We start from the raw sequence: 72,089 nt of genomic DNA, 5'->3' as shown, positions 1-72,089 counted from the left end.
CTGGAAGAGAAGTGCCAATTCCTCCATGCAGATCCTGAGGCCATGTGGAAAGGTTCATCTTCCTTCTGCTGTCCTGGCACAAGAGAAAATTCCCTCCCACCCCACCAGTCAGGCCTACTGCTGCTGATGCACACATCTGAGAAACCAGATAAATATAAGCATCATCTAAACCAACAGTCCCTTTTTCTTTTGCAGGAAGCAGTCTCTTGAAAGCATTTTAATTAGTCCATGTAGGATAAGGGCAGGAGTCCTCTCTGCAGTGTCCCTGTGAGGTACCCTGGCCACGAGCTGGCAGCATATTTCTGGTCAAAGGTAGCCTTGTTGCTTTGCTGTATTTTGCAGAGCATTTTTTCTTCTCTGCTTTTAATGCAAGTTCTCAGCTGTTCATATTCTGATCACACAGGAGGAGCTATTTTCTGCAGCAACAACCTTCTGTGCTCAGGCAACTCTGGCCTGGTATTTGATTATCACCAAAAAAAAAAGGTGGAGTAAGATGGTTCTCTAGGTTGTATATGAATGCATTTGAAGTATGGTGGGGCTTTTTGATTGGAGATTTTTTTGCAATTCCTCTTGGGGAGCTGCCTTGGGCAGAGGAGCCATGGCTGCCTTCAGAGCTGGTTCCTGGGACAGAGATGGAAATCACACTGGGCTTCATGTTAGCTAGTGTTCTGTGTCTGCTTTGAGCACTTCTAGTCAGTTCAATATCCAATATCTCCTATAAGAAGCACCTAGAGGGTCATAAATACTGTAGGATACTAAGCACTTTCTACCCCCATTAAACATGGATACGAAAATGGGTGTTTGTTTTGTAGAGAAAGCTTAAGGGATGTGTAAAATGCCATTGCAGAAAACAGTTATGTCGTTATTTATTTCTGCCTGAGATAAAGGCATGGAAGATGTGAGACCTAAAAGCAATGAAAGGAAATAACATAATGCAATATCCTATTGATCTGTGGGATTTTCTACTGCTTAAGATGATGGCGCCACAAGTAATGTTTGTAGTTGTACTAACTAGAATTAAAATAATTATAGGATGGAAACAAACAATGACAAAATCTCAGGGCTTAAAGCTTTCTGCTTTTCACTTGTTGGCTGATGGGGTCCAGGCGTATCTGCCATTCCTGTATATTACTGCAATGCCCAGTTTTATGTGCTGTGAGTGTCTTCTGTCTCACTGTGGAGCAACTGGTAACATTTCCTTGGACAGGCTGAGTGCCAGGTCCCTGGCTGACAGAAATCGATGTAGTGCTGCTGACTCTGGAAAACATCTGCCCCTGCCACGGGCTCAGCCAGCTCCCTCCCACCCCAGTGCCAGTAGAGAGCTCACACATGAAATAAAATCAGAACATGTCTAGCTACGAGGGAAAGAAATGAAGGAAAACCCTGCTTCTGCTAGGGAGATAAACAGCCTGGCATCCCAAAGCAAGCCAGGGACCAAGGTGACGAGACTTGGATAGCACAAGGGAAGGTGTGGTGGGATCAGTAGCACCATGACAATAAGTAAATGATTAATTTTAATTATGGTGTGTTACAGAGCTGTAGTGGAAAGCATTTTTTATAATTCCAAGCCCTAGTTAATGCATGGCTATAATCAGTAGCCCAGCAAACCCAGGTGACACAGAATCTCTGTGAGAGCTGAGTGGTACGACACAGTTCAACCTTTCCCTAAGCAGCATTGCTGTGTGCACTAGAACAACCTACTTTGAAGATTCTGCTAAAATAGCTTTTATTTCTTCCTTTTTCAGGGTGAAGAGAGGGTCAGGTTCTTCAAAAGTTGGAGGATGGGCTCCTGGCCTCATCACCCTCACAGAGCTGCCAAGGTACCCACATCCAGGCTGAGCACTGAGATGCCTTGCTACTGGTTTGAAGTAACATGTAACAATTTAGATTATTTCTTTTCAGGATGCAGCAAAGTGTCCATTACACTTCAGGCCAAATATATATTCTGCTATTAGAAAGAAAAAAAATTAAAATTAAAAATAAAATACAGTGACTGGAAGAACCAGGGAATTTTTTCATGGGAAGGTTTGACTACTTTAACTTGCATTAAAGCTGATTGATGAGGACTCAGGTTGCATCATCCTTCATAAGAGAAACCTGGCTCACAGGAATACCTTCTTCTCCAGTGATATGCTGCTTCAACAGGCAGGTCTTGGAGGCCACACAGGGATTTAAAAACAAGCCCCCAAAGTTACTCCATCAGCCCTCTCTGAAGTGACACATAACAGTTACTAATGAGAACAAGGCAGACCACAAAAGACTGATGCCTTTCTTCCTGCATCCCCATTTTCTCCCCCCAACCCCAGTATCCATCTGTGCCCTTGGATCTTACCAAACAGTCATTAATCATTTCTGTGGGTCTTCTCTTCACAGTAACAAATGGTCATAAGGCCAGGTGGGAGCTGAGACTTGTGCTACAGATTTTCACACAGGCAGGGAAACAGGCTTCAGTTAAATACTCATAGGACTGTCTGTGGAAAAAAAGCCTTAAAATGTGTCTTCTGGGTTTTCAGCAGCCCATCTAGGAGCAGGCACTCATATCCACCAGCCAAAAAATGTGTTGGAAAAATTCCTGTCAGAGCCAGGTAAGACAATTTCCCTTTCAGTTCCTAATATCCCCTTATGTTGCCCTAATATCTTGTTTTCCATGTTTACTTGCTTTTCTAAAGAAAGCCCAAAGGTAGGTGAACAAAATCCTTTGCCTATTTGAGTCCCTTTCCCTCTCAAGTGATGCTTCAGCACAGCTTTGAATGAGGCTCTGGTATCAGCCCACAGGGATTTCTGCCGGCTCCGTAGCGCAGCATCTGAGTCATACTCTAAAAATAGCCAGGAAAATGTCAGCCCAGCCTAAGTCATTGGCTGATTAATGAGGAAGTTTTACAATTCTAGGTATGTCCAGATATGCTCCTGATCTTAACTATGGAGCTGGGCTTTTTAAAAATAAATAAATATATAATAAATTTTATGGGTAGTGAGTTTAAAAAAACCCCCCAAACTGTTAGAGGTAATGCAGAAACAGATTTTCTGGACAGAAATTAAAAGTGGACAGTTGTACCTGGAAAAATCTTTTGTCCTTGAGGGTAATGTGGTATTGTGACCCTGGGCTGTGTGGAAGTAGGCATGGTCTGGGGACAACCATGAGCCAGGGACATAGTGGAGGATCAGCCACAGTGCCTGTGCCCAGCTGTGGGAGCTTGTCAGGCAGAGGAGTGTGGAAAGCCCCTTGCCAGGAGGAGCTTCACTTGCCCAAAGGGACAGATCTGCTTTACCACTACTGATGCAGTTAAAATCTCCCTCTAGCACCAGTTGCGCAGTGTATTCCAATGCATTGGACAAGCAGCTGATCTCTGAGCTGTGATTAGCTGGGGAACTGGGACAGAGGTGCTGATGAAGGCAGGGAAGAACATCCCAGTGCCAGAAACATCTGTCTGCTGAAGGTGCTGAGGCTGTACCTGAAAGAGCATCTGGTAACAGCACCATCAAGGACCTTGGAAAATAAATAAAATGAATCTTATATCTCTGAAAGCTGATGTGGTGCCAGAGCAGGTTGAACCACTGTAGCAGCAGCTTGTGGTGGCCACATGTCCCTTGGGCCAGGCACGCCAAATGGTTTGTGGTCCAAGGGCAGTAGAGGCAGATCTGAAATGCCTCATCTGGAGAAACAAGGGAATGAATTGACAGTGAGCAGATTGGGCACTGGTGATCTGGCACAGCTACTGCCAGATAATGCTTTGCTGGCAGAGTTACCTGTTCCCATTAATTAATTCTGGAAAAGTCTTTGTTCCTTGATTCTGATTTCTTAGATGGGACTCAGCCAAAGGCTGCTACCCATATGGGCAAGAGGAGAAGAAAAGGCATACTCAGATGTGTCCAAGCTGTTAGAAACATCAAGGACAAGGGTAGGCATGCCAACACCCTGTCCAGTAAATTGGTCTGCTTTGTGTGCCAGGCAGGGAGCATTGCTTTGCTGCAGCTTTGGCAGTCCCTTCACATCCCCTTGTGAGCTCCTCACCAGTGCCCAGAATACTGGGAGTCAGGACCAAAACAACAGAATTAGGGATGAGCACACTGTCCCTGCACATAGTCCTTGAGTCATCCATTCAAGTAAATAAGATTTTCTATACATGTTGTCAGGTAGTGTGTATGTTAAGTTACATGAAAAGATGTCTTGCTAGGGCTAGTAGCTAATCAAAGTTGCTATTAATGACAAGGAAGAGAGGGGAAAGCTTTTAGCCTGATATTTCTGAAGTGCTCTCCTTTAAAAGAGGAAGGAAATGTGACTCTTTGACAGACCTCATCATGCTTGATGTAGCACAGCAGAATGCTCTCTGCAGGTACATCCTCCAAATAGCTTTTCCACCTCAAAAGTAATCACTTTCTCCCTGCACATCACAGCTCTGGTGGGCACAAGAAAGTGAAATCACATAAAAAAACAGCGCTGGGGTCCCCCTGTCGGAGGTCCTGATGCCTCTATGGCATGGATGTGCCTCTGCATCCAGCTGAGCAGATGGTCATGGGGATGACATCCCTGGCATCATTCCCTGTGATCATCCTTTAAAGACTGACCCATGGTATTGCCTGAGTCAATGGGTGGGAGGGCTGGGGAACACCCATCAGAAAAGGGGTCACATTAACACACAGTAGTTCTGCAGGAGTGTCCTGACTGATGGCTGATGTCTCTGTAGGAACAGGTTCTCTGCCCCCACAGAGGTTCTTCTTTTCCTCCTGAGCTCACTGCCTCACTTGTTTGAAATTTAAGGTCACTGACACATGGAGGAGCTACCTTCTTTTCAGCTTGCTGAGTCTCACAGATGAGTGAGCACTGCCTCCAAGCCTGATACTCAGCTGCTGGGCATGTGTCTTGGTTTGAAAAGACAGGTGTCAGCTAAGGAAGGCAGGAGCCTCTTTTGAAATGGAAAATGTAAACACTCTCCCTCCAAATTGTTATAATTTTGAAATTAAAGGGCTCTCAGGCAGAGATGTGGGAGTAGGAATAACAGTTCTTGATTAGGAAAAATAAAAAATAAAAATGCAGTAATACAAAACAACACTGACAGAGTCAGAATACGACCTGACACCCTGTGGGTCAGGGTGTTGGTAGCAATCCAATTGAATGGTGGCTGCAGTCCTCCTGCAGTGGCAGATGTGGTTCTGTTGAAACAAATGATCCTGTAGAAAGGGTGTAGTTTTCCTCTGAAGGTGCAGTGGTGGTGTAGATGGGCCTGGTGTTCCTCTGGGAATCCAGAAGAAAAGGCTGCCTGTGGTGTTCCAAGTCTCAGATTATCTCCAGGTAGGAATACTTGGCTCCTCCCCTTGGGTGGGGCATCTCATAATGAGATTATGTAATTTTATCAGTCATGCAGTGAGACTCAATGTCCCATTAACAGAAGATATCTCCCTGGAGGGAGGATGGGTTGTGGAAGAGATAAAACTGCCTCACCTGATTTTAACAGTTGGTCATAGAATACACACACCCCCAGTCATATCTTGCATTTGCATCCTAAGACAGCATGCAGAACAGTCAGGATGTGCAACATGCTCTCCTGGATCCCTCTTTTGCCAGGCAAAGGTTTCCATTTCTTGCAGAGGAAGGATAACTCCTCTCCAAATGCACCTCCCTCACTTTGCAGTGAAAAAAGCTTTATGTGCCTCAGTGAGAGAAGACGGCGCAGCTTGATTTGCCCTGTCTTTGGGTATCCCTGGTTCACAGTGACATAGAAAGCTGTATTTTCATGCTAAGTGGAGTGGCCTCCCTTTTCCAGCTTTTACCCAGGCCTAGGTGCTACTGGAGATTGAAGAGAGGTGAGAGAACAGAGATATGCTTCACAAAGAGGATGCACAGGTGGGGGTGGGTAGATTGCTTAATGCACTCTGAAATCCAGATTCAAAGGAGCAAGGGCAAGGCTGTGGATCAAGCAGCACAGCAAAGCCCATGGAAGTGACCTGGCTGCTGTCTGAACTAATGTGATTGTTAAAAAGAGGTTTAAACATTCAAAGGGATGAAGTGTTTCAATTTTTCTCTGATGCTGCTTACCACTCAAATATATGTTATGAGAAAGAAAATATTTCTGCCAAGTGATTTGTAAATAAGTATTTTTTCACAACCTCTGAGCTTTGGTACATGAATTTTTATAAGCTGGTTAAATGCAAATTAGCAATAATGTTTCCCTGATTTGCCAGTCCTTCCTCTTGCAATGAGGACAATGAAAGTGCAGCAGATAATGGGGAGTGGAGCAGTTTATCTGTGCTAGGAGAGGCCTCTTCCTTCTCAATAATCAAAAACTAATTTTTCATGCCATGTTGGTGTCGTAATGTGCTCCCACCATCCATCAGTGCACAGTAGCCCCATCTGTCATCCCTCATAAATAAGTTAGAAAGATGTAATTTGTTAAGCAGGCAGTGCAGCTTTATTGAATTAATATTTCAGGGCCACAGACAATAGAGCAAAGCGAGGCATTAATGAAAATTTCCCCCAAGAAAATATCCTACAGATATTTTATACAATTCTGGCCATTACCAGACCACTAACTTCCAAGTGAACATGTGGGTAAACACCTGGAAACAAAAATGTGGGCATCCCTGGTTATAAAGGCCATTAGTAGAAAGGGAGACTGTCCATATTGGCACATGTGGACACAAAATACAACATTTCAAATATAGATCATGGTAGTCCAGAGACACATCTGAAATACCTCAGCATAAATTTGATTTGCACCAGGTAGAAGCCAGTGGCTTTTTCCCCGTCACTGTTTTCACTCTGGTCTGAGGTCTACTGATTGGTAATCAAAGGTAAATCCCCAAACCTTGTAATTATTTCTGCTCCCATGTTCATGAACTAAGATGCAGCTGCTGAAGTATCATTTGAAAGTAGTTTTAATTGCAATAATTTTTAATTTTGTCCTTCTTCAAAACACAGGTCTACACATGAAAATAAATTTAGGTAATGGGAGGCATGGGTTTATACTACTATATTTGTAACTAAAGGATTCCTTGGAGCATAATCTTATTCTGAGAGGAAAAAAGTAGTCACTTAATCCAGATCAATATAATTCACTTTCAGACCTAAGCTTGAAGAAGTTGAATTTGTTCTTAATGTGTCTGAGGAGTTATTTTGGGATGATTACACAGGTTATCCATTACACTGGAGTTTCATTCTTTGAACAGATTACTAGATTCCACTGATTTATTTTTCCTGCCCATCTTTTTTCTCCTCCTTCTCTAATTACTTTGATACTCTGCTGCTAAAAAGCAGGCAGGAAGTGCTGAGAGATTGACCTAGAGCTGGCAGCCAGCCTACAAAAACCTCACCACCTCAGAACAATGCTTCCTTAGCACTGCTTTTTTTCTGCTTTCTGGAGCTAGTACTGGCACTTTATTATCGAGATGATCAGAAGGTAAATGCCTCTCTACAAATTGTCTAGGCTGGGGTTTTATTTGGTTGGTTTTTAACAGGAAATGTGGTGGAAGCAAGTGTGTAACTCTTTTGCACATTATCCACCTGTAACTGGGCCTCCTATTTTTTGTATATGTTAAATGTCATGGACTGACTACACCACTGTCTCAATATCCTGATGATAGTCTGCAGAGAAATGCTCTCTAGAGGTCCTTCTGCATTAGAAAGGCATTATTTCTTAATTTCAATCCCAGAAAGACACAACTCTTAATCTTAAATGGAATTTACTTTGTTGATGGTCCTCTATTACAGATGATTACCGAGGGTGGCTCTGATTCAGAGATCCTTTCAGTGTTGTTCTCAGCCCAGATTGTGTTTGATGTCTGAAGGTGTCAGAAGTTTCCTTTATATTTCTGGGGACACTGAGGACTCTCACAGATTTGAACAGAGGGTGTTAGATACTTTTGCAGGCATAATCAGAGTTGGGGTCTAAAGCTTAGAGCCAACTGTTGAATCTTGAAGATTTGACTCCAAGAGGCATTTTCAATTACACGATCTTTTTTTACAGAAACAATCAAAGAATAACAGAATTTTTAGGTGTACTCGTTTCAAAGCAGATCAGTGGGAGATTGCAAGTCAGAACTACAATTTAATAGAAAAATTAAAATAAATGCAATAGTACATAAACACTGGCCTTAACTGACACTGTCAGAATACGACCTGACACCCTGTTCATCAGGGTGGTGGTAGCAATCCGATTAAATGGAGGCTACAGTCCTGTTTGGAGTGATGGATGTCTTTCTGTTAAAGCAGTGATCCTGTAGAAAAATCTGGTCTTTTTCTGGAGGTCCAGTGGTGGGTAATGAGCTCTTGTCCTCTGGGAATCCAGTGGGTAGTGCTGCCTGTGATGTTCCACGCCTCAGATTATATCCAGGAAGGAATGTTTCGTTCCTCCCCTTGGGTGAAGCATTTCACACTGGGATTATGTAATTCTGAGTCATGCTAGGAGACCTTGATGGTCCCATAGCTAAGATAGCAACCAGAGGGAGTTATCACAGCTGACACATGGAGAAGATAAAGAACACTGTCCCTCTATCTCAACAGTTTATGTAGATGGTGATAGAACACATACTTTTGGTTACATCTTACATTGTAACCTAAGACTTCAGGGTTGGTAGGGACCTCTGGACGTCATGTAGTCCAGCCCCTCTGCCAAGGCAGGGTCACCCACAGCAAGTTACACAGGAATGTGTCTAGGTGGGCTTGGAAGGTCTCCAGAGAGGGAGATTCCACAACCTCCCTGGGCAGCCTGTTTCAGTGTTCTGCCATGCTCACGCTGAGTTGGAACTTGATGTGGTTTTGGTTTTGGCCATTGCTTCTGGTCCTCTCACTGGGCACCACTGAAGAGTCTGGCACCATACACTTGGCACCTGTCTTTGAGATATTTATATACACCAGAATCAATTAGTAAGAGAAGAAAACACTATAAAAATGTAGATAGGCATGAAGGCCTGTGACTGCTTTGTTGAAACATGCAAGCAACAGCTGGGCCTTCTCTTACCCAAAATAATAGAATTGTGGAATGGTTTGTGTTGAAACAGACCTTCAGAATCACCTAGTTCTAATACCTGGGTTTGTTTTAGTGTGAGATTGCCTTCATCTCTACAGAAATTTCTTTCTGTATCAAGAACTTGCTTCCTTCCCCCTCCTTGTTTTTTTTAGGAAAGAAAAAAAAAATCAGTCTGATCCAGACACACATGACTTTCCAATATCTGAAAAGCTCTGTGTCTCTTTTTGCCTTGAGAGTAATTCATCTTTTCAGAGCAAGCCACAAATGAAATAAGTCAGGAAGCTATGCAGAGAAAGAAAAGTATTTCTGGCTGCTTTTCTCTCAGATGTCAACAAATTGATTTCTGAGACTTTTCCATTGTGTGTATATATATATATATATACATATACATATTTGTTTTGAAATATATTAGGGTTAGTGATTATTTTATGTAAAATTGAACCAATCTTTTCTAAAGTTGTTGTGCCAGATTGCCTTCAAAACTTTTCCACCTAAACTTTCTTGATTAATGTTTTGCATTTCCATGACGTTTTTTCATGGCTACAGAAATATAACTTCCATGCATAGATAGGCTGCCAGAAAAGCTGAATTCTGAGATATAAAATAGCTATTTCTCCTACATTACTTGTAAAATTTTAGAGATTGAATGCTTAAGCCTCCATCCCACATCACAAAATATGCAATGACAGAGACTTTGGTCTTTATGTGAAAGCCATCTGTGCTTCTACAGGAAAAAAACCCCAAAGTACAATATCTTGTGGTCATTATTTTCAATCTTAATTTTGTCTGCAGTTGCTGAGTTGTAAAGAGCTATGAGCTGTGGACTTTTGAGACAGTTGCTGCCCATGAATGCTTCTGAATGGGGAAGAAAAAAACCCACAGGTCATCAGGTTTTTCTTTGGCATTTGACAGCTTCTAGAAGGGGACAAACCAATGTCATTAGTATGGGTTTACAAAATATTGGGGAAGATGAAACAGAAGAGTCTTATGATTGCCTGTGAAGATTTATTGTATTGTAACGGGAACCATTCATTCATTCTCTGTTTACCACGCTCTTGCATTCATTCCCTTTACTCTTCCTTGCTCTCTCATTCTCTCTCTCTACCACTCTCTTTACCTCTCTCTTTTCAGGCCTGCTCTGAGCTGCGGCTGGCACCCACGCCCTCTGCAATAAACCGCAAGTCCCAAGACCTGGCTTCAGAGATCTCATGTCTCCATCTGTCCCAACTGTCCTACCCCCTGCCGCTCCTACAACAAAACTGTTGATAATGCATGTACATACAATATAATAATGCATCATAAATTGATTCTACAGAGAAACTAATTAAGTTTATCCCTGCAGAACTTCTAGAACAGTACTGAGAATCATTTCATAGCTTCCAACTGGTAAAAATATTCACTTGTTAAAAGATTGGCTGTTGTTTTGTACCTAAACTTATTTCAACCCTAGAATCAGTTTAAGATACCCTACGAGTTACTTAGAAAGGAGTTTGGGGTTTTTTTGTATGTTACTATGTTTACGGATTGCTCTGCATAATTTGTAGCTGATATTTTATGGAATAGTACTGTATTTTCAAAAGCATGCTTAACTACCCAGCACTGCGAAAGACTAAATAATGCCTCTGGTGCCCTACCTGTTGTGAAACAATTTCATAGTTAGTCATACCTAGAAAAACTAATGAAAGTGCTGAAAGTTGTTTCCTGTTGTGGTTATATGCCGCTAACAACTCTGCTTCTGGATACTGCACAGAAAAAAATCCCCACAAAGCAGCTTTTTTTGTATTTTAGTGTAGCATATAATAGTACTTGAAATGTGTATTTGCTGACAAATTATTTGGAAAGATTCACTCAATACATCCTACTCTTTTCTTTTTAGGACAAAATAGAGATTTCAAGAATAATTAATTTCAGTAAGGCCATCATGGTATGCAACACTGATATACTTACTAGCTGTGAGATAATGAGTTTTCTCCATGAATCTATTAAGTAAATTCTTCCTCTTTCAGTCATAGGTACAGGAATATTTTATTCCTTTTCTGATTTATCACTGTTGTCATCTTTCTTTCATTCTGTCATCTTTGGTTTGTTAACTGTTTCTTCTTTCCAAAGGTAGTTTTGACCCTTCTGATATGAAACTCTTTCTGGAACAGTTCCTTTAATTCTTTGTTGTTTTAGTGTCTCATCACCATGTTCAGTTATACTTAAACCCTCAGTCAAGCTATTTCCTTTCTGTCTTGGGGTGATTTTAGGATGATTAGTTTATTCCCTGATCATCTGCCTTATGCCCAAAAATGGTTGTTGTAGCTTTTAGGTGTATCGGGGGTGAGGGGGGAGCTTTGGGGTTCTTCAGTGGGCTTTTCCAAAGCGTCACTTGCCCAGGCATCCAGCATGGTGTACAGTCTGATTTTTTTTTTTAATTTTTTTTTTTTTTTCTTGGCTAGCTTGGTTTTTTGTTAGCTTATGCAAGACGTTTGGGGTTTTTTTCCCTTCCCTGGCCTTTGAGTGGCAGCAGTAGAAATCCTTTGGTGGATTTTCAAAGTGAACTGGACAGTATGGTTTTGGTCCAAGATCAGAGACCAGCAGGAAAGGCGAGGGGCTGCTCCATTTCAGCATGTCTCAGTCTCAGAAAATGCTGACCTGGCAAGAGAAAGCCCACCTGCTTCTGCTGTGAAGAGGGGACTGATGCCAGAGATTCACCGGGTTCACATCTGTTTGCCCAAACGGCTGCTGGAATCTGCTGAAGGGTTTTATTGTTCATTTTTTTCCCCTGAAAAGCTACTATAAATGGGTAATGTGATGAGTGATTTCACAATTAAGAGATTAATATTTTGTGTATGTTAAGAGCAGTTTTGTTGATGTCTGGTTATATTGTTGTAATTTGTTGTTTGGACATCCTCTGTTCTCCCCATAATCCCCGTTCCCCTCTCTGCATTGTTGCCACCAGGCAGCCTGGGTTGTCTGGAACATGTAGAGAGAAGGCGTGTACCTGTGCCCCTTACAAAGTTTGTTTCTGGGGAGGCGTGGCATGACAACACCTGGCCTCCAGTGTGACAAACATAATTTGTCCAATTATCCCATCATAAAAAAAATAAATGAAATTAAATGTAGCCGCAATTTTAATGAAGTAGCTTAACAGTACATAAAATTGAATACACTCAAAATATTGACAATATAATTTGGTTATGATAAGGCATAATTTGGTTCTTATGGTAGCACATAAGCAAAAATAACGTGCGGGGTAGCACGGGGTACGGAGTGCAGGGCTTGACCCCTGTCCCCTCACGTACAAATTGCCAAGCCCAAAATTCCCCTTTTTATACTGTACGTCATCACCATCTCCTCCCATTTTCGTTCGTCACACTTGTATCTCCACCCTCATCATCACCTTCATCACGCATGCTCCACCATTTTTAGGTGGTCGCACTATTCTTTGGGGTCGTGTCTGATGAAGGCCTCTCCTCTTCCTCGGTGTCCTTTGATTCATCTTTTGGATTACACATGCACCCCAGGCTGGTATAATGTAAGCAAAAGCTAATATCATACAAGCCAATATTATGTTCTAGCATCAAGGCAAAAAATCTCATATAATTAACATTTTCCTGGATGTCCAACCAAATTTTCCTCTTCTTCCAACTAAATTTAGTAATAGTTATCTCTTGCTTCTTCCTGTTCTGAACATATGCAGGAGAAGGGGGGAGAGCCCCTCCTCTCCCTTTCTTTCTTGGCATTACACCTTTAATTATTTTATTATTTCCAAATATTAATTACTGTATCAATATTGATTACTGTTTCAATTTTATCAGCACAAATCACACCTATTTATTATACTGGGGAACCTCTCCAGGCCATGTTTGGGAGTGAGGGTGCCGCTGCCCAGCTCTCACCATTTCTTTGCCACAGCTCCAGGTTTTTGCTACACTGTAACTCACACGCCCTGCACTGCCGGGACGCCCCCTGGTTCCAGCTACAGCTGTGGACTTTCTGATACATCTCAACTACCACTCTGCGTTTCTTCTTTCCCCAGCTGTTCCAGCTTGCTGCTTCCAAGGTTCCTGTCACATCTCCCTTTACTATCGGGAGGGGGCACCAGGATCGGCCGTGCCTGTGAGTTTGTAAAGGAAGTCCCTTATCCACCCCTTGCTGCCGCCTGAGCCGCCATGGCCGTGTGGAGAGACGGCCGAGCTCGCGCCACAGCGCCCCCTGCAGGCGCGGGGGAATCATCGCACCCGCCCTGCCTGGCCGGGAGCCACCAGCGCCCCTGCTGGCCGTGACCGGAACTGCATGGAAGGGGAAAGTGCCCGACGGCCGAGAGAAGGCTGCGGGTGGGTTTGTGCTCCGCTCTGCTCGCTGTGCTGCTGCTCTGGCTGTTGGTTTGCCTTGTTGTATATACTGGTAAAGAACTGTTACTCCTTTCCCAGCATCTTTGCCTGAAAGCCACTTAATTTAAAAGTTATAATAATTTGGTGGGAAGGGGGTCATATTTTCTATTCCAAGGGAGGCTCCTGCCTTCCTTAGCAGACGCCTGTCTTTAGAATCAAGACACAGATATTAATGTTTTCACTGAATTTTACCTTAAAATAAGAGATTTAATTTACTTTAGATGTACCTCACTTACAACAGTAGCATATATGGTTCAGAAATCTCTCAACTCTTTCTTTTTTTCTTACATCTGAACCTTGACTTTCCTGTTTGTCTCAGTTTTCACAGACCTCTAAAACTACAAATTGCTCCCAGGTATTGCAATTCAGGACTATTGGAAATTCTGCCATGGTAGTGTGACCACAGTATGTATACTGATATTTTTGTTTGAAAATAAAATTGGCAAATGATTCACTGCAAACTGACTGTCACACTTTAGTATTGGCAAATGCTTCTTACACATTGTTTATAAGTGTTTAAATGCATCTGGATAAATAAAATGTACATCTGTAATTTACAAAAGTTCATGTTATGCATGTTATAAGGTAACACTGAAGTAATTTATTAAAATTTTCATAAGCTCAAAATCCTTACCACAAAGGTTGTTTGTGGGTGTCTACACCCCTTCAAGTGTAATGTCTAAAACTATAGTTTAAATCAATACATAAGGTTCTACTGATAGCTTCATGTGCACTGGCAAACAGGATGGGAGTTCAGCTGGGAGTATATCTATAAAGTATACTAGGTTTCTGGAAGATTTAGGAACAGATTTGAGAACATGCAGTATAAAAAACAGGTATGATCCTCTCTGATGCAGCAGATTTCTTTCGTATGGTGTTCTAAAGGCCTTCTCTAACACAAATTTCTACGTCTAAAATTAGAAGTAAAGCTTTTCATGCAGACATACTTCTTCCTGACTATTAATTTCTAGCATGTCTCTGATACATTGATCTCTAAACTAAGAAAAAATGTAGCAGGTTTTAGAACAAAAACTATTTTCAAATGTCTGACGTGTTGACCAAAACACAGCCCCATACTATCTGGTATGAAGAAAATTAACTTTGTGCCAGCTGAAAACAGCACACGTTTAACAGAAGTTTCTGTTGTGGAACAGATCCACTTTCACATATCTCTTCTGCTACATCAAGGCAAGTGAGCATGGAAGTGTGAAAAGATGTCAGAATTCCTATAAGACATTTAACAAAATGACACAAATCCCTAGAAATGCTGTTATCAAGACCATCTCGGATGTAACAGTCCATTTGAATTGCAAATCAAATGAAGAGCAAAGTAAAATACTAATTGTATTGGAAACTCTTGGGGTAGCCCATGTTGTAGTTCAATTGCTACTGAAGTTGTAATCCCATTGCCATAGCTCTGCATGCACATGACTTGTTGTCTGTGTGACTTTCTCAATAGATTTCTGGTATTTTCCATGACTGCTCTCAGTGGCTGTTTTTAAGCAAAAAAAACAGAAAGAGGAAAATTTCACAAAGTTCCACTTGGTTTTTGAGCTCTACACTGCTTGGAATATCCACCTGAAAAGATCCAAAATATAATTTTCTGTAGAAAACTACTGCCTATACATGTAGTCAGCTGCAAAATCTGATTTATTGTAGATAGATTTTCCTAGGTAATGGTATGGAAGGGAAATGGTTACAAAATTACTGATGAATCATTTGTAAATATTCCTTAGGGAAATATTCCTTATTCTTACCAGTACCTACTGGTCCCTTATTCCCTCTCCAAATTCTTCCCATACAGTTACTTTGGGACAGGTAGCACAGAGCAACTCCTTCTGTAGGAGCCACAACACAATCACAAGCAAATATTAAGTAATTGCCCAGAGCCCACAGAAGAAATTTCCTCCGAGGGGAGAGGAAGCTGTTGTACTCTGAAGTTTATCTCTAATTTTGCATTTTTATGTTCAAACAGCCAACTTCTGTATTTTTCTGAAATCTGCACAATGATATATGTGCTGGTACTCAGCCAGGAACTGTGCAGAAATTGCATCCATGGTATTGGTTTCTACATTCTTTTGGGTAGACGTTGTAATAACAAAATAAACTACCACTCTTCTGCTTACAGGGAGAACAGGGGGTTGTAAGAAAGTAAAGAGGATTCTAATGAAGACATACCAAATTTTGTGTCTTGGACTCCAGAGGTGAGAATTATCAGATTTAACAAAAAGGCTGAGGGGTGAGTTGTGATTAATATCACTCTCCTTAATATTTACCAGGTCATGGCAATGTCCCCCTATTGTGACCTCTGCAACTCCACGTAGCTCAGGAGCCAGCCAGCACTCACTTGAAGCAATATACCTGTGACCAGGCATTTTCTGACTAATTTTCCCTCAGCTACTTTATTGGAAGGAGGAAGGTTAATCCCAGACATTGAATGGAGATGGGATAGGCCTGAACTTCAAGGCAGTGGGGGGAGGGGGCAGTTGAGGTTTTTCATTTGTTTTGAGCATAAGCAGAATAGGCCTTCCATACTGCTTCACAAAATTGATTCATACCTTTTCCTTTCCTCTGATAATCAAAGATTTTTTTTGGTGAATGCTGAAGTATAGAAGGGTTTTTCGTATCTACAAAGCCAATAATAATAACAATAAAAACTTGCATTCTTTCTTCTTTTAGAGAAAAAGGTTTCAAGAGAGCTCATGTATTAGGTTTATATAGCAGAGTGGTTTCAGTGAAAAGCTGCCAGAAGCTTTCCCTGTGTCTGATGGAAGCAATGCTAGCCAGCTCTAACATGGATCTGCTGCTGGCCAAAGTAAAGCCCATCAGCAATGGTGGCAGCACCTCTGGATTAAGAGGTTTAAGATGGGGAAAAATCTTCAACTGCACAATTGCAGCTAGAGAGAAGAGTGAGTGAAACAACACTCTGAGCAGCGAGGTTAGTGAAGAAGGAGGGGGAGGAGGAGGAACCAGGTCAGTGTTCTTTTACATGGCTTGTTCAGAAAACTAGCAGAAACCAATTCATCCACCTGGGTTTTTGCAAGGCTGTGTGGAACTCTTGCAATGGCAATCCTCTTCTAGATTAGACTGAGTACAATGACATTGTTTATGGGGGCTTTTATATGTATTCCACTGCAAATGAGGCAGCACTTTCAAAAGAATTCAGCTCTTCATATTTCAGTATTTTAACTATTCTTGGTGCTGTCATATTATTTTCAATAAGCAGGCAAGTAAGTGGTAAACAGTTTATTACCCATCATTTACATATCAAACCAAGCATATTTTATTTTATCAGCATTTCAGCAACCATCTAGTTCCTTCATGGACATGTAACAGAAGTTTTTAAGTGTCAATTCAGATGCCAGCTGCCGCATAATAATTTTTAAAGTATTTAGTCACACAAAGAAACATCGAATAAGAATCTAGCTTCACTGATTGCACTGGAGTTGCATTATGTGTTTCTTATATTTTGTAAGCAAGTAGAGAACATATCAGACACTTAAAATAAACTGGGTAAAATGAAAAAAAATTCCCAAACAGCAGAATAACTTGTGAAATACGTAAGGGAATGATTATTCAACTATACCCCATTTGTCCCAATTAATAACTGCAAATTGACTTAACTCTGTAAATCTTTTAACACAGAAATGTTTAAATGGATAGACCTGTGTTTTGGCTTTTACTTATTTTAGCAGGTAGGTTTATTACTCATTTTTCATGGAGTGTTGCTTCTCTAAATTATTTCACATTCAGATGTGCACTCTATTTTAGGATAACACAGATAACAAAACCAGTGTATAGAAAAGCAAGGAACATCATCAGAGGGGAAACAACATTTATTCTGAATTTAAGGATAAACAAACCAAACCACTTTATGAATGGGCAATGTTAATTAAGTCTTATGACACATATCAAAGTATTTAAATTCAGGTACTTAGCATAAGTAATTAATGAAGGGATTCTGAGGTAAGTAATTGCTGAGTATTAATACTATTAAAGCCAAATTAATTCCAGGATTTCTCTGTTGTCCAACATAACATACATTGTACCTCAAGAAATTTGTCATCTTCAACTGGCTAAAACAGTTAATTACATGAGCATGTAATGAAACCATCAAAATCTTTGAAAGCAACTTCATTCCTTGCCAGTATTTGTTTTCAAACATTCTCACTCATGTCATGCTAAAGAAACAGAGCCAAGGAAGTTGTTGGCTGAACTGGTTTGGTGACTTCTCATGTGCCTGGTCGCTGGTGGCTCCAGAAGGTGCCAAAAGGAAGGTGCAAGAAGGATTTGGATTACTGAATTTCTGAAAAAGGGCCAATTCTGGAGTTACCAAGATGTATACCTCCTTTTTTTTTTCCCCTAGCATCACACTGAAACATGGTAGTTGTGCCTTTTTTAGGGCACTGCTATATTAAAATACAGCTGCAATCAAATGTTTGTTGGCTTTCCATTTACATTAGTAACATTGGCTCGGCTGCGTGTAGTCTCCTAAGGCACATTCAAAGAGCTGTTTTTCTTCTCAGCTTTATCATTGTCAGCTCTGTTATCATGGGAAATTTATTAACTTCTTTGGAGTTTTCATTCTATTTTCATTCTACTGGAATATAGCAGATGTTGGAGTTCATACATTTATCTGTATAGTGATGCAGTTTTCACATTTAAAAATGAGCAGCTCTATTAATTAGCTAGTTAGACTTAACTAACTATGGACTGGTTAGTCTATCACTGAACTTGTTATAATAACAGAATAATTAATCTGTCACAGTGATAACAAATACTTTCAGGGTGAGAATATAATTGTTCTTGCACAGTCTTGTGGAAGTAGGTCCTGTCAAAAAAAGCTTGCTTCTATTTTGGCAGGGTGAAAGCTTTGGTCAATAGAAATAGTAGGGTTGGTATCATATGTCTGAATTTTGCCAAAGAAATTTTATTTGTAACAACAGATTGTATATAAAATTAACTTCGTCGTAACATCTGTGTGTAAAACCAACCCACAGAGATATTGCAGAATAAGGGGATAATAGTGCATGAGGAAGCTGGTAGGAGTCCCTGTATAATTTTAATATTCTACATGATCAATTATGTGCTAAAGAAACTTTATGACAATATTTCTGAATGGCATAGGGATTGACAAGATAAATAGTGATGTAAGATCACTGCTATATCAGGACTTGGGTCACTCTACTATAGCCTAGTGCTTATGTCCACAAACCAGACATAAGGCAAAGGGTGTCAGTTATAACCAAGATAGGGACCACTGCTTTGGAAAGCTTTTCTGAATGAGGATTTTGGATAAAATGCTTAATGTGTTCCCAGTGCAGCACTGGGTCAAAAAAAAAAAAAAAAAAAAAGGATTCTGACATAATGTCTCCAAATTAGCAAAGTCTTTGCCTCTGTCAAAATAAAATCAAAACTGGTAAAGCTCTGTTAACATACAAAGTCCACCTCCGACACCTACACTCCAGTAATTATCAGAGTTCACAGGATGGTAAAAACACGAAAGAGAGCTGGAAACTGTGTCTTATCCAACACACCTCAGGAAGCAGGGTAGCCTATAAAAAGATCTGTGGGCTGTGGACAGGGACCTGCCTTATCCATGGAGAACCTGGAACACCAATGGACTTTATAAAGAGTAAAGAGATCAATATGACACTCAAGGGGAGTTAAATATAGGGAAACACTTTTTACCAACCGGTAACAAGTTGTCCATTTCTCATGAAAGAACAGCAGAACTTCACCCCAAAAAAAGCCTAAGAAAGCTGCCATTCACAATAAGAATTTTTCACAAGAGAAAAAGTGGTAAGTGGCATACTGAAGAACAGCCATCATAATTATAGAGAATTTTTTAAAAAGTGCATCTCAGAAGATGAAACTGTTTTATTTAACATTGCTTAGAAAGGTAAGATTCCTCATCCAGACTGAAAGCTTGCAGACGGTCTGTTTCTCCTGAATATATACACCTGTTTTTCCAACCTAAGTAAGGCGTGCATTTCTCAAAGATAATCTTCCAAAATTTTGGTATGTTAACTTTGCTCCTAGTCAGCTGAATGACTGTCTTGAACCACTAGCAAATGCTAGTTGGCTGCGTCTAATGAAGAGATCCATTGTAAAAAGGTCTTCGGGGAATAAATTATAAAATGTCTGCCTTATTTAATCTTTTTCCCACTTAAGTAATGTTAATATCCATTAGTATGATGATATTAGACAGAATGGTTGTCCTTCTAGAAGCATGTTTATTTTCCTCCCTAGGAGGTTTATAATATGAAATAACTCCTCAGTTTGTATTGAGAACTGCTCCTGATTTCTTTATTTTTCAAAAATGAATGACATACATTATAGTTTTATATGTAGTGGCACAGAGAACTTTAAACAGCCCCATTCAGTGTTAAAACCACATTGAGATTCCAATTCTGTACTTTTTTTTTCAACAAAATATTACAAAACATGCAGGGGCAAATATTCTTTTATTTCCATTTCAGATTTTTCTATATCCCGATTATAATGCAAGGGACTGTCCAGAAGTTCATTATTTTGCTCCTGTCATGGTTTGACACTGGCCAAATGCCAGGCACCCACGAAAGCCATTCATTCACCCTCCCCTGCCACAACTGGACAGAGGAGAGAAAAAAAATTTAACAATGGGGTCATGAGCTGAGATAAGGGAGAAAACAGGGTCAAACCATAACACACTCCAAGGGCAAAACAGGCTCAACTTGGAGGTACAAAGTGTATTTATTACTAACAGAGTCAGAGGAGGATAATGAGAAGTAAAATAAGCCCTTAAAAAACCACCTTTTTTTCCCCAACCCCTCCCTCCTTCCCCCCAACAGCACAGGGGACAGGGAGGTGGAGGTTTTGGTCAGTTTGTCACTGGAGCTGTTCTTCCACTGCTCTGGGAAAGAGTGAAGAGGCTTTTCTGCATTTTCAGTCAAGGTGTAGCTGCCCTCTTCGATGATGAATATTCTCCATGGTGCAGTGGAACTGACAGCAGAACTGGCCATTTTTAAGTGTACATCAGGGACAGTCACCTCCTCTTCCTGAACTCAGCAACAACCACATGACTGCTACCTCAGACAAAGAGTCATTTCTCCCAGGATCATGTTTCTGTGTTCACATGATGGACACTGGGTACCAGCTCTATGCCAACACCAGTTGATGAAAGACTGGAGTCTTCTATAAAGTACAGCCAGCATGAGCAGTTTGTGCCCAGAACGTGGCTTTATGTTGTCTTTGGGGCTTAATTGAGCCTTATGAACATCTTTAATAAAATGAAGATACATATCTTGATTTGAAAGTAACAATTTTATACTTAAAGGGAGGTCAGTATGTACAGTCCTTTCCTGACAACCTGGAAACCAAATAACATTCAGAGCTACAAGGGTAGAAAATGTGTTATCTACACACAGAGGTCTTCCCTTTGAGTATGCTTTATTCTAGGGCTCTTCAGTTCCTCAGAAATTACCTCCAACTTTAGCAGTAGGCACAAGGTGGTCTTCAGCAGCAGAGGTGAACTTCAAAGATAGTGTGGGGCATGGCAGAGAACAGGTACAGAGAAGGGGCTGTGGCAAGAGGGCAGTGTCATCTCCTCTGGTGGATGGCTTCCTTCTGGTTGAGACCAGAGCCTGCTCTTCCTTTTGACAACCAATTTCACAAAATTCTCTGTGCCGCATGATGAGAAGGCCAAATCTTTCAAGGTGGGCAGTAAAAAGGGGAACCTTAAAATGGTTAGGGTTGGACAAAACCTTAAAGATCATCTCATTTCCACCCCCTGCCATGGGCAGGAACACCTCCCACTAGACCAGCACCATTCCAACATGGGCCTTGAATGCTTTAAGGGATGAGGTATCCACAGCTTCTCTGGGCAACCTGTGCCCACTGTCCATTGCCTCTACACCCTCCTACGGAAGAATTTTGTCCTAGTATCTAATCTACACATACCCTCTTGCAGTTTGAAGCCATCACTTCATGTCCTATCAAAAAGTCCCTCTCCAGCTCTCTTGTACCCTGTTCAGTCACTGAAAGGTGCTATAAGGTCTCCACGAGCCTTCTCTTCTCCAGGATGAGCAAGCAGAACTCTCTCAGACTGTCTGCAGAGGAGGCTGGGGACCCCAGAGCTGAATGCAGCACTTCAGGCGGGGTCTCGTCAGAGCAGAGGCGAGACCCCTTCCTCATCTGCGGCCCACGGTGCTTTGGATGCACCCAGGACACGTTTGGCTTTCTGGGGGGCGAGCGCGCCTTGCCGGCTCGGGTTCACCTTGTGGTCTCCTGGCACCCCGAGTCCTACCGGGCAGGGCGGCTCTCGGTCCGCGGCACTTGCCCGCAGCGTCCCTGCGGAGCGATGCCGAGCGCGGACCCGCCGTGGGCGTGCCCTTGCCCAGGAGCGGGGACGCGAAGCGCGCTCCCCACGGGGCGGGAGGAGCGATCGGCGGCGCGCACGGGGCGGGTGCGTGCCGATCCCGCGGGTTTGTGCGTGAGGTAGCTGCGTGAGGCAGCGCAGCGGGGCCGGGCCGGCGTTGATGTCACCGCTGCGGCGGGAGCTGCCGCCGCCCCGGGCCGCAGCAGCCGCCGCCCCTCTGCGCCCGATGGAGCGCGGGTAGGCGGCGAGGGCCATGCGGCTGCTGCCTCCGCCCGGTGCCCACTGGTGCCCGTGGGGCTGCGCCGTCCGCCGCGGCGGCCGGGCATGGTAGCGCCTGATGCGGGCGGTGCGTGCGTGAGCCAGCCCTCAGCCCGCCGGGCCTGCTTTTGTCCGCGCCGGGAGCATGTGGGTGAACCCCGAGGAGGTGCTGCTGGCGAACGCACTGTGGGTGACGGAGCGGGCCAACCCCTACTTCATCCTGCAGAGGAGGAAGGGGCACGGCGGCGATGGCGGCGGCGGGGGACTGGCGGGTAAGGGCGGCGGCGAGGCCGGGGCGGAGCCCTCGGCCGTTCCGGGGCGCGGGGTCCCTCGGACGCCGGGGCGCGGCTGCAGAGGCGCTCCCCGCTGCCCGCCCCAGCTCGGGCGCGCGGAGTGCGCCAAGATTCCCACGCAGATTTACGCGCTGGAGCCTGGTGTGGGAGCCTGCCGGTGACCGATGGCTCCTTACATCAGGGTGTGACTTGCCCCATGTTGTGGGAGAATTTTCTTGCCGAACCTTTAGCACGCGTTCCCTAAAATAAGACAATATTGTAATTCAGAAATTTACGAAGAGAACAGATTTACTTCGGCTTGTCCGTATTTTCCAGATGTCCTTGTGAAGTATGTTGCCCGAATGCTTTGTTTCCGACTGTTGGCACCTGGAGACGCTTTTGTAGAGGTTTGGGTCATACTCATCTAGGTCTTAATAATACTGTGCATATACGTTCATCGAGGTCTTCCACCCTTTCTTAGGCAATGAATATGTATTTATATGAGATTGGAGATACGGAACCCAATGGTGTTTCCACTGGTACTTCTTGAATTGGTACAAGCTACTTCTGAAACCTGTGCTTTCTTCTTTACGTGCTTCTATGACAATTAGTACTTCAGGCTAAGCAAAATAAACATACCGATTGCATCTGTGTTTGGTTCAAGGTCCTATACATGTTTACTGTGAGATTTAGTGTTTCTTCAGACCTTCAATGCTCTATGGACTTGTAAACAGTTCATAATCTGAACTAAGGCACTGCTGTGAAGTGTGTTTTCATTTAGACTGCTGAGGTCTTTAGTCAGTGTTGTGTGTTGATATACTACCTCATTCCAGTGTGGGAAATGACCAGCAGCCACTCCACATTGTTCAAAAATTTTAGAAATCTACAGTCAGTCTTTTGAAGTGTGGACAGGATTGCCAAACCCATTAAAAAACGTGTTTTGCCTCAGAAGTTCACTGCTGCTCTGCTTACTGAAAAAATTTTCTCAGGCTCTCCTTTCATGGATTACCCCCTGGGCTCTCAAGGTCTGAAAATACATTCTTCTGCTTTCTGACTTTGTTATCTTTGAATTAAAAATTGTTTTAGATAGCCATCAATTTTACAGTCATTTCTCAGTTATTGGGGAAACAGGTTGAGAGTTTGGGGTTCTGTTCTTCAATCTGTTTGTACAGTGCATGCATACCTAAGTCTTCTTGTGGGTGTATGTGTAATAGTCTGATGGAAGTAGGATTCATTTTTTTTTTTCCTGGAGGCCAGAATAAGCCTGCAGCATTTGGTAGAAGTTCAGAATAGAGAAATAGTTATTTGTTTCTGTGTTACCCACCTGCCTTTTGGAATTTAAATATTTGTGCACCGTATCCATTATTTTAGTATGTCAAAGAAGTCTGTATAGTCTATATATCAATATTATTTAGAAGGTGGAATTCTTCATGTATTTTGAAATCTGCTGTCAATGTAGTTCCTGTGCTTTGCCTGGAATTGCATCTGCTGTGGCATTGAAGTAGTAGCAACAAGTTGGTTTCCAGGGGTTTTATTTGTTTATACAGAAAAGGGCTGGTAAAAAGTTGCAGCTTTTTTCAGTATGTTGCCAAAACCATAACTAATCAAACCCTGTTTAACCCCCTGATAACTAATTTATTAGAGTCGGCAGTATTTAAAGAACGTATGGGAACTTACCAGACCTTGTGCTAAAATGGCAAGGGTTTGTGACACAGTGGTCAACAAAAGGTGGGAGAGGAAGGGAGGGAGGGATGGATGTAGTCTCCAAGCCACTCCCAACATGACAGGCACAGTAATAACTGGAATTTAAGTTTATTTCTTTTTTTCAGGGAAATGCTGGAATTTTCTGCTGGTTCTTTTAACAGCTGTGGTCTGCCAGTTGAGGGACAAGGAAGGTGGATAAAGCCAGTGGATTGTTCTTGGTAGGAAAGACTAGTTAAAAGCAAGGTATTGAGGGATGTAGCTGATCCTGAGTTAAAGAATAAATCTGCTGACATGGTAAACAGTATACATAATTTGTAGTAATTATAGCATTTAGGATGACTCTTTGGAAGCTCCCTAGATTTTACTGATCTTGTGACAAAGATGGAGTTTACCTGGTCAAAAGTAAACAGGGAAAAAAAGAACTTTTGGTGTGGTGGGTTGGGGTTTTTTTCCTCCTTAATTACCCTTTCTGTAGTGACATAATACTGAAATTTGCTCAGATATAATCTAGGAAGTTAGCCACCCATTCATATGGTATCAAATTTGTCCTAGTTGCACTGTGGGAAACTAACTTATGTGTCCTTGAATTTGACTAGAAATATTGTATACAAGATTTTTAACTGTGCTAGGGATGATCTCAATTCATATATGCAAGAGAGGATGTAAATACAGCTGTCCTTTTTTTTTTGTGATCTAACTTTTGCTGACTTATACTCCCTCATTATTGACTCTTGAAGTCATTTGTCTTGAATTGTAGAATGAGAATTGACTTTCAAATTGATGAGACTGTGGGTAAGATGACATTAGATGGCTTCACCATGTAACTTAAGCAGTGGCTAGACAATAGGAAGCGTTGATTCTCTGGCATTGCCCTCAAATCTAGCTTTGCTATGAAACTGTCATTGCCAAACTGATCAGGGTTAAGTGTAATGCCCTTCTCTCTATCTGTGAACATGGCAAACTTCTTTTGGCATGTCTCAATCTAAAGCCAAGTATTTTATGTAGCCTTGGGGGTGGGTGCAAGTGCTTCTTGTTGGCTTTATGTTGGAGCAGAAGAACAGTACTCAGGTTATCTATTCTAGATGCACTGAGTGTGTCAATGCTTTCAGGAAAAGGAGTATCAATCACTTTGGGGGAAAGGGTGGAAAAATCTGGTTTTCTCCTCTTGGCTTTGGTTTATGTAGCAGTTGAGCAGAGAAACTCTTATTTAAATACTTGTTTGGACATTGGAGACATTTTCTCCCCTATATCATGTTTTAACAAGTTAGGAGAATGATGATGATCTTTTAATGCATTAAGGCAGTGCTGATTAGCAAGTCCATAGAAGTAATCTCTGCTAACAAGGTGTGTTACATCAATGGTTTACTTCAGAGATAGAGCTTTTCTAATAAGCAGTGTGGATCCATTTTTATACTGAATTAGGGTCTGGACTCATTTAAGTTATTGTGTGATTGTCATTACTAGTCACATCAGTGGGGCTTTTCTTTGTAAGCATGCCTTAATTGAAGGGTTGTTTGGTTTTCATTTTCCTTTTTAACAAGAAGAAAATAGAAAAGATTTTAAATTGGATTTTAAATTGGATTTTCATAGCTGTTCTGCAAACTCACATTATCTTGCATGACTGCATTAATCTTCCAGGACAAGACCAAAAAATGTACTTTTCTGCTTTAAATGTATTTGATGGTTGATGAGCTTTCTCTGTGATTGAATTGTTTCATGCCTTGCACATAATGCCATGACCATATTTTGCTTCTGTGTGACCCTTGGTCAGGAGTTTCATTTTCCTTTTGTTCATCAACAGGGAAAAAAGTATTTTATTTCCTCATATTCTTCTTGCTTCTCTGGGCAGCCTGGTCGTTTGGCCTGTATGAAATAATTCCTTCTCCAGAGGAATGTGGTGTATTTATTTCCACAGCAGCCTGCATCAGCTGTAGCAGAGGCATTTGGACAGAACATGAACCCAGATCTCTACCATGATTTGGGCACTGTGCCCTGTATGACAGTATTACTTTTATGGATGTAAAGATCTTGAACATGTCATAAACTTTATAAACAACTAAAAGTCGTGTTATTAAGTGTATCTTGCATTCAGATGCAACAAATAGGTTTAAAAATGCCTCTTAACTGCTTTCTGCTGTACTGTGATAACATTTGCCAAACTCTTCTACTTCAAGACAGTAGAGTAAGGAATTATTGTACCTGGTAATGGATGGCAGAGCAATATATTCACTTGGAGCTTAAAGGAAGAGAGACTGAGGCTGTGGTACAATTAGCTGGTGGCTACTGTTCTCCTTTTGCCTGTGTACATTTGTGTGTGTGAAGTAGAGATGCAATTCTAAGTGATTTTGTTTAAAATGTTATTGTAAAATCTCTGACTCCCGAGGGAAATAAGTTGTTCTTAGCAAGAACTGTTTTTAGAAGTGAATTATTTTGCAAATAGGGTATGTGTACTTACAGCTGGGACAGTGCCTGTGTGAGAGATGCAGTAGGAGTTGTAAGTCCATACCATATTGCCAAGAATGATTCAAATGTTTAAGCAGAAGAGAGCAGATGGAAATATGCTGACTTCCCGTGATAAAAGGATCTGATGAAATACTACTTCTCCCCAGATATTTTTGCAAAAGGAGTTGTCATTTAATTTCCACACTGGAAAGGCAGAAAGGAGAGGTTCTGAGCTCTGCTGGCTGATGTGACATATCAACATCAGATCTAATATAATTTTAAATACTGTAACAGTGTTCTAAATTGAAAAGCTTTTCTGCAGCCTTGCTGGACAACACAGTTAGTATTTCACATTTGGAGCTAAGGTTCTGTCGTGCTCGCAGCCTCTCAGTTCAGAGAGTTGAGGAAGAGATTACTTGAAAACCTGTTTATGCTTAAGATTTAGAAAAGCTTTTGGCCATTTGATCTGCCTGAACAAAGTATGGTCCATGTTTTAACAAACTTGACACTTTCTGCCTTTGTTGACTCTAGTAGTTGGGATTTTGCATGTCAGACTTGAGTACAAAGCATGTGCTTTCTGATAATTGAAATACAGAGTTTATCAAAATGGATGCAATTATCATAATGGATAGGGATGGACAGCATATCCATCAGCTTTCCATGATTGTTTTGGCACAGATAGTGGAAGCTGGTCTCTTCTGCTCTGCTTTCATTTGTCAGTGCACCAAATCTACTCTGATGCTCTAAGCTGCTCCTTAGGACCTGCTGTGGGTGTGTTTACTTCTCCACACCACTGCATTTCCACTTCAGGGAACACTCAGATGTCTAGGGCTGAATTGGTGTTTGATTCCCCAGACTGACTCACAGTCTTTCTATTGAATTCCCAGATGCTTTTCCCAGTTCCTCACTTCCTGCCTAATGCTTCTCTGCATTCTCTTCTGTTGGCTCTAGAGACAACAGTTATCTCTAGTGCCTGAGGTGTTTCTTGGTGTAGCTTTGCTTCTCCCTCTAATATTTCTTGGTCAAAGACTTTCCTTGAATGATACTTTATCTCCTACACTGTGAGTAGTGTGCCCTATCCAGGCTGCTGAGCTGAGCTACCTTTTGCCACTTTTGCCCTTGAAATAATGCTGCTGTTTGACATGTGGAATTCCAGGGTGGCCTGCTCTTTCTCCTGAGATCTCTGTTTGTAGGAAACCCTGTTGGAAATGTTGCACAGGATCATAAGGTAGTAAGCAATCAGTCTAGGTCACTTAATAATTTTCTGCATTATAGCAAAGTTTGTATTGCTTACAGGGTTTTTGTTATTGTTCTTTGGCCCTATACTGAAAGGGGTAGAAGTAGCACTTCTTCACATCAGTTTCCATATTTCCATCACTCCACTGTCCAGTTATTCCCTGTAAGAATGTATCATATTTCACAGAGGTTTGGGCCCTTGATAGTTTCAGTTAGATTCCTGCAGAGCTAAAAAAGGTTCCACAAAGTATGCTACCATATACTCAAATGTCTTTGGAACTTAATTTGAACATGTATTCTCATACAGTATTTCTTGTAAATATTTGGTATAGGCAGAATCTCCTTGTTTTTATCCTTCACAGTATCACACCGTCATATGGCTTTTCCAGAGACGGGAGTTGTCTCTGCCATTGATTTTGCTAAAGTATGATGATACAATGTGTATAAAGAGCTGTGAGCATTTGACTGAAATCTTACTTTTCTTTATCTCACTGACCACTAATCATACTTGTGTTGTCTGATCAATGTCGATATTCAGAAGTAACATTTGCATTTTGACTTTAAATCTGGTGCTTAGGTGATCTTAGGTTCTAGAGGACTTTTTCGAAATCTTTCCATTTGTTGTCTTTCCAAATGAAAGGTTGTATTTTCTATGCTGGATTTGTGATTTTTTTTGTTTTCCCCTGAAGTTTCCAGATAGGGGTGTTTGAATTTCTACCACAGCAGTAATCTTGGTTTCAGCTAGTACATTTTTAATGTTTTGGATTTTATTGTTCTTTACGCATAATCTGCCTTGTTCTTCCCCTCTGTTTTTTGCAGTATTTTGTCAGCCAGAGTTATTGGGATCTTCCATTCGGCATTGTTCATTTCCCTGGTGAAGTGCCTCCTCTGGTAGCGTATTGAAATCTGATCTATCTGCACATATTCAATCAGAACTCTGAAAATTTAAAATTCTCTTTTTCTGAAGTTACTGCTTCTTCTCAGATTTAGCTTGTATTTCAACACGCTTCAGGACTTCTCCTTCTGAGTTCATGCTGAGTTTACTGTGGCCTCTTCAGTCCTCAAACTAAATTCAGTTTACAGTAATTTTTGTTAGGTTAGCAGTGGTGATGTTTGGAGGTTTTTTTCTGGTTTTTTGGGTTTTGTTGGTGGGGTTTTTTTTTTCTTAATTTGCTCATACTTACTTCATTTGTTCTTTCATCTTGCACAGTTTATCTGAATCTTATGTTGGTGCAGCTACAGATTTAAATTTGCCTATTGGATGAAATCTATTAAATTTGCTTATGCTACTCTGACAGAATGGGATACTTTAAAATAATTAGTTGTGAGTGAAGTTCAGTGACTTCTCTGCTGTTTTGGTCCATGATACTTAATTATGCTTTTCCTAAGTGTTTTTTACAAACTTATGAGTAATTGTTTATATCACACCTAGAAGGTATTTGATAACTTCATCTGTATTTTTCTCACTGTTTTTCCATAATTTCATACAGTCTGGTGTGATTAATATGTAATATAAATTTTTTTTCAGTAGTGTGAGATAAGTTGTTTGGGGTTTTGTCTAAATATCAGTTTTCTCTGTTGTAAGCCTTCACATACTTGTAACTGTGGCATGTCCTGTCCTGTCAGTGATCGTCTCTTTCTGTGAGCTTCAGCTTAGCAGAGTTACAAAAAGTTGAAAAAGCTGAAAGTCTAAACCCAACCAGATTTAGGTTCAAATTAAGATACAGATTTTTTACAGGGTTGGTCATGAGTTGCTTGGACACCTTAACAAGTACAGCTGATCCCTTTTAAATTAACTTATTTGGAAGATAAGCTGATTGAATCACAATTGTTAAGCTGGAAGGGTGGATGAAAGCTTTATTGTTTCTTGCTGCTTTATCCCTTGATAATCAAGCCAGATATCACATTGGCCCTTCCCAAGCTTTTTCTTTAAATATTAGTGGTTAGTTTCTCAGTCTTCTCTCATTTTTGTTGATCAGCTTGAAGACGGAGAAAATAACTACTGGTTTTGCTGCTTTTCTTACTAAATATCAGTAGAGTGACAATTCTTAGAATCAGTTTCACTGAACATGTTTGAAAACTCCTGTGCAAATAAAAGGGTGGCTGGACAAATCTGTGGTCTATAGAACTGTGTTGGTAAGAAGAGAGAGCAGCAAAGGCAGACATTGGGGAAAACTTAACCAATCCTATTAATTCCATTCTTAATTATTTAAGAAATATATATATTTAAGAAACAGATATAATTATTGATTTATTATTTAATTAAAGAATATTAATTCTTGTAAGTCCAGAGGAAGAATTTTGTTTTCTTGATACCAAATTAGATGCCCATATAAGCCACATGGGAAGACAGTTAGAAAATAAATCTTTAGAGGTCATTTAACCTTCATAACGTTCTTCATTTAACCTGTATATGAATGAACACCTATTAAAGAAGTTAGCCCTTCATGAAGTTTTAAGGGCAGTGTTCACAATGAAGAGGTTATATTCTTATTTTTGTGGGTATTATTGCCAGTATTGGAAGATTAAAACTTAATTATTTTTGTGGGTGTATAATATTTTCAATTTATATAGGCTTTCCTGTGAAATTAAATCAAGTAGCATTGATCCTCCCTTTAAAAAGGATTTGTCCATAGTATTGCCCATGGTTGTTGCTCTAGGTTGAGTTTTGACAGACAAGTAATGGGATCTCATCCTGTAATAAAAAATGAGAGAGCCAATCACATAAATTGCCTTGAGAAAGAATGGAAGAGTGAGGATTCATTATCCTTACTATGAAAAACAATACCTAGTGCTGTATGCTTCAGTTATGTGTTTTTAGGAGTTCTTGTTTTTATATCTGAGGAAGCAACACTTGAACTTTAAGAGGCGTTTATTCATTGTCCATTAAATCAATATAAAACTGAATGCTCAGGGTGTAAATATGATTTAAATCAACTCTATTGATTGAAGCTCTCTTAAAGATCAGCTGACATCTACAATCTGAATAGGTACTGTGGGTGTTTCAGTTTATGACCAGAGCTCATTATGTGTCCATCTTACTTTAGTGGAAAGAGGAGTCATCAGCGTGCTCTAAATACTGAGGACCTTTTAAGCAGTATGTTTTTGATTCAGTGTTGGAATGTCACAGTGCCTGTTTTGAAAAATTCTTGCATGTGACACATGTGACATTCCAAGTTTTCCTGGTTGGGGTGTTGGGCTCCTACACAAATAGGCTGCTGACGTCTGTGAGACTAAGTCACAGCCCACGAGCCTGACTCCGAGAGTCACAGTGTGACCTGTATTATATCTCAGCTCTTTCGCAGGGTATTATTTTGTATTTACTCTTTATAATAAAAAACATGTATGCTGTTTGTTTATACATTTTTAGATAAAAATCTTCAAACAAAAGGTATTTTGTGGTATGGATTCATGTCGACCTGGAAGGAGGATGAGACAGGGCAGGGCTCTTCTCCCTGTGAAGAGCCATGTGAATAACATATGTTTGCACTCTGCCAGACTGGGGGAAGGGAGGGCACAGCAGTGACACCAACTGCAGGGTGGCATCCTTCAGCTCGAGGCAAGTTGCCTGTGCCACTGAAGAATGGATGTGTCACAGGTCCGTGGTGTGTGCTGAAAGCACTTCTACTCTGAGGTTAGAAATTACTAGGAAGCATTACTGTCTGTTACCATCCCAAGCTTTTTGGTGCTTGCTGTGCAACAAAGCCATGGCTGCTGGTAGTTCTTAAACTTTGAAGTGTCATTTATTATAATTCATTGGCTTCAGTGTTTTAATAAGGTGCACTAGAGGTAATATATAATCCAGATCTTCACTTTTGAATATGTAATCCAATTTACTTTGAACAGGTAAAACACAAAAGCTCTCAAATATTGTACTGCTGTGGGGGAGACTGTAGAAGGGTGATAAAGATTACTCAGTCTTTGTGGTTTTAAATGAAAACATGGCTTTCTGTGGAAGAGGGTTACTGTTTGTCGTAAGAAAATCCTTTGCTACTAAAGAGTTTGCTCATGTGTACAGTGCATAAACTTGCTTCTCCTTTAAAAACACTAGTAATTGATGTTTTACAAAGACACTTGAAAATTATTATGAAAGATAAAAGAAAGAAGAGAGAGAGATATTCCTGCAGCGAAGACCTGTGCCATGGATGTCCAAATAGTCACAGATACTGTGACTTACGACAGGTGTTTGAGTCTATGTACTCTGAGGTGTGCATGCTTAAAATGTATCAGGTTGATTCTACAGGTCATCACTAGATTTCAGTTTGTGGGTAGTTTGTGATCAGTCTGGACTGTAAGTCATCTGGAATACTGGTCTCTAAGGAGAAAGGAACTGCAGTGGTGCTTGGAAGAATCTCAGCTGGCTGAAGCTATTGGCTTGGGTTTCAAATCAAGATGACCTGTCTTTCTGAAAAATACCCTTTGGTGAGATAGGAATAATTTGTGAAGGGGGTCTGTGTTATGGAGGAGGTGAGGCTTCATGGTCATAATTCCTTCTAGCAAAAAACCAAGGTTGAAAATTGGTTGCTGTTGTAAGGACACAAGTAGAGCACATCATCCATTAATTAATGAATATAAACTATTAATCTGTACTTTCTGTAAGGGTTATAGGCTTCTCCTCCAGCTTATGACTAAATGTGAGCCACCACTGAATGTGGTCAGTTAAGTAAAATGTAGTGTGGTTTCTTCCTACAGCACAAAGTGCATCGGGTAACTGAACCTCTTTTCCAGTAATTCCCTCTAGTGCATTGTATGTCCTTCCAGTAACATGTTGTGAGAGCAATTGCCCAGGCCCTCAGCCAATTGTGGCTTTGTATTTCCTGGTTCCAGATATTACATATCATTCTTTTTCCTCTGTTAATGCCTATGTTTTATGGAAAAAGACAATATTGATCAATCTTCTGGACCTTCGCTTTAGAATTCAAGTTTGCAAAAGAGGAACCTGACTTTATTAAAAAGTTGTATCAAGTAAAGTGAAGGCATTATGCCTCCCTTTTCCCCTCCTGCCCCATGTTATAGGTATGGTTGCAAAGAAATTTGGCACGTGTTTGTGATGGGGCTGTTTATACATAAATGGTTACTCATGCTCAAGCGCCTGCAGGATTGGTGCTCCCATCATTTGGCCAGATGCTAATCCTACAAATTATACCATGTGTTTTAAATAAACCTTGTCTCATGAAAACCTCTTACTTCAACAAGGGCTTGTAGATTTAGTATTCTTACATTGGAAATTTCTCCCCTTATTTCATTATGCAGTCAGAAACCTGATGAAATAATGGGGAAAACATTGCAGTTAGTATAGTCATGTGATTTGATGCCTGGGTAATTCATTGGCTCTTGCCCAAGGGCCAGTCTAATGTCTGATATAAGTAATATGATTCTTAGTTGCCTGTTCTGTTTCTGTAGAAACTCAGTTACTTAATCATATCTGAAAAGGTACTTGCAACATGAAGAATTAATGAGCTAATGAACAGTATTAAAATTCTCTTAATATTTTTTTTAAATTTTCATTTCTACTTCATGTAGAAAATCCTCAAACAAATTATCAATATGAACTGCTGCGATTTCATTCTGGTTGCGTCACATGTCTGCATTGCAAAAAAACCCAACCAAATAACAAATACCCAAACCCAAAACAACTGACACTGACCTAACAACATGAAAAGGAACAGTTCATGAAGGAGAGCAAGCAGGCCCAGCTGCACGATTGCACGAGTTTTCATGTGATAAAAACACATGCTTTTTTTGAGTATCACATATATTGTCTGTCAAAACAGCAATCGCATGATACAAGTAAAATGTTACTGATAAACTGTCAGTTGCAGTTACCTTGGTAAGCTCAGATTTGAATTTCCATGCGATGTTCTGGAATTCTGTCAGATTTCTTCCTTTGACCTCAATACCTGGTTATTTTTTCAATTTTTTTACTGAAAAGCCCCTGAACAACTCCCACTTACTGCACCGTTGGAAAGGATTTGTTTGCTTTTCCTTTCCTACCTGCCATCTGCTGTTTCAGTCACTGCTGGCTTCTCTCTTTTGTTGGTGTTTTATTTTTCATAGTTCTCTTCACATTTCTTAAATACATTGCTCTGTCTTGCAGTGTTTGGTGGCACAGGGGGATGTTCCTCTCCTGTCTACCATATCCAGGGGAGAAGAAAGTAGGATGGGAAGTTCCTTTGAACCTGATGTTGCTATACAAGTCAGTCAGTTTATTCTGACTTCCTGGTCGTACCTGCCTATCCCAGTTTCTACAGCGCTGCAAGAACTAGGGGCAGAATTGTTTGGCAGGACCACCCACATGCCAATGAATTTGGAAATACAGCAGGAGGAAAGAAACAAGCATGTTTTTAATGAATACAGGGAATGAACAGTGTTTCTGCATCTCAGAGAAGATTGCATTTGGCCAGCATACAACTTTATTCAGATATTACATCATGCCTATTGCATATTTATTACTGTCAGTAGTCATGTGAAACTGAAAAGCAAAAAGAAAATATTCCTGCTGTATTTGCAGCAAACCCAGATGGTGAACATAGTGTAGTGTCTGGCTTGGTCCCCACTTTAGTTGAGCAGTACTGGCAGCTTTATGTGTTTGAGGATTTTGCCCTTGGTTGAAGTGACATATGCTTTCTGGGCCAAGGCCATACTGCATTTGTGAAGCTCAGATGAAGAGGAAAAAAAAAAAAAAGGTACATTTTAACCTACTTCATTCTCCTGAATTTGAAAGGAGCCAGGGTGTATCTAGAAGGGCTGGTGGAGAATTGTTCAGAGGGAGCTTGTCAGTGTACAACCAGTAACCAAAATGTGTGAGAGATGAGGGGCAACTAAAGCTAGTGAGACTAATGTACATTGGGATATTTTACATTCATATTTTGTGTTTGTATCCTATAATTGTAAGATAGCTTTGTAGCACACCTTACTAATGGCCTGATGTGCCCAGACTTGTTTCTCGTGTCTTGCATAATTCTTGGATTAAGAAGTGGTGCATGTTAATTCATTGAGCAGAAAGAGATTACAGCTGATCCAACCTGAGAAGATGTGTATAAAACAAAATACAAATAAAAGAGATAGAATGGGGGAAATACAACATCACTGGTGGGTGGGGTATTTCTTAGTATCAGTTTCAGTTCACATTTGAGGGATCTACTGAGATGGAAAAAGAGTACTGCTTTTATATCTTTGATGCACAGCACAAATATGAAGGACCAGCAAGTGAAGCAGTATTGCATATACCGGTTTCAGCAGAGAAAGATGAGGAACTAATAAAACTATGACAATAAAGGATGAACACATGAGACTTGAAAGGAGAACTTCTAACAGGAGAGTTTTAAAATGTTTTTGGTGCATGCAGTTTATTTCAGCTGTTTGGGAAAAAACCTCTAATTCCTACCCTAATAGAAAAAACATCTCTGGAAGTTCATCCTTTTGTTGTTTATATATTTCAATTTTTTTTTTCCCAAACAATTTTCTGAGAACTTCAACATGAAAATTTAAATCAGACATCTCTGCAGGGGAGAGGAAAATTCTTTTTGAGATGGAAAATGGGAAAACTTTGACATAGTGTAAAAATAAATAGGTCCTTCTTGCAGAGAGTTTGGTAGGGTAGAGTTTTGTTTTTAGTATAGTTTATTATAAAAATAGGATCTAGAATTTGTGGAGATATAGTTAGGAATTATTGGTAGCTTTTGGTAGCGACTGTTGGTGGCTCTCTCAGTAGCAAAGAATTTTCAAAGTTACTTCTGGAAAACAGTATGGCTTTGTCTTTCCTCAGTATCCTTTCATCTGAAAAACGCTTGACTCTTAAGGCATTTTGATCCTTTCTACCCTAAATAATCAAGACTGTTAAGTAGCACAATTATTTTTGCTGGAAGTCTTTAGTTTTACCTAGCTGACATTCTAGTTTTGAACCGTTCTAGGATGTATTGTCTGGGATTTCTTGTTGGTGTTGGAGGAGGGTTTGTAGTTGGTAGGTTTTTTACTCTTCAGGGTTCCAGCAGCGTATGAAACACAGGAAATAGTTAAATAACTTTTAAACATGATTTTATAGCACAACTACCTTCTGCTTTGCTTCTGTTTGCCTGTCTTTATGTTGATCTACATTACATCAATGTACATTAAAGAGTTAAGTATTGTTTAAGCTGAAGATGTTTCCCTGTTAAATCACTCTTCCTCTTTACAGCCTGAGACAACAAGTGTGAGGACAAATACGTAGATCTGCATTTTGCTGTGGAGGGTGAAATGGAGTGGGGAGGTGCTGCAGAGCCCTCTCCTATGGGAGAATTTTCCATCGCTGTGTGTTCATCAGAAATTCCTCTTCTACAGGTCTCCTTGTGGGTACTCTTGATGTTGTGTTGGACTCCAGTGCCAGAGTGGCACCATACAGAATCCTCTACCAAGCACCAGACTCCTTGGTCTACTGGACAATTGCATGTGGTAAGGGCAAATACACTGATGTGGATTTTTATTCTTCCTGGGTACTGTGTCATATAACATAATAAGAGAGCATCCTTCCTGCTGAGCACAGTCATGTCAGGACAAATAAATGGGTCAGAATGAAGACCTGCTGTAGTGGTAAAATTCAGTAGCACCAGAGTTTCTGCTAGTCAGACTTTGAATGCCAGCAGGGGCGGGGTGTGGGGGGGTGTTAAGCATAATGTCTGAATGAAACCAGAAATGGCCATGGAGCAGGGACAAAACATCTAAACATCTATTTCCCACTTTTCTTCTCCCAAAGGTGTTCCCAGAGCAGCAGTACCAATTCCTCCTCCTTGCATGCTCTTCTTTATGCCCAGGGCTCACTCCTACAGCACTTCTAAAGTGCAGCATTCCTGGGCAGTGGGGTGTCTCTAAAGAGAATGGTGGGAGGAGTACCTGGATTATAGCACCCAGTTAGCCAGACAGGGCACCTGGTTTCCCTTGCAATGATAACCAGGAAGAAAGTGCAGCCCCAGCACTCACATAAATACTGTATAGCAGTGAGGCATTTCCTGTCTCCCCCAGGACAAACACCTAGATCCCAGGGATGCCCTGCCTCCTGGATGTTTATTTCAGTGTGTGGTCTTCTATGTATGATGTACTTAGAATTCAGCAAGATGGTAGCTAGATTAAAGTTAACTACAGAAGTATATGTTCTTACACAGATGCAACAACTTTCAAGAGTTTTGGTCTTTAATGCTCCACCTTGGACAGATCTAGCAGTAAGACTACTCCTTTTGTCATTATAGTAATGAAAACAATTAAGTTTATATTTTTGTACATTAAATAGGATTTTTGTGTGTATCAGATGCTGTACTAAATGTTTATTTCTGTGGTCAGGTACCTATTGCAAGTAACATTAAACAGAAGGGAGTTAGTCTCTGGTTTTGTCTGCTGTCTCTGAAAATAGTGTCTGGAGTTCAATCCAGAAGATGCAAGTCATTTAGCTTTGATTGGCCAAGCTTGTCAGGTCAGATCATTGGTTTGATAGTATTGCTTTTCAGTCTTGACAAATGAAAACTTTTCAGTGCAGCTCCTCCAGCTCAAAAGTTTCACTGGCAACAAAGTGTTTGGCAGCAGCCAAAACTCTGTTAATTTGGAAGAGAATTAAGAAGAGAGAACAAATGAGAAGTGCATACATGCCTATCATCTCTTTAGTGGCCTGGTAACCTCCAGCACCCCCACTGCTGGCTGACATTCAAAAATACTGGTTAATGATGCTGTAGGCTTCTTCTCGACTAACTCTGCCACTTCATTAGTGCCCATTCTCCCAATGAAATTTGACATTTAGATTATTTGGATGACTTTTCCTCCAGACAAATACCCTCTTGAGAAGGAAGGAGAAGGAAAAACAGATGAAAGTTTGCTGCAGATCTAATAATTTTAGTTCAAACCAGGCTCTGTTCTTAGGAGCATATTATTTCTGTGTCTGGCAAAGTGTGAAATACAAAGCTGTGTTTCGTGTCAGGTACATACAGGCAACGTGTGTATCTCTGATTGTGATATGTGTGGAAACCGACCATGGGACAGTTATAAAGATGAATTCTAATAAGTAACTGAGGAAGTAAAGCATGGAAGAAGGCCTTTGAACCTATCCTTTGTTTGCAATTAACCTTTATAAGTCTTAAGTTGATTTAGGAGCATTTGAATTAAAGCTTTAAGGATGTTGCTGTTTGACAGGAACTTTCTGCTTGTAGCTAAGCCTTAAAGAGTTTTGCAATAATAACCTTTTGAAGTATAATTTTAGAATATTGCTTGTATTAAGGATCTTTGAAAATATAGCTTTAGAACATATAAAAAGGAAACATGCTTATCTCGACGCCTTAACAAAACAGTGGAAAGCAGCTTAAGAAAGGAAGACAAACATCAACTCAAGGACTGATAGTTTCATCCAAGGGAAGCTGGACATCGCTGTTATGAGATTTATAGTCCTTGCAATTAAAAGGTGGACCCACATCTGGAATCTGGATCTCACCAGCTGGGAGATTTCTTTCTTCTTTCGGAAGCCGGAACTCCACCATCTGGGGATACTCCTTTCTGGGATACATCCTGAGAAAAACTAAATCACAATAGTGTATAGAATTGTGACGTAAAAATTGGGAATAGAAACTGCTGAGAAAGCTTATGATTACCCCTGTAAATATCTGTAAGCCTCAACTATAGGTGTGCAGTTGGAGGGAAAATTTCCCCCACTGTACACAGGACTGTATTGCTTGTACTTTACCATATTAATTAATAAATTGATTGCTGCTTGAATATTGGCCTAGTCAAGCTTCTCATTTATAACAAAAGGTGATATCAAAGCTGTGTCACCTTCTGAATCCAACAGGAAGTTTTGCTAATAGCTCTTACTAGCACAAGTATTTCTTACTGTTTTTGATAGTATCAGATCTGAAAGAAGGCATCAGTTCAAACAACCTTTTTCCCCTCTACACCCTTTAGTACCAACTCCCTGAAGATTTTAAAATTCATATAACATAATTTACCTTTGGTAGCAGCTAATACAAAAGCCAGATATTGACAAAGTTGTCAGTATTATGAAGGTTGTTCCCAAATCTGCATTTAACAAGCTTTTTACTGTCAGCTACTCTGCTGTGACCATAAGTAATGCATGTCAGCTTTCCATGGATCTCAGAAGAGAAAGAATGGTAAAAGTTTATTTTACCTGTATGTTTATTTATTTTCATCCAGATGTCAGTGCACAGCTGTTGCCACATGTACAAGCTGGCTGGTACTGTGTGAATTTACCAGCCCCTGGGTTGACTGACAGGTGCCTCACCCAATCACATCTCTCCCAAGGCTGCAGGCATTTCACTGGCCAGAACCTGAAGGGGTGTAGGGATCAGACCAATGAAAAAATCCAGACCAGGTTTTTCAAATGCCCTTTATAAGGAAGGGCTGGAGAATAATCTCTGTGTGTTGCCACATGACCATCGGGGTGAGTGGTCTCTGTCTCCAGCCCCTTCCCCCCCACCAAGTCAGTGTTACACACAGCAATTAGTAGCCACCTCCATCCCATAAACTTGAAAGGGGGCTGCTGAGGACACAAGTTTTCTTGCTATTTGCAGACTCCCTTTCAAAGAAAATAGCATATCGCAAAGCTCCCAACAAAGTAATGTTTCTTCAAAGACCCTTATACTGTGCATGTATTCAGAAATGATTTTTAATACTTTGGAAATAGGCCATGTGATTTCTCTTTAGATTTTTTTTGCAAGACACCTATAGGTAATGACTAATTTTATACCTGCAGTGTGTCCTCAAGATAAGCAGGGGAATAAAATGGAAGGAATAGTTATGAGTTACGGTCTCAGAATAAATACATGTATCATACATGTAGAAATTTATGGTGCTGCTGAGTGGTGAGAATTTTGTTGTTCTTCTGAGAAAGATATTGTGTATTTTATGTAGAAGTACTCTGTCTTACTCTGTCTTCATTTTAAGCTAGTATTAATAAACATGCTCTTCAGTTATGAATCTTAACCCTAATTGAAGTTGCTAACATAGTTAATTTATATGTCTGTGATTCCATTTTGTGAAGTGTTTCTTAAATGTTTAGTCTCATAATACCTGGTTGATAGTTTAGTTGTTTTGGTTAAATTAAAAGACTGCATTAGTGTAGTCTTGTCACTTGAGGGGAATAGTGTGGATCTTGCAGGGAGGTAAAATTTTACAGAGAGGAAATAATTTATCTATGCAACCTTGAAGCTGAGCAGCCCAGTGTTCCCTAAGGCTCTGTGCTGTGGTTATTTTATGAATTTGCAACTAAAGCAATTCCTTTCGAACTGATCAAGGGTTGTTAAAATTATACAGGTTACTAAGGGCTTTGGCTGCATTTAGCTATGCAACTCTAATTTGTCCTGCATTGTCCCTCCCTGTTCTCTGAGGTTAGACTGCTGGATATTTGGTACTTGTAATCTGTTTTTACAGAAATTTGTCTTTTTCTCTGCCTTCAATAAAGAACTAATCTCCGTCTTCAGTAAGCAGCTGTACAGAGTGACTCAAAGAAATGTGATTGTTTTGTGATTTGTTCATGACATTTGGTCTTGCTCAGTACAAGAGTATTCTCAGGATGAAAGTAATCCAGGGGGGTTTGTCTGCTCTAAATATAGACAGATTTGGATGTGAATTTTCTTGGATATTAACTCTGCTGGTCTAGGCTATGTGAGGATTCTGGCTGGTGAATCTGAAGCCTTATAGCTCTGGGGAGAAGTCTTGCTAACAGCCCTTTTTCCAGTGCAGGGTTGAGTTAAAGGTGTCACAGTTATACAGGAGAATTGTTATTTACTTTTCAAGAACAATTGATTGTCTAGGAATGCAAAATGCTGTACACAACCAGCCTTTCATATTGTAGTAGCACTCCTGTGTCCCGTGCCAGTGTCCCCCACAGTGTGCTATGCTCAGTTTAAGGTGAAAATGGTGCTATATCTAAATTCTGTTTGGAAGTGAACAACTTTTTTAGATCCTTCTCCACCTATAAAGTCAATTTTTTTTACAGTGGCGTTGTGTGTTTTTCAGGTATAGAACTGCTGTAGGTTTTTTTGTGGTAATGGCAATTATGTGCGTTTTCATGCAAGTTGCCATGTTGTAGCTATTTTCATTTTTATTTCCTGCCAGTCTTGAGGGCTCTGTATTTCAAAGTGCAGTGTTTTAACTGTTAAATTTGGTTTCTTCCCCTTTCCTGAGAGTCAGAGTTATTGCTTAATTTACCTAAAAGGCCAATGTTGGTAAAATGGGGAATTACTTTTAATGTGCTAAGATAGGTAAAAACTTTCCAGTAACAGCAATAAAATAACCTGTAGTTTAAAACATTGCAGCAAGTATGTATTTTAGCCCTGAACAGAGCAAAGAGAAAGACCTAGCCTGTCATGATGAATTGTTGATAACTGGGGTGGAGGTTTTGGGCTGATTGTGTGATCTGCTGTAGGGGAGATTGGGAGAGTAAATAGTGAGATAATGGAGACAAAAAGCAGTGGGGAAAAAAAGAGATGTATTGTTACAGGTTGAGAATAATCAGCCAAAGCAGTTTCTGAAGATGTGATGAAAAATAATTTATGAACCACACCAGAAAGAGATAGCTTTAAGAAACAGTTCATCATGATAGTGTGTCTGCACTGCTTGTCACTGCTCTTACAAGCTAAGCAATTTTTCTGATGACAGTTTAGTTTTATATACATAGCTCATGCATTTAATCATTGCTTTTTACAGCAGTGTAAAAGCCAATAAGAGATAAAATAGTGTTCAGACCACCTCCTGAGATCTAGAAAGGTCTGATTGCATCCAGTAGTTTTAAGGAGAAGTAGCAGTGGCGATCATTTGTGGTTCTGAAATATTGATAACATATGTAGGCTGTTCTGCAGCATGATTTATGTATCTGTACTACAAGCAGAATTGTGACATTCCCCTGGAAGTTGCACAGAATGTTGCTTTCTGTTGCCTTCATTGGAGTTGTTAAATTAAATGCAAATGGGAGAAAATTTTGGAATTTCCAGAAGGTCAGCATCTAGTGAAATATTGCATCTCCACTTACTGGCAAGTTTTCTTAGAGTTTTTTGTTTGTGATTGAAGGGACATTGACACTAGTGAATTATTTATTTTGTGATTTTGGTTTGTTTGTTTTTTATATAGGTTGCTCAAGGAAGGAAATCACTGAACACTGGGAATGGCTGGAACAGAATTTGTTGCAAACTCTTTCAATCTTTGAAAATGAGAATGACATAAATACATTTGTCAGAGGAAAAATACAGGTAGTGTATTAATTACTGCAAATGTTGTTAGTGATAAATATGACTGGGAAAAGAGAAGTGATGTGAATTTGAAACAAATTGGAGCTGGTAGTCTTCAGGCTGCTCTGCCTCTTTGAAGGACTACCAGATGCTAAGTAGCAACACGTGTGTAAAAATCAGGGAAACTGAGAATAGTGCATGTAGCTTAGAGCAGTGTGATTTTTAAAAAACCCATATAAACATAGGCAGGGCTTAAGGCATTGTAAGTTCTAAAATTAATTGCACTGTCTTAAACTTTGACAGTTGTCTGTTTTTCCATTGCAAGGCTTAATTTTAATTTTCTTTTTCATGCACTCATAATGTGCACTCCCCCTCTTCTGTGTAGTTAAATCCTGTAGTATTGACATTTACACTTCATATAGGTGTTAAGGGTTGCTGTTTCATTTATTTGTTTGCTTGGTGGGAAGTGGGAGTGTTGGCTTTTTCAGAATTTCTTTTTCTCTTTATAGGTCAGATAATAACTATACTGGCAAAAAGTACTTTTTTTTTGTACTAAGAATTATCTAAAAATGCATACTTTGTGCAAAGATTGTAAGAAAAATTGCTGTATTTACTGGTGTGTGTTCCAAGTATTGGCTTTGTCTCATTCCTCTTTTAACATTTCATATAGTAAATCAGCTCCCTTACAAATCCCACAGTTGCCTGTGTTTCCACAGTGAATCAGGTATGAATGCTATAGATGGTCATGGAAATACCTTATATATGAAGACATCTGTGTTTTGAAGTATAATCCTTAAGGAAATTGTTACTTCTTAGAGTTGGATGAATACTAAATGTGAACAATGGTTTTCTGTGTTATACTCTGCTCTTCCTGTAAATATGGAGCAAGTTGAAGGAAAAAAGTCACAAAAAAGGCAAAAATTTTATAACTTGTATACAAAAGACAATAGAGATTGTTGTAAAGGAGATTGGGAAAATAAGCAAATAAAACAGCTTCAGTATAGAACAGAATGAACCATAGTCTTTAAAAATATTGAAAAACATCTTTTCACGTGTTGCCTCTTCAAATTTCATTACGGTCATCTGCACCTGAAAGTGGGAATTTTTTTTCCATCTTATTAGTAAATCTAATGGAAGATTTTTTTTTTTCTTCTTTCTCCCTCTCCCTCCCAACCCTTTGCTCTTCTTCTATGCTCAAGGTCCAATAAAAGGGGTCATAGAAGTAATACAAAATTTTCCCTAAAGAACAACAGTTCCTTTTCTCCCTTTTACTTTTTTCCTTCTGAAAAATTTCATGTGAAATGCTATGTCTCTCCTCAGGAAGGAAGAGGAAATTATTGTAGATCATAAGTGCTTCACAGGGCTGTTAAGAGTATTTGAGTTAGGCTGGTTAATTTAAAACTGGCAAGTGGTTGGTGTTTGGTTGCTTTGACATAGGCACAGTACAGAGTAAGATCTTCAAAAAGAAAGCTTTGAATAAAGTAAATAACTACATAAGCCAAAGAGTGAGCAGAACAATAAGAGCTCACTGAACGACTTCCTTGGCATTGCAATAACCGTAGTGCCCTGTGGCCTGGATATCAATGGGAATTAGGATATCTTATAGCCCATGGCCACTAACAGGATGTGTTCTTTTTTTATTCCCTACCAGGGCATCATTGCTGAGTACAACAAGATCAATGGCATCAAAGAGGATGAGGACACTGAAAAATTCAAGGAAGCCATAGTGAAATTTCACAAGCTGTTTGGGATGCCAGAGGAAGAGAAATTAGTGAACTACTACTCCTGCAGTTACTGGAAGGGGAAGGTTCCCCGTCAGGGCTGGGTGTATCTCAGCATTAATCACCTTTGCTTTTACTCTTTTCTCATGGGCAGGGAAGGTATGTTTTCAGTGGAACGATAATTTGTGCATCTGAAAATGGTTAGGAAATCTCCTGTAGCTTGCTACTTTTCACTACTGATCACTGAGGGTACAAAGACACTACTGAGGAAAAGAGAAGCAGGGAGCAATTCCCTGTTTTGTCACACTGCTTAACTATGTGCTTGTTCCCTTGTTTGTTTGGTCTTTCTCAAAGTAGTTCTCTGTAAAACAGTACTTGGCATTGTCTAGGGACATGGTTTTTCCCCTATTCCCAAAAGGGAATAGGGACAAAATCACACCAGTTCTGTCTTTCTCTTTTGCTCTTACACAATCCTCAAGTACTACTCTGGCAGACTTTGCAACCTTAAATGACACATCTACATTTGCTCAACACCAGAACATCAGAAAGGTTTCAGAGTAGACCCAGAATAAAGAACTGCATAGTGTGGATGCAACCACTCTGCTCTATAGGGAGTTAATTCAAAGCATGGTGGAGGTGAACAATTCAGCAGTTTTTCGTTATGGGCAATGGATCAGTCTTGGGATTTAGCCCCTGCTTTAAGGACACCACCTGTACTGGTGTTGGGAGAAAAGCGTAGGTTCTGTCATGGCTGTAATATTTGAAACGTTTTACTGTATAAAAATAATACAAGCCTGTCTGATGTGTTTAGACTGTGTTTCTTTGCTTCCATAGGAAAAGAGGACATCAGAGTCTGAGCAAGTGCAGTGACAATGATACATCATGTTAGCTTACTGAGCTTTGTAATGCTTGTTTGGTGTTCCGTAAATGATATTTAAACTCTTTGATCTCCTGTCTGTCAGGTGATAGTGGTTTGTTTGTACAAACTTGATCTATTTATGCTGTGCTCCCAACTTTTCAGGATGCTAGAAAAAGTTGCTTGAATGCATTTTATAGGAAGAGGAAGGTAAAAGCTCCTGAATATGCTCATTTTTGTACTGAATCTTGTTTTTTTGTTTGCTCCTGTTCAGCAAAGTTAGTTATCCGTTGGGTTGATATCACTCAGCTTGAGAAGAATGCTACACTGCTCTTCCCTGATATGATAAAAGTGAGCACAAGGTCAAGTGAACATTTCTTCTCAGTATTCCTTAATATCAGTGAGACATTTAAACTAATGGAACAGCTTGCCAATATAGCTATGCGACAGCTTTTGGACAATGAAGGATTTGAACAAGACAGGTCATTACCCAAACTGAAAAAGAAATCCCCCAAAAAAGTATCTGCTCTAAAACGGTAGGTAGCATCAGCTCTTACTCGTCTGTTCCTTCCTCAGTCCTTTTACTTGCAGGATTTTGTCCAACGGTTTTCTAATGCTGTGGCCATTTACTGTTACTCCAGAAGGAATGATTTATTACAACAAAATGTGAATAATTATTCAAATATAAGTCCCTTGTATCTTGTTGAAATAGGAAATGGAAAACACCTGAATGTGAGTATGTTGCAAAATTATACTTTCTTGAGCCAAATGCTCATTTGTTCAGAAGCTCTTTAGTGTATCTCCTGACACTCCTGACACTGGCCACATTTTGGTATATGTTGTAAGGCCATTTTATGTCTGTATGGGATGGTAATAAAGTGATTAATGTGTTATTAAGAACTGTGCCTAGCATTCATACTTGGTCTTATCACTGGAATTGAGAAATTAGAATCTAGATTATTAATTCTATCTGGAATATAGTTTAGGTAAAAGCGATACAACAATTAACGTAAAATTCTAAGGGATGAAAAGTTATCTGGAAAATATTTCTTCTCCTTTTATGGTACACTTCAGCTTGTTAGTTTCTTTTTCACTTTTTCTTCATATGTTGTTCATGTTAGTGTACCGTACAGAATTATAGCCAGTCCTTGTTTATATTTCTCATTATTTAGTGACATCTGACATGTATTATATCACTTTTGTTTGTCCTTACTGTTGAATGTTTTGCACTGAATGCATTATCAAGACTAAGTCTTGAAATTGTTACCAAACCCTAACCTTAAGAATTCTATAATGTTAATAAAAAAGCCTAAAAGAAGCATTTTTTATTGCTATTAGCAAAAAATGGATTCACTGTATGTATTCTCAGAAAGTATGGCTGAATATGGAAAGCTCACTTAGTCTTTCCTCTCTGAGACGTAAGGATGAATGTCTGAGTCCTTCATGGCTGACTTTTTTTCGTGTAGTTTCAGAACCTTCCAAAAGTGAAAACTGTATCTCCACTATAGGCAAATTATTTCCAACTTTTTGCTGTATACTCCTTGCTTGGCTGAGTTATGTGTTGCAGGTAACTTGCAATGATTTGTGTAAAATACATCTTAAAATGCATTAATACATTCCTTAAACCAAGAAAACCTTTCTGTGGGTTTTTTTTAGGGATCTTGATGCCAGAGCAAAGAGCGAGAGATACCGTGCATTGTTCCGACTTCCCAAGGATGAGAAATTAGATGGACACACCGACTGTACTCTTTGGACTCCTTTCAACAAAATGCATATTTTGGGTCAGATGTTTGTTTCTACAAACTACATTTGCTTTACTAGTAAAGAAGAGAACTTGTGCAGCCTTATTATCCCTCTTCGAGAGGTAAATACTTGTATTTTTTAATTTATAGGGGAAGTAATAAAGCAGTGTCTTATTAGATATTTCAGCCTAGCTTTGAACTTTTTTATTTTTTTTAATAGTGGGGTTTTTTTACTATTATTTATTTTTTGATTATTTTTGGAGAAATGCCTCTTTTCATCCTTTTAATCTCTTGTGAGCATGCCATACTGATGTGTTCTAAGTAATATTTAATGACTGTGTATCTTAGTTCACGATTCATGCTACTAAAGCTCACATGGAATTTTTTCCATCAGTTTTCACAACCCTTGTGAGTTCCTCTCTCATAACTTTACAGCCCAATTTTACATTTTTTGTGCCTCACAGGTGGGAGTGGAGGGTGAAACTTCCTAGACTGGATAAGTGGAAATTCTGTTAAAGAATCTGTCAAATAAGATTTGCTGTTTTCTGATATAAAAAGATTCATAATCCTAAAGTTTTGAACTGCCTCTTCATACAGACTTGCAATTGTTTATTCTTGTAGGTGGAAAATATTTTGTCTGTATTTTTCAAATTGGTGTGTTGCCCTTTTTAAAGCTGGTTACTTAAAGCAGATTATCAGTAAGAATAGTTTGTTTGTTCCAGTAAAAAATAATTATATTGAGGAGCTTTTTTATGGTCGACTTGATTTGTGGATTAATGGAAAATTGTAAGTTTTGGAAATAGTAGCAAAGCTGATGTAACCAAGGACGGTTAGGCTTGACTGAAGAACCACAGAATATTTCAAGGCACTCTTTTCTCCTGCAAATCATTAAGAGTAAAACAAGTACATGTTCAGAAATTTTGAAGTACAGCTTCTCAGTAGCTTGTTGCAACTACTTTGGTTATTTGGGATGAGACATTCAATTGTGGTTGCACTGTTTGTCTGAAAATCAAAGGGAATGGCAGTCCTGCAGGTAAAGTGGTGGAGGAGGAGTCAAAGTCTTGATTTAACAGGACCTCTTTTCCTGGATGCAGGTTCAGCAACTGCTTTTGATAGCCACAGTCACAGCAGCATGGGATTCAGAGCAGCTCTAAAGCTTTAAGAGACAGAAGTAGGTGAAGGAATAAGTGCTTCTGTTTGAACAGCTTCAAGTCTCAGCACCAGGAAAGAGAACAGTAAACCGGGGGGGTAATGACAGTCCTCAGAACATTTGATCAGTACCTTTAGTAATTAAAGGAAAGCTTTCTATCTAATTAAAGCTTTGGGTTAAACCCTAAGTTAATTCCAGTGTTCTGTAATATCCTGGAGGTGTTTTGACAGATGAGACAAGAAATTATGAAGGGGAAAGATGTGTTTCAGTGGCTGACTGCACTGCTCACTGCACCTTCAGCAGGTGCCCTCTCCAAGACAAAGCACTTCAGATATCTGTGTGTCTCTATTGAATAGGAAATAAGTGGATATCAGCTCTCATTATAGCAGAGCTATAATTAAGCTTGCTTTAATAATGTCTGTCCTGTGTCTTTAAAACTTGTCTGTATTGTGTGCTGATTGCACTTGAACAGCTTTTAAGTGGAACAGGAAACATAGGGAACCCTTTTTAGCTAACTTTAATATGCTATTAGTGAAGTCCTTTAAGTAAACAAGTAACTAGTAGATTTGTAGTTAACAGAAAAATAAAAGGAAGTGGGGAGAACAGAGAAGTGGTTTAGCATCTGAGCAGTGCACTGCAGTCTTTAAGTCTTCAAAGAGAATGCATGAAAAATGTTTATCCTATCCATTTAGCTAGAGCTATCAATATTGTAGTACTCATGTCTTACCATTGATTTCTGTTTTTAAAAGGGTTAAAGGAGCAAAAGTCAAAGTCCTAGCAAAATTAAATCTGCTTTCTATTCTGAATGCAGTAAGTCAGTTTTCATTAAGAAATCATCTAAAATAATAAAAGCAGTAGTTAAAAGTATTTATAATTGTGATTTGTGTTTTGTTCAATGTATGAACTGCACAAACTTGATGGATTGATATGTTCATAAGGTAATAGTTGGTTTAGGACATACAATAATGTTTAGGACACACAACTGTTACATAATTCATCAACAGTGTATGTATGACTTATCCCTGAGGTTTCTTTGTGTTAATGTGCCTTACCAAAACCTCAGGGAACTCGTTCTCTGTACTCAGTAGATTGTGGTATGAGTACTGTTTACAGGTTGGAGTTCAGTTAGATTAGTGACTGTTTCCCTAACAATTGAAGGCCATACAGAAACCTTTACTTCACAGGGTTAGATATTTTCCTTTGTAAGGGAAGACATGGGGTTAATTTCCCTTTGTTGCAAGTTCCTGTGTACTTTGAAAATGCAGTTAAAATAACACTGTGGAACTGTTTTCCCAGTACGCAGCTATAGTACAGTTGTACAGGAGCAATCATCTCAAAAATGGTTTATTCACATGTATTGGCAGTAAAAGGTAGGCCAGGGTTTCTGTGGCCTGTGCTGATGATGTTAGGAAGCGAGAGAGGGATTTGGAAGTCCTACAAAAAAGCTGATAGATTTGTATCCCACAGATGAAATTTTGTTTTACTGATTCTTTTAGAATACGGTCTGAGGAAAATCAGCTAAGTAGTGCAGTGGAGTTTTGATGGAATATGTATTGAAACCAGTTTTTTGAGGGATTACAGCTTTTATCTTTCAGGCTTTAAGCCCTTGTATGCAAACCATGTTTTCTGGCAAAGAGGTGTGATGTGGTTTGTTTGGAGGGAGGGGGGCTCCCCGGGGTGTCCCCAGAGGGCCCCCTAGGCTGTGAGTTCGCTGGCAGCAGCAGGGGTGTCCATAGGGATTTGATATAAGGGTGGAAGGAGCAAGAGTTTATTGTACTGTGATGGTTTCTTAAACCAAGCAGCTTGATTAACTAAAGATCTTAAGGTGTAGCAACTGTTTCTTCCTAGGTGACAATAGTGGAAAAGGCAGACAGCTCCAGTGTGCTGCCCAGCCCACTGTCAATCAGCACAAAAAACAGAATGACGTTCCTCTTTGCCAACTTGAAAGACAGAGACTTCCTTGTACAGAGGATCTCAGACTTCCTGCAACAAACCACTTCAAAAATATACTTGGATAAAAATATTTCTGGAAGCTATATCAGCTCGGATGATGAGGTATGTGAAGGAACATGAATAATTTACTAGAAGAGGATTTTAACTGGTGTGGGGAGAGGAAACACCTTTAAGTTTTTGTGAAGCTAACCCTTTAGGCACAGAAATGTGACCTCTTTTGTGTTAATGCCTTTGACTTGAAGTGTTAAAATTTTCAGTTAGGATATCTATCTTTTTCATGTTAAACCTAAGAGAAATCATCATTGCTGTCTAATTCTTGCTGTCAGATTCTGAAATGCCCATGTGTCTTGCTGGAAAGTGTCATAGTTAACTGTTTAATTGAATAGTATTTTTAATGTCTATTTACTTGTCAAACTCAAATGTAATTCTGGAATTTTAATAATTTGAAGAAATTATCAGTTGACATGAAACTCCTTTTATTCAAGACTTTAGCTGCTAAATCCCATCTTTTGATTCTTCTGAAAACCATGTCTGAGCTGAGCAGGTTTGCATGTGCACTGCTAGTGAACTTTGGAACATTTGACCTAACGGGAAAAAATCAGCCCTGTTCTGAACATCAAATGACCCTATTCTGAACCACCTTCTTAGATATGTGTGCAAAGTAAATAGTTCTTAAAAGTTATAATTAGATACAGTTAGGCACTTTGAATGTCAAGCCTTCTGCTGAATTCCAGCTTTTATGTATGAAATTCAGATCATATAACAACCTCCTCAGTTCTGTTAAACCCAGCAAAGTATAGGAATTCAGATCTCAAAGTAGAAGAGGCTTTTGTGGTATATAATTTTGGTATTATGTAGGTAGATCTCACATTCCAAGTCTGTCCTAAGCCATACATTTGTACTGTCCTGAAGAGCCCTACCCTGTTTGCCATGTGTGTCTTAAAAGAATTTTTCTGCTTGCTTTGTTGATGGTGAGGTATAATTACTGTGTTGTTGTATACCAGAGCATGTATAGTGCTGGAACTTATGCTGTAAATGGATCTAACTATTCTACCTACTGAATTATAAACACAAATTAATTGTAAGCATTTACTACAATTTGTCATATGACTGCATGTCTAGATATGCATGACTGACTTGCAATTTCAGGCATTTGGTGTGAACTGCTCCATGAGATTTTTGAAACTGTGATGCAGTTTCAAAGCTGTTTGAGAAGTCAAAAAATTCTTCAAAATACTTTTCTTCCAAATCACAATCTAGCAGTCTTATGATGTTGACAGATCAAGGGAGCTGGTTCAATTGCTCAGGGCTACTTAGGGTTAACATTACCCTAGCAATTCTAGTTCTAGAATTTGGTTGTGTTTCAGGAGAGCTGTTGAGAAACTGGAAGCTATTTCATTATTCTCTACTGGTCTAATTTCTGCTGGCTTATGTTTTTGTTAACCATTAGCATGTATATATTTTGAAGTAAAGTGAAGTAAAAAGTCCAGACTCTGGCTCATCTTTATGCCTGTATTGCTTGTGACTGCTTCTGCAGGTGTTTACAAGGTCAAGTAGTTTAATTTCTGCCAGCCCTCACAAAAGCCTGAGCTCTGAGTCGGAGGGAGAGCGACAATTCAACCTCAATGATAATGGTATTCCAACAGCAACTCAAGCTTTAATGACGATGTATCGGCGCAGGTCACCTGAGGAGTTCAACCCTAAGCTGGTAAAATACATCTCTGAGTGCTCCACCTGACTGAAAAGGCTGTTTTAGTGTGCTTTTATACTTTGTAATACTTTGTAATGGTTTTGGTTTTGTATCACCTTATTTTCCCCAAATGGTGTACCCCTTTTTGTATCCCCTCCCTCTACCTGTCTAATCATTCTCCTGTGTTGAGATCATCCCCAAATCCCCGCCCTGGCTCTCTGTCAGTCACTCAGCATCCCATCCCCTCTATCTAGAACTTTTGGTCCAAGTCGAGTGATTAGCCCGAGGTCAGAGGGCAGCCCCCAAAGTATTATTTTATACACTATCCCAAATATCCTTCCCTAAGGTTGCATTCCTGGAGGGCCTTTATTGGTCAGCAAATGTATCTACCTTCGGTTTCCTCCCCCCCTTTAAATGTAACCTTGAGATTCCTTTTGTTTTACTCTGAGCAAGGCGCATCACTGAGGTGTGGGGCTCCCTGAGGAGCTCCAAATAATCCTTGGACTGGCCCCCTGCTGAGAGTCGGCCTTTATCCTCTACCGATGTCTCCAGTGTCTCCTCTGCTGCAAAGGCGACTAGCCTATCAGTACCCTCGGGGCACCAGAGAGTGTCGTCGTCGTCCCTCCGCCCCGTTGTCGGCCACTTCGGGGCTGCCCCCGCGTTTTCTACTGACCCGGGGCTGGCCGGGGTTTCTGAGAGGCACCCAGAGAGACAGCTATTCAGTTATGTGTGCCTTAAAAACCATGTTGCTGACCCAGAAGAGTTTCATTCTGCCAGACAGTTAAGAAGAGGCAGTATTTTTCACAGAAAAAATTGTTGTTGTTTCACCAGTACAAATAACTTCACTACATAAAAGCAAAGTTGGATGTAATTCAAGGAGAGATTGTATTCCTGCTGTTAAGTATAACTGCTTCTCTTAGCAGCAAGGTCTACTGGCATAGAAACTAGGAAATGGGAGGAGGCAGCCCTTTAAGAAGGTAACGGGACTGTAGCCAAGTTATTTCTTGCTAATTTGGAAGGTTAGGGTATTGCAGGCTTTTTAACATTCAAGATTTTAGTGGGTCAGAGTGTTAGAAAGAGAAGCTGCATCTTTATGCCTGCCTTTCTTTGCTTTTAGGCCAAGGAGTTCCTGAAGGAACAGGCCTGGAAGATTCACTTTGCTGAATATGGCCAAGGGATCTGTATGTATCGCACAGAGAAAACAAGAGACCTTGTGCTAAAGGGCATTCCAGAAAGCATGAGAGGCGAACTTTGGCTGCTCTTTTCAGGTAGGTTTTCATTTGAATGTGTCTGTGGGATATAAGCAAAAGCATAAGGGAAGAAGGGATTTCTAAGATGATTAAAGGTGCGCATAATAAGTGTCTGAAAATATTTGGAATAAGTAAGGCTGTGATTGGTAGCGGGCACCAGACAAGTTTAGACAAGATTTTTGTTCAGACCAGCAAATGCTCTTTCTCAAACAGGCTCACATAATTAAGGAAGAATACATAAAAAGCAGAACATGCACTCGGTAACAAGAAGACAGTAGTTTAGGGACCTTCTAGATGTTCAGCAACCACCAGCAAGCCTAATTCCCATTTATTTAATAATTTCTGGATCCAGATAAGCTTTTGACCTTCACAGCAATTGTTGTAAGGAATTCCAAAGTTTAGGCATGTTGCATGGAACCACAATCTTTATTTTTTTGTTGATATAAAAAAAAAAGCTACCCTAACATTTATTAGGTGCTTCCATTTTGTGACAAAATGGTGAGAAAATATTTGTCTGGGATTCTGTGCCATAAAAGATTCTCTAGGTATGTGTCCACTTAAAGTTGGTTTTTTTTGAAGTTGAAGAATTTTATTACTAGTTATATGGAAATCAATCCTACCTCAGGCATTTTTCATAATGTATCACCATATGCCTTCTTTAGCTCTACCCTCCCCAAGATAGTTACCACAGGCCAGCTACTCGACTTACGATATGAGCATGAGGGCCTTTTATCTGATGACCTAATGAAGCTTTCAAGTTTGTTTTCCGTTTCTTCCCTGGTAATACATAGTCATGTACATTTTCTCTTTGCTGCTGGGCACTAGAGAAATGTTTTCAGAAGATAGGCACAGAAATGCAGAGCTCTATTTTGTGTCCTTTTAACAGCTAGTTTGGACTAATTTTCATTGTATATCTATAACTCATATTTTCTATGTAGATTACTTTGTGCTACTGACACTTGATTTTTGTTTCTGGAGAAGTTGTAAAGTCAGTAGTGAAATCTCATAGCAACTCTGTGAGCATGTATTAGTATCCCTAAGGCTGAGTGCCCTGCCCAAGGTGACAGTGTCATTTTCGGAAGAAGGAATAGAACTCATGAGTTTTTGTCTCTTGCTTTTGGCTGACATGTCATACTCTCTGCATCTGCTCTGTTCCCAGGGCAAGTAGCTTTCTCAGAGACAAGTTTTGAGTTATTTAGGATAACCAAACCCACAGCCAGCTGCAGAGGGAGCTCATGATACCGTGTGACTGCACAGTTGGTTTGTTCTTCACGCCTCCTGTTTTGTTCTGGCTGAGAGGGATTTTAACCTCATTATAAAAATGTCTGTAGAGAAGACATGAAGGGCTGGTAATCACCAAAGCACATGCTTTTCAAGTTTTTAATCACCTTTAAAGAAACAATATTTTCATATTTGCTTTCGAAGTTCTTGGTGACACTCAGAATGGAAGGGAAGCAGATTATCATGTTGGAGTACTGTACCTGCTAAACCTTCTGTTTTCTTCTGGTTTTAATACTGTTCTCCTACTCCTAGGAGCCATTAATGAAATGACCACTCATCCTGGCTATTATGAGGACCTAGTGGAGAAATCGATGGGAAAATACAATCTTGCTACAGAAGAGATAGAGAGGGATCTGCACCGCTCCCTTCCAGAGCACCCTGCATTCCAAAATGAGATGGGTATTGCTGCTTTAAGGAGAGTCTTGACAGCTTATGCTTTCAGAAATCCAAACATAGGATATTGTCAGGTAATTGAAATACCCTGCACTCCTTCAGTTTCTGGAGTTCCAGTTGTTTCCTTGCAGTCCTATTTCTTCAGTCATGCACATGAGGGTTTGGCTGTGTGAAGCACACTGAGGTGTGGATGGTGCTGTGAGCTCACACCTCAGTGCTGCAGAGAGGCAGGAATGCTGAGGCCAGAGGGATGTCATGCAAGGACCTGCTCTAACAGCAGTATTAGCAGCACATGTTGAGAGGTATTTTCTGTAAGCATAATTTCTGCTCATAAATCTAGAAACTGGACAGATGATATCAGGGTTGTCTACAGAAAATGACAATGGACCCTGAAGAAAGGTTATTTTCATATTAACAAAAAATTACCTCAAAACCAAAAGACTTTGTGTTCAGCCTTAAATTTTTATCTATTTTTATCTATACATCTTATAAAGAAATGTTATTCAATGTATTAGTTATAACCCTCCAGAACCTCCTTTCCTCTTTCAATGATGCCATGCCATCATTCAAAACAATGAAAATAAACAAAACCAAAAAATAACTAAAAAAAACAAGCAAAAAACCCCCAAATACTTTGCAAAAAATAAAGCATCCTGGGAGATATCACCGTGAGTCCCAGCCATATATCTGTGGAGTTAATGCTGACCCCAGTGTGTGGTTTTGAGGTTCTTATGCCCATAATTCAAGTCACTTTAGTTTCTGGTCCTAAATCATTCTTTCTTACTATATAATTTTGGTTTATCACATGGGCCTTTTTCTGCCTTCTTACATACTTTTGCAAAGAAGAAACTTAAATTCATTAGTGTTAAGAAGCCTGATTAATATCTGACTGTTAAGACTTCCAAATGCAACTTGAGTAAGTGCAAGCAGTTCTAACAGATACCATCATCAATTATTTAGTAACACATATGGCACTAAGTAATAGCTACAGCATTTTTAAAGATTATTTAACAGAGGAGCAGCAGAAAGACATTTCAGTTCTGGTCCCTAAAACTGTCACAGTAATTAATAACCTTGAGATTTGGTTCAGCTACAGTGAGAATTCAGGTGCATCACTAGTGCTGTGGGAGGTGTTTTGGCTGCACCAGACCCAGATTCCCCAAAAGCACCTATGGCAGAATATCAGTAGCAGTGTAACGGATACTTGCAGACCTGTCAGACCTTGATTAGGAAGAAAAATCTTGATTTCTTAAAAAAAAATCTGCAACACAAAACAAACCAACCCCCCAAAAAACACCAGAAAGCCCCAGTGAAACAAGAACAACAAAACTAAAGAAAAGCCTTACAATTTACTGTGACTTGAAGCTTTCTTAGGCCTTTCTTTGAGCACTGGGAAAACACTGCTGTTTTTACAGGGAAGTAATTGAACAGTTTGGGATCTGCAGGGAGAGATGTAGCTAATTTCCTAACCACTTTTCTGCTCAGGTACAGTGCTAGATATTGAATAATTATATTTCCTTTTCTTTTAGGCTATGAATATTGTCACTTCAGTGCTCCTCCTTTATGCAAAAGAGGAGGAAGCTTTCTGGCTGCTGGTGGCTCTGTGCGAGCGTATGCTGCCTGACTACTACAACACAAGAGTTGTTGGTATGCTTTGGGGACATTTTTGAAATTAACTGGTGTTATTTGTACTGAAACAAATATATGGGTGGATGCATCTGTGTATGTTAGTGATGAGGCAGCTTGCTCAGGAGAATAAAGGCAATTTTCTAAAGAGGTAATTTTATTGTTGATAGTTTATCACCTACTTAGGATCAGATGGCATTCGAAATTGGGGTTAAGCAAAGTAGATTTTTTAGAAAAGACAGGAGGCTAAAATTTGAGTTTTAAATGATCCAGTTAGCTGATTAAGGTAAGGTGGAAACAGGACCTTTAGCAGTTTGCAGTAGAAGTCTTTGTGCCTGTACCTCTGATGTGAAAGGGCACAAGTATCAGAAAGCTATTGTTGTCAGATGAGCTTCCTTGTGTATGTCAAAGAGAGTGACTTCAGTTTATCATGGAATCTGTTTTTACTATATCTCACAAATACTTGAGATACTCAGCCTTAGAAATTATTCTTCCTGGCCTGGTTAAAACACTGATGTTGTGGCATGGGAATGTATAATACTGGGTTCTCTTGAAGTAAATCTAAACCCTCACAGTCACCCTGGCCTCATTCAGCAGGTGGTGCTAAGGTGTTACTCCAATTAGTAATGGTAATATCAAGCCACTTTTTAACTTCTGCTAGTGCTAGACCAAATTACTCCATTTTTATTTATTATGGAGTGTATAATTAAAACAGGAAAAAACTTACTACAGTTCAATTTGTAGGTATAGCTCAGTAGTGTAATGGAGTCTGTTACTCATTTGAAAGTGAGAAAATGTGCATAAGCACCATGCAAAATATTCTTAGGTTTTTTATTTATATACATTAAATATATAGATTTTTTTTCCTCCCCTAAATGGCAATGTATCAGTTGCTCCTGAATTAATTTGACCTTACTTATCTTCAACAGGAGCATTGGTGGATCAGGGTGTCTTTGAAGAGCTGGCTCGTGACTACATTCCACAGCTTTATGACTGCATGCAGGATTTGGGTGTAATCTCCACCATCTCCCTGTCCTGGTTCCTCACTCTTTTCCTCAGTGTAATGCCATTTGAAAGTGCAGTGGTAGTTGTGGATTGTTTCTTCTGTGAAGGAATAAAGGTGATATTTCAGTTAGCACTCGCTGTCCTCGAAGCTAATGTAGACAAGTTGCTTAACTGTAAAGATGATGGAGAAGCCATGACAGTCTTGGGAAGGTATTTATTACAGAAAATTAAGTGTCTCTGTGTTTGTGGTTTTGGGGTTTTGGTTCTTTTTTTGTCTTCTTTTCTGATTTGTATTCTCTGCTGAAATACTAAATTTAAACCAGTACCATATATGTAAATTTTTACATACTTGTAGTCTCCTTTCATCCACATAAGGTACTCCTTATATATTATTTTAAAATAATGCTAAGTGACCAACAAGGTACAAATTCTTCTTTCAAGACATTCAAATAAACTTCCCAAACCTAGTTTTAGAAATTTAACTTGATTTGTTATCTTAGTGGATTACATGAGTTTTGTTACTTCAGCCTGCTACCTTTTAAATGTTAAGAAAAGGCCTTGATGTTAAGGAAAATTATTTTGGGAATAGACTAAGTTGGACTCAGAAGAATTAGGTAGGTTCAAATCTATTGAACAAATAGATTTCATTGGCTTGAGTCACTTCATCGGAACTAGTGCTGCCATGTATAACCTCTGAATTTCTTGAGCTTGGTGGCAGTGTTTAGTTTTCAAGATGCTTCTGGAACTTTGGAATATTTTCATAATAAATTTCAGTAGTATAACTTAACTCTTCCTAGAGAACGGCTCTGTCACTTTTACATGTAATAATCAATATGTAAGCTGTATGCTGTTATCCGTCAGAAGGGAGGGCATACAAATTTATCTTGGGTTTCTCCTGTCTTTTTTTTTTGTCCCCCCCACCAGATATTTGGACAGTGTAACCAATAAGGACAGTACTCTTCCTCCCATTCCTCATCTTCACTCCCTGCTCAGTGATGATGTAGAGCCTTATCCTGAGGTGGATATCTTCAGGTTAATCAGGTCTTCCTATGAGGTAGGATAAGATCTCTTAACAGGAACTTGCCAATTAACACAACTTCTGCTTCACACAGGAATTTAGTACTCTAGTTTGGCTTTGCTTGAAACAGAAAGAACATAAAAGAAATGCAGACTCATCTGAGAAGCCTAAAATAGAGCAAGGAAGAGGAGTTAGATTTTATTCTTCTTTTAACCAAGACTTCTAACCAGAGCTGTTTTCATAGAGAAGTCTGAGGCCTCAAAGGAGAGCAGCCCACAACCAAAAAGTGATTTACAAACAAAAGGCTGAACTTTTAATTTGAAAGGAGTTAATTCTCATTTAAGCTTTTTTGTGCTTTTCCAAACTGAAATAGTCGTGAAATCTGTATGCTTTCAGAAGACCTTTCTGTTATCAGTGACACTTTGTTTCTTTTGCCTTTCATTTTCTTAAAAGTGATGATTGTGACCATGGGCCACTATATTCTATCACCAAAGCTAAAAAAAATTCAAGTGAAAGGAGCTGGTAATAACTAATATATATTAAAGGGCAGGACAAAGCCTGCAAAACCAACTAAAATCTGCAGACTGGTTTAATTGTCCTTAAATTAAAAAAAAAAAAAGCCATCAGTTAAAATATCTGTGATGGTTACACTGAATTGCCCATATTTTATAAAAATTAAGGAAAAACTGTGAAGATTTTTTCTCTTTTTCTCTTTTCATTATTCCCTTCTATTGACATGGAGTTGATTTATACTTCGCAATAGCACAGCTTTCTCAAAAGCACTTCCTATGCCCCTAAATACCCCTTCCTTTAACATACCACATTTAATAAGGAAGTAGGCAGTCCTTAGTGTATTCTGTACTGAAGGGAAAAGTATATCAGGGTAGATGGATGGATTTTTGGTAGATGTCAGAATGGCCAGGAAGGTGCTTATGTGAAGTTGTGTTTCCCATGCATTTTGCCATTTTCCTCATCATGAAGATTGCTTGCATTGACTTAACTGCTCTGAAATGAATAATCTGACTCCGTGCAGAGCTAGTTTGTCTTTCTGGGGCTTTGGCAGCACAGAACCTTGTACGTCCTTGGTAAATAACCAAGTGCACTTCAGTATAATTAGGCAAAACAAGTACCATGGGGATTGAGGAACCATGAGGAAAGCAGGAGCTGGTTGGAAAGAGAGAATTAGTTTCAAGAAAGTTGCTGTTAATTAATTTATTTTAAAAAACCCTAACAATTCTTTAGTAAACTATTAAGATTCAAAAACTTTAGGGGACCTGTAACACCTGTTATGTTTCTTGATTAGTTATGTGCACTCAGGGCTGGGAATTCACTGATAGTTTTGTTACAGCTACAAAGAATGAAATATAAACTAAATGAGCATATTTTTGTTAATTTTTATAATTTAAACTGCTAAGAGTGCTTGCTGGGTGACCATCTATCCTTAATCTTGTAGACATTTATAATTTAAAAATAATAGGAAGACCTACAGCTGAAGAAAACATGGGTTTTTTTGAGACCTTTGCCTTCCTTCAAGCATACACACACAATCTCCAAGGAGAGGGGAAAACCTTGTCTCTTCCAGATTGTCCTGTGATACTTGTAATGGAAATGTGATGAGTCTGAGAACTTGATGGCACTGGTCAAGTCACAATATATGAATTGTTTTATGAACACCTGCTTTCCATCATGCTCTGACGCTGTCCAGCTCTTAGGTAATCCTGTCAGATGCATATATGAGAAGTCTCCAGTGAAAGTTGAAAGGATGCAGAATTGCTTGGTAAATAAGTGATTAGCACCCTCTCTGCAATAATACTGAGCAGACTTTTTACTTTCAAAGAAGAAATTGTCTTTAAAAAAGAGAATATACATAACAAGTGTGTTTTATACTACCAGTACTTTCTTAATTTACTGAAAATAGTTTTCAGTAAGAAATCTCTTATCCTTTCATTCAATTTGTATGTAATTCAGAAGCCATAGATCCTGGTGTTATAGTAGAAGTGACTGAAATAATGCATAATAACTGCAGTTTTAAAAGCCTGTGCATAACTCACTAGCTGTCTGTGGAGTGTAGACTCATAATCAGAGCTGTTACATGTTTAACTCATTTAGTTTGTCTGTTAGCTAGTTAGGAAAAAAAAATGGCCTTCAACATTTCAGCTGTATGTACAGTGGTATCTGGATCTTGGCCGTATTAACTAAAGAGCTGACAAGGTCTGTGCTGTGGAAAGGTTTGATACAGTTTTGACCTTGAACAGATGACATCCTTCCAACAACTCCTTGTACAGTTTGAAACTTAGCATGGCCAAAGGACCATTCCCAGAAGGTAATCATCTGCAACCTTCCTTTTTTGTAGACTACGTGAGTTTTAGTTTTATGGATGTGAACAGACCTTATTTGGCCCTCCAGACCAGTGAATAAACTGATTACTGGAATAGGTGTGGCCTCAGAGCTACAAAAGATCTGTCTTTTCAAGGTTTTGTGACCTCTGTGATACCTGATATTCATGAATGTTTACCTACATTCCATTTTTGTCAAAAGACTTCTTTATTTGCAACATGCTCACAAAGTACACGAAGGATCTTTTTGCTCCCCAGGTACATGATAAAGGTGAACACCTTTATAGATAAATGCAGCTTTAGCATTAATTTCATTTTACAAGGACGTGCCAGCATATGCACATATGCCTGCTTATGTAGATGCACTTGCACTGGAAATATAAATCCATCTTTTATGAAAGTGTGTCCTGCCACCCCTTTATGCTTTACATGTGGTGTAGCTGATGTCTGGGGTTGTTGTTCCTGCTGATCATCTGTGCATTCCTAAGTGTGTGGATTTTGGATGGCAAGAAACTTCTGCTTATAATGCTTCTACAAAAATGAATCTTAGGGATAAGGCATTCCTCTGCGTATGAAAACATGGAATATTATTCCTAATAGGTTTTCCCCCATAGTAGTATGTGCAGGAACTCCCTGACACTGTTATGTGCATTATGGAAAAAACTTCTGAAAATAAGACTTGGGTAATAAAGAGAATATTTTCATAGTGGAAATTGCATTCTTGCTACTTTGTTTCAGATCCTCAGAATGTAAGGACTGCTGTACTGTCTCAGCCATTAGAGATCCAGTTAGTTTAATATTCTCTTTTCGTTGTGATTATGAGACATTCCAGGACAAGCTGAAATATTACTCTGCAGGAGGACTTATGAAACAATCTATTCACAGAGATTTGCCAAGCAAGAAGTTTCTATGTACTGAGATTACAGTTTGAAATGAGAGAGTTAGAAATTGAATAAAGACCTTTCAAATTAAAATAAGTTATTGGGAAAAATAAAATGTAGTAATATACTCCTAAAGTCTTTGTAATTTTGTAACACATTCAAAAAATGCGTTAACAGCAGTTTCATTTGTGGTATGTCATGTAATTAAATTAATTTTTCTAATAAATTAAAGGCAAGCTGAATATTTTGAATATTAATACACAGACAATCATGTACTACTTTCTCTCTTTCAAGAAATTTGGAGGTATCCGGGCAGATTTAATTGAACAAATGAGATTCAAACAAAGACTGAAAGTCATCCAAACCCTTGAAGATACTACAAAGCGCAATGTGGTCAGTACTGAAATAACGTTCTTTGCACATAATAAGTTCAGTTAGTTTCTGAAGTTTAACTTAACTTTTCAGTGAAACATGGATTTCAAATCTGTAACTGTTAATGTTGTGTTTCAAAAGGTACGAACTATTGTGACAGAGACTTCTTTTACTATTGATGAACTGGAAGAGCTATATGCGCTTTTCAAGGTAAAGCTAAGTGAAGATAAGATCATGTGCCTCCATCATTTTTGATGGGGGACTCTGTCTTTTCTAAGCACCAAGTCAAGTCTGTCAATTATTACTGGGTATCTTGATACAAACTTGAATTAGCTGCTATATTATTGATATACAAAAAAATCCTAAACTCAATCAGTTTTTAAAACATTGGGAAGGGTTTAGTTCACTTATTGATTTGTCCATGGAAAAAAAAATATATACTGGTAAAAAAAATAAAATCATAAATTTGATAGATGCTTTTGATCAGTCATTAGAAACTAAACATATGTGTCCCTCTACCTGACCCAAGTTTTGGAATTTATCACAATTATTCTATTATGTCACACAGTTAATACTTTTGTATAGCAGTAGCTGAATTTTGCCATGGTTAATGCTTTAATGCATTAAATGGGAATTTAAGGCCACGAAGTGATGTGTCTTCATAAGTTGGTTGTAAAGAAGTACCATTAGATCCACAGACTTAAAGGTGAGCATTTAAATGTGTTAGGTTCACCTTCATGCACAATGTCTTAAATTACTTTCTTCCTCTGTTTTCTTATAACAAGAGATTTTTTCTAATATGATGAAGAATTTATATCCTGTTAATTTCCCATCTGTAACAAGAAGTCCAAGTTGTCCAAATCCTGCAGTGCCTTCTTTCAGTCTTCCATGAAATCAGTGAGACCAAGTCAGACAGTCTTCCCTGGTTAATCACTGTGCAGTGCTGGGATCTTTTTATCTAAGCTTCTGAATTGTTTTGAATTAGATTTTGGCAAAATCAACTCCAGAACCTCCACTGACTTCAGTAAGACTGAAAGAACAGTACATTATTCACTGTTTTTGAGAATGTACAAAAAATATGTCAAATAAACAGCTATTTTCATATGATTAAAGATTAAATAAAGATTTCATGAGCCTTCTGACTTGACTGCATGATGAGGGTGCAGAGGGTGACTAAGCACAACAAGCCTGTGAAGTCACAGCTCTGGCCAAAACAGGTATTTCATGTTTCATCTGCTTGAAAGGCAGAAAAAGTTTTGCTTCATCTTCTTTCTGGTTTTTTGTTTTGTTTTTTTTTTTTTTAATAGAGGGATGCTTTTTTGTGCTGGTTAGAGGAGGAACCCCTTCCAGAAGTGGAAGGGCTGGAGAAATTGAAATGCATCTGTTATCTTGCATTGTTTTAAGAATGCATGTGGAAGAGTTGTTTGGAATTGTTTTTATCATGGAGAGCAATGAATTGTTTGTAGAGGTGCTGACAATCTTATGGTGTTTACCTTCTGTTTAGGCAGAACACCTGACTAGCTGCTACTGGGGAGGAAACAGCAATGCCACGGAGCGGCACGACCCCAGCCTGCCTTACCTGGAGCAATACCGCATTGACTTCGAGCAGTTCAAGAGCATGTTTGCCCTCCTCTTTCCCTGGGCCTGTGGGACTCACTCAGATACATTGGCTGCCCGCTTGTTCAGGCTTCTGGATGAAAATGGCGATCTGCTCATCAACTTCCGTGAATTTGTCTCTGGACTAAGTAAGGAGGATCCACGGCACTTTCAAACCAACATGATAAACCAGTTTGTTTCTGTTCAGCTCATTTTATCATCCTGTGACAGTGGTTCCCTCAGATCTTAGTAGGTGAATCTACATTAGCCAGTGGTGTATCACACTGGGAAAAGGACTACACATAAACAGATCTGTTAGGATCTGAGGATTTCACCGACTACTAACTCTCAGCACAAAAACTTAACTACACAGGTGCTTAATGGTGTATTTTCCCTAGGCATAGTTAGAGTGTGAGGTACTACCTCTCTTGCTTCGGAAGTCAGTAACCAAAACTACAGAGAACAGTTTGGAGTTTGGAAGTCCCCTGAAAAGGGGAAAGTGGAGGTGCAGGTCAGAGAGGGAAGCTGAATGTTTTTAGTGTTGAAGAAGCAAGATTTCGGGACATGAAAGTCAACATTGCAAGCCCCAGGATTAACATGAGGAAACAAAGATGAGGCAGGAGCCGGCCACTCCTTTTTTAAATATAGCAGGAGTTGTTTGCTGTAAGTGACCAACATCTCACCATCTACCATGTGTCATTTCATGGCAATGTGGAATTTCCACCAGCTCTATATTTTGATTCTTTTTGAGAGTGAAAAGGTTTCCCTGTCTGGTTTTCAGCAGTTCTTTGTTAACAGTATGTTTAAGCATTAGAGCTCCAAATGCAGCCTTACATTAAAACCTCTGTACAGAAGTAGTAGCACCTGTTCTCTTGTAAGTGCAAAATAGCTGTGACAGTAAAACTGGATGCACACCTCCCCTTCACACCCCTCCAAAAATCCCAGTGCTTCCTGTGATGCAGTGATTTGTATTTGAGGTACTGTTCCAGGTAACACTCTGGGGCCTTTTCAGGACCCAGGAATTAACTGCTCTTCCAGTTTACAGGATGCTGTTAGTTACAGTCAACCAGCTATTGATTGAGACAGCAAGTTTTAGAACCAATAATGAGTAATAAGAACAAGGGCCAGTATTGAGCACTGTGAACAGAAATGAATGTAAAATGCACAAATATGGCTATAAGCCAGCATGACTGAACTAAAATCTTCAATGGGCAAAACAATAAAAAATACTCACTCTGAAATCTCATATTTTTCAGCAACTAAGCCCACTGTGGTGTAATTTGAAAACCTTCTTTTTTTTTTTCCCCCTCACTGACCCCTTTTTTAGTTGAGAAGCACATGAGTGGTAGGAAGGACAGCATAGTCAACAAAAAAACAATGGACCTGTTTGAGCATATTTCACCATGCCCCAGGACTTCTAATAATTCAATTTCTTTTTCATTGTCCCTACAACAAATAGCTCAAGAACCTCCTTCTTCAGGTGCCTCCAGGGCCTCAGCTGAGCAAAGATGGAATAATCTTGTGTATTCTTTATGTTTACTCTGTGCCCTGTTACAATAATGTAGTCCAAATATAGGAGTGGTTTGCCCAATGAGTTGTGCTGCTCAGAAGAGGTTTTCAACCTTGGTTAGGAGCTCTTCAAGTTATTCACTCTTGACAAAGCTCCCCTGCACTCCTGTAACACACTGGATTATAGCATGACAGATGTTGACTGCACATCCAAGTAAGCTACAGAGATCTCTGCATGGATTCCAAGTGGCCTTCTGCCTCCTGTCATGTTTTTGCGATACTCCCTTCTCAGGACACACACCTCCCCACTTCTCCAGTGGCTGCTGTTGACTGCAGTACTTGTCTCAGCCTCCTGTCAAAGTCAGCACCATGAAAGGTGTCTTGCAAGGAGTACTTGAGTGTAATTTTTTTTTTGGTTTGTTTTGCAAACAGGGTTTTTTCAACCACAGAATGCAGGAGGATATTCAAAATGCAGAGTTGTAACCTCACCACTTCTCCAAGCCTTTCAGAGGCAGGATCACCTCCCTTGACCTGCTGGCAATGCTCTTCCTAATTTTGAGCAAAAAGGAAAAGGGAGGCATTAAGAGGAAGGAGAAGTGTGCATCAGGAGGCACATACAGATTTATCTCAAATTGTAGCTGTGGAGCTTTTTCAGTTCTCTTCAAGTCTGAGAACAGAGAGAGCAACAAGACTACATGTCACCCTGTGCCCTGAATCCTATTTTGCAGTTCCCTGTTGATGAAGGAAGCAGAAGTGCAGCCCATTCTGTCCTTTGGTTATGTCATGTTGCTTTTACCAGAAGAGAATGCATGGTGTGATACACCAGATGGGAACATAACAAGGTTTTGTGCTTAAAAAGGACCATGTTGAAAGCAAAATGGCTAATGTAGATGTGCTTAACTTTTTTTTGGCCTAACATCTGTATTTATTGGACTGTTAAGCTTTACAGGAGACTGTGATTGTTAGTAGTTGCCACACCACGCTGTAGTTTGCATAGCAGAGGTACGCTGACACGGTCACCTCTAAGGTAAAATAAATCTCTGCACAATCAAATTAATTAATTTATTTATGGATGACATGTCACAACAAGTGAGATTTATGAAAAAGTCTGATTGTCGGTTATTTGATTACTTTAAAATTAACTACTGTCCATTTAATTAATTGGAAGGAGGGGCTTCAATACAGGTAATTGGATTTCATACAGGTAATTCTAGTGTAGTCCAGAAACAAATAGAGGTTGATGTGGAAAAATCCCTAGAAAGTATTGCCTGAACATCAGTTTAGCCCATGGCTAAGCTAATATAAATGCTGTTTATTTGAATTTATATATATATATATATATATATTTTTTTTAATATTTTACTGCTCTGAGACATGTGATGTTGGTATTAGATCCTCAGATCAGAAAGTTTGAAGTCCACACAAAAAAGGTCTTGTTAAGTTCCAGCTGGAGGCCTTTCTGAGTGATAATGCCAAAACCATAGACAGTTCTATGAAATAGGCATTTAAGAAAGGACCCAAGATTGAAGTACAAAATTCAGGGTAGATTTGTCTGTGTTCTCTTACTGTTTTTACTGTATGATCTTAGAAGTTGAGTGACTGCCTCATGATCTTGAGCTTTAAAGGGGTCCAGTACTTCCCAGAGTGAATGTAGAACTGTTACTGTGGCAATAACAAATAAAATGGCACGGAATGCTGACTAGTAATGTACTGCATGTAATGTTGTTTAGGTGCAGCATGCCATGGAGATCTTACAGAGAAGCTGAAGCTACTGTATAAAATGCATGTTTTGCCTGGTAAGTTAATGATGTTAAAATAGCTCTTGTTTTGCTGAGAACAGGAATTTGGAGCAGAGTTGTTTTGACTGGCTTTCCCAATTAAAAATTAATTTGTGGGAATATAGCTGTTTATGCAGCAGTAAAATAAGAAAGCTTTCACTCTAACCAGACAGATTTGGAAGGTCTGAAAGCACCCTCACAGCCCTCAATTGCTCCCTCCACATATAAATGTTTCTTGCCTGTTACAGCTGGGGTTGGTGATATCCTCCAGGCACAAATCCAGTGTTCTTCAACATATGTTACCATGATGCACTCTATTTAAGAGTTTCAAAATTAAGCTAGTTTGAAATGTTCCTGCATGTCCTGGTTCCACATTTCTGTCCCCAGGCTTTCTTCTTGGTTTCCCCTCTGGACCGACACAAATGTTTGTAGAGGGAAGCTCCAGATTGTTTCTTAGATGTGTTTTCCAGGGAGCTGTACAAACCTGGACTCAGCTAAGAAAGAGAAGCAGTTCAGGGTGGAGAGGGGATGAAAACACCTTAGAACAGTTCTGAAAATTCTGTACTGGAACTGTGTCCTCTCTGGCTTGTCATGTGCATGCCATAAAGAACCTACTGCTGTCCTTACTGAACATGCACTTTAAGAACATTGCTACTGCTTGGGTAGTTTAACTCTTGTGCACATGTATATGCTGTGGTAAACGTATCTAAAAACTTTGAGAGGACATTCATCTTTGTATGCTTTGAACGTGGCTGATTGCTCCCAGGTGGTTTTGCTTGGAGGTAGGCCTGAGGGATTCAGTAATTTAAATGGGAAAAAATACTTCAAATACTTTCTAAAAATACTTAAAATATAAAAAGAAATTGAACTATTACAAAAAATACCTGTTTTTAAGAATGCAGCTTCTCATATTTGAGGACTGGCAAGCTCATTCCAAATGATGACAGATTGTTTCCAGGTAGGAAAGAGAGCAAACCCTGCTTAGGACACACTGAGCTGTACAGAAGAAAGTAATGGAAGCAGGCATGAGAAGATGGGTAAGCCAGCCTCTGGAAGCAAACAGCTCCTTGTGAGACAGTATTGGATGTTGGGAATGAGACAATTCAGTTCCAGTTGTTCATCTCCTATGAGTTAAAATGAGATGATTCCTAGCCCATCACACCCTCATACTTTTACTTTTAGAAACTGACATTCTAAATGTATTAATGGAAATACCTTTCAGTTTTTAATTAAAGGGTGAAATTTTTAATGAAAGAATCTTACTGTGTTGCTTAGATCCATCCCCTGAGCAAGAAGAGCCAGACTCTGCTTTTGAAGCTACTCAGTACTTTTTTGAGGACATCACACCAGACTGTACACATGGTAGGCATCTTTTGTCTCGGGTATGAAAAGATGAGGTGATGCATTTCAATCAACATGTCTTTTTAGGGAGCTATGTTTTAATTGGATTAAACTTTGTTAGCAAAGTATTCTCTGTAAAAAGTAGTGTGAAGCATTTGTATACGTGTTGATACCTTGAGAGGTGCAGGCATGTGCACACTCAGAGTCCCCCTGAATTGCACATTGCAGAAGTATTTGCAGAATAATGCCGTAAGTGTGTTGTAGTAGAACTAATTCTGTGGAGAATAAGAATAAATAGATTGGCTCGCAAGATGTAGTTGGATCAGGACTTAAAACAGAGCAAAAGATACATCAAAATGTAGTTCAGCAGTTTGAAATCTTATGTGCCCTTTCTTGTGATACTTTCTCTTTCTTGTGATACTTGATGTGAAGTTTCTTTTTGATTCAAAAAAAAATATAACCCATCCTTCAGTTTATAAGTGGGAGGAAAGTTGTTTGAAAATATAGGTAGGAGTTAATAGTCTAGAAATGGCAATTTCAGTTCCTGAGAGGCAAAAGAGGATGCACTAGCATAATCACCAAACATGTATCATGCTAGGAGGTGTGTTGTGTTTGCACAGGTTAATCATTGTACTATGTGGACAAAACCTAAGGTTGTCCCAGCCTAACAGTGATATTATAAATTAAATGGAATTTGTTGGCAGGCTTAAGGGTTAGCAGAAACCATAATTTATTCCTGTAATTTTTACTCTGCTTTTTTTTGCAGAGTTTGTAAATATTTGTAAACATTTTGTTATTTTGCACTGTATGCATGAAAACAATGTCTGTATCTAAACCCACACTGATCTCTCTCTCCCCCTGCCCCTCCACTCCCTAGTTGTTGGCCTAGAGAGCAGGAGCAAACATGGAGTAGATGATGGGTTTGTTACAGTGAGTCTGAAAACAGACAAAGGTATGCTTGGTGTCTCCTTGTGAGTTACATCTTTCATTTCATGTATAGATGCTCCTTTTGAAAATGGGGAATAAAGGTAATAATTTGAGGTTTCTTCATGGACTTTTTCCTCCCATCTCTGGGTAATTTGTTGGCAATAGGCAAGAGGAGCTCACAAGAGAATCGAAATTACCTGAGAATGTGGAGCCAAGAGAATAAATCCAAAGCAAAAAACACAAAGGACTTACCCAAGCTGAATCAGGTACTTCTGCTGCCACTTACTTTTCATTAAATTTAAACTTTTTTCATATATCTATAAATATTCAATTTATTAACACTGAAGAAAGGTGTTATTTTGAGCAGATACTTTTTTACCAGATTAGCAGTCAGCTGATTGCAGAAGTTTGTTGTTTACAAAATACTTTAACTGGCATTCAGCTCCCAAAGCATCCCAAAAATGAGATCCACACATACAGGAATGGTAAAACATTATTTTGATCTCTAGACAAAGGATGTGACACTGAATATCACCAGCCACCTCTTAATGTCTAATAAGCATAACCTGAAAATAGTATTTTATGTTTTGTACTGATGGTCTCATTCCCCTCAGATCCACAACTGCTGAGGAGATCTATTGGGATAGCTGTTTCCTCCAGAGCATGTAGGGAAGGTTTATTTCCTGTAGAGCACTGATTCTTACTTAAGAAGATTTGTCCTGAGCAAATCTTCCCATCTAATTTATCAGTTTTGAATTTCAAAAGACTTGTATCCAACCAAGTTAGTCCTCTCAGCTAAGGAGTGTTGCATGTCTTCATTTTTCATTACTTCTCATCAGTTTTAGCAAACCCTTATACTTAGCATCGTTCCTACAAGAAAATCCACCAGAATTAATGCAAAGTGTCTCACTGCTCACCCTCCGTTGCCCTCCTGTGGCTGCAGAGAAATGTATTTGTGATATGTTGGACAAAATATCCAATAATTTATTCTAAATACCTTTGAGAGATGCAACATATCTGACTGCCCAGTCATAGAAAATGCTTCCTAGACTGCACCTCGATTATTTCAAATTTCACTTTAGTCACATAAACTCTTTTTAATGTTCCTTCCCCCTGTGTTTAGGGGCAGTTCATTGAGCTGTGCAAGACAATGTACAACATGTTCAGTGAAGACCCCAATGAGCAAGATCTGTACCATGCTACTGCTGCCGTGACAAGCTTGCTGCTGGAGATCGGGGAGGTTGGGAAGCTCTTCAGCATGCAGCCTCCCAGTGACACAGACAGCAGTAACAATTGCAACAAAGCCATTCAGAGAGAGCTGTTCCTGAAGAAGGAGCACCATCAGTACCCCCTGGAACAGCACAAGGCATTCCGGGGCAGCCTCGTGGCCAGTGAGGAGGAGGCCGCTGGCACCAACAGTGCCCTGGGCATGCAGATGGAAGACATTAAGCTGGAAGACTCTTCTCCCAGGGACAATGGAGCCTGTTCTTCCATGCTCATTTCTGATGACGACACGAAAGACGACAGTTCCATGTCCTCCTACTCGGTGCTGAGTGCAGGCTCGCACGAGGAGGAGAAGCTGCACTGCGAGGACATTGGGGAAGACACAGTTCTGGTGCGGAGCAACCACACCCCTGCTCTCTGCAGGAGCACGAGCATTGACAGGGACTGGGCCATCACCTTTGAACAATTTTTAGCCTCCCTTTTGACTGAGCCAGCGCTGGTCAGGTACTTTGACAAGCCTGTGTCCATGATGGCTAGGATTATTAATGCTAAAAACATCAGGATGAGGGGTAAACCAATAACCTCGGCCAGTGACTATGAAATCTCTACTATGTCGGGATAAATGGCAATCGGGTTTTTTATTTAATTTTTTCTTTTTATTCTCTATTTATTAGTACCTGGCAGAGGCCCTGGTATTTTCAAAACATAGTTGTTTTCACTAATGTGAAAATGTTGGGGTGCAAACATAACTATCTTCAAGTATGATCACTCTTTCTGTGGGAAATGTTACACATGCAAATTTTATTCAAAATACAGAAAAAAAAATGCTTGTCAGTGAAGTGTGTGTATTATTAATACTGCTGTCAGTGTATAATGGTAAAGATTAGTTATTAATTTCTAAATGTAAACTTAATGCCAATATTTATGAGAATTTTTAAAATAGACATATATAGAGATCTGATGCTTGGGGGAAAAAAAAAAAAGACAAAATGGGAAGAACCTAAAATTTAAAGGGACACTGTCAACCTGAAAAGGACCTCGGATGAAAATAAGTTCCAGGCAACATCCTTGAAGCATAATTTTATTTAGTATAATTTTTTTCCAAAGAGGCTTTGAACATATGCTTTGATTTTACTTTTCTCGAATGTATGAAAGACCACTCCTAACTTCTCTGCCTGAGATTGGTATGCTCAAGTGAAAGTGAGGAGTCCATCCCAGCCTAGCTGCCACACAGGCAAATGTGGATAAATGTGATGGTTTCTGCCCGTTTGCCTTTCCCTGGGTTCAGCAGAGAGAAAACCCTTTCCCAGTTGGGGCCACCAAAGAAAGATCTCCAGCATGACCCTGCCCAGGGCTGGATTCCTAACCAGTGGACTTGGAAGCTTTGCTGGTGTTTTCCAAAGACAGTGTATGCAGGTCCCAGAACAGATTGGTAGAGTCTCTTCAAAATTTGAAGTCTGTTTTTAAAAGCTTAGGAAAAAAGTATATATATCTGCTTCTAAGGCTGGATCTACAGCAAATATAGCTTAGTTCTTTCAACTAACCTTTACCACCAACCTATTATATCCTTGTTAGATTAAGAAAATAAAAGTCTGTATTGCATAAGTCTTTATTTACTACAGTGTAAAGCAGCAGTAGTGAAAAAAAATCTGGAAAATAATGTAACTGAATGTTTAAATCTTACTGAGAACACTGTCACTTTATATGAAATGAATAGTATCCTGTATTGACTTACTGAATAATAGCGTTAAAATGAGAACTGGAGCACCTGCACTTTGAATCCTTGCTTTTTTTATACAGGTATTTGGGATTTTTTTTTTTTTTTTTAGGTTTTGTTAGCTGTGTTTTAATTCATATTTGTTTGTTTCAGGATCATGCCTACATGCCTAATCTTTATTTGCTGTTTTGAGAATATTTTCTGTAGAATACTGTTGATTTTTATACTCCTGTATAATACTGCATCCACGTAACTTGCAGATTTTTTTAGCACAAGCTATGTTTAATTCTTTTGTTTTAAAAGAATGCTTTTGAACTGTCAGATTAAGTGGTTTTTAACCACAAATAGGTAATGTGAACAAATAAAAGTACACTCTGCACAGATTTGATTTTTAACTATTAAAGTCATGCTAACAGGGAAAATGAGGTGGTTGTGCTTTATTACACAGACAAATGTTAGTATGTCTACTGGTAACAGTATGAAAAAGCACTGTAGCCTTTCTGCTATGACTGTGGATGGGTTTACACATGTATCAAATAATGATATTAATTTGAAGCTATAATCACCATTTTGAATGCTACTACTTTGTTTTAATTTAAGATGCCAAGGCCAGAGTGGGGGCTTTATTACAATGTCTGGCAGCTGAATAAGCTGTCATGGAAGTCTTCAGCACTAAGAATTAACATCCTTAAGTGGACTACTGACCTTTTTAAGTTTGCAGATCCCTAAAATATTTCTCTTTTAAGGTGTCTGAAGTAAATTTAAGCCTATCAGCAAGTTACACACACCCCTAGGGACACACAGGACACAGCTCCAAAACATTTTTCTTTTAAGAGCTTGTCAGCTTTGTTCCCACCCCACCCACACAGTAGAGGATGCAGTAGTTGACAAGAATTATTTTGCTGTTCAGGCTCC

General features: G+C 39.5%; 2 protein-coding genes across 3 annotated transcripts in view; both read left to right on the top strand.

Moving 5' to 3' along the window:
* The window catches only part of RNF150 (ring finger protein 150), a 135,116-nt gene extending 123,872 nt beyond the window's left edge, over positions 1-11,244 (top strand). Inside the window, exons 10-12 of one of the 2 annotated variants that reach the window (XR_005954670.1) lie at positions 1,746-1,820; positions 2,514-2,585; positions 10,095-11,244. The gene's annotated coding sequence lies outside the window, so the exon portion shown is untranslated. The remainder of the gene's footprint in view (positions 1-1,745; positions 1,821-2,513; positions 2,586-10,094) is intronic. The other variant, XR_005954671.1, reaches the window with a different exon arrangement.
* A 10,614-nt stretch (positions 11,245-21,858) lies between these two features.
* On the top strand, positions 21,859-71,546 carry TBC1D9 (TBC1 domain family member 9). The gene is made up of 21 exons (XM_041461802.1): positions 21,859-22,231; positions 35,933-36,043; positions 41,711-41,829; positions 43,460-43,688; positions 44,660-44,921; positions 46,042-46,249; positions 49,126-49,332; positions 50,768-50,938; positions 52,038-52,188; positions 53,704-53,918; positions 55,374-55,491; positions 56,400-56,685; positions 57,400-57,529; positions 61,005-61,103; positions 61,224-61,292; positions 62,587-62,827; positions 65,918-65,983; positions 67,241-67,327; positions 68,184-68,258; positions 68,399-68,499; positions 69,357-71,546. Exons 1-21 carry the CDS (start codon positions 22,105-22,107, stop codon positions 70,077-70,079), a joined length of 3,795 nt encoding a protein of 1,264 aa, XP_041317736.1. The 5' UTR covers positions 21,859-22,104; the 3' UTR covers positions 70,080-71,546.
* The last annotated feature ends 543 nt before the right edge of the window (positions 71,547-72,089 follow it).

This window comes from Pyrgilauda ruficollis, unplaced genomic scaffold (genome assembly GCF_017590135.1).
Source record: "Pyrgilauda ruficollis isolate IOZ18807 unplaced genomic scaffold, ASM1759013v1 scaffold154, whole genome shotgun sequence".
Classification (NCBI taxonomy): domain Eukaryota; kingdom Metazoa; phylum Chordata; class Aves; order Passeriformes; family Passeridae; genus Pyrgilauda; species Pyrgilauda ruficollis.
This window is presented reverse-complemented; position numbering and strand designations above follow the sequence as displayed.

Coding starts and splice junctions, on each gene's coding strand:
- TBC1D9 (XM_041461802.1), top strand. CDS start 22,105: ATGTGGGTGAACCCCGAGGAGGTGCTGCTGGCGAACGCACTGTGGGTG. Junction 50,939..52,037: donor AGGAGTTCAACCCTAAGCTG/GTAAAATACATC, acceptor CTTTGCTTTTAG/GCCAAGGAGTTCCTGAAGGA. Junction 53,919..55,373: donor CAAACATAGGATATTGTCAG/GTAATTGAAATA, acceptor CTTTTCTTTTAG/GCTATGAATATTGTCACTTC.